We start from the raw sequence: 72,089 nt of genomic DNA, 5'->3' as shown, positions 1-72,089 counted from the left end.
ATGGGTATTCAATTGTTCCAGAAACATTTGTTGAAAAGACTATCCTTTCTCCATTGAATTGCCTACGCACTCTTGTTTAAAAATTCTATTGACCTCCAATGTGTGCTTTTATTTCTGGAGCCTGTTCCATTGATCTGTTTCTCTTTCTTGATGCCAATACTAGACTGCTTTGATTACAATAGCTTTATAATTAGGTAGACATTTAGAATTGCTATATCCTCTCAATAAATTGATCATATTATGGAAGGACTTTATACCTGGTAATATTTCTTGCTCTGAAATCTGCTTTGATATTGATATTGCCAGTCCGGAATAATAAGCTGGGGGAGTTGTGGGGGTCACCTTGTTTATTTCCCATCTTAGAGGTCACAGTCTTGAATTTTAAGACACTTGATATCAAGCATACTTGTTTTATATAGTTTTAGTTGTTTCAGGTGGGAGGATAAATCTGATCTCTGTTACTCCATTTTGGCCAGAAGGAGAAGTCCAAACTTGTCTTTTATGTAGGATTATTGAAAAAGCCTTCATCGAGGTAGCCCTCAGTCATTGAGAATATTTCTAATTTGTTAACTATAGTTACTATGCTGTACATTAGATCTCCAGAATATATTCGTCTTGTATAACTGAAACTTTGTATTCTTTGACCAACTTCTTGCCAATGTTAATGCTTTCTACTACCACTTTGTGTCACATAATTGCTTAGATAAATATGGAGTGGTGAGATGAGGATTCTGGTGTGGACTTGTCACGTAACTCTTAGACTCCCAGATTGTCAAAGATAAAATTAAGAACTCCTTCTTGGAGTTCTTCAGGTCTTGGAGACATTTCAGGTCTCCAAGGTGGGCTCATAGACACAGTCTTTGGATTAATGTGGTCTTTGGTGCTTTTAGTCCGAACAGCAAACTGTCAGACAACACTAGGTCCCACAGATCCAAGACCTGTGGCACCAGAAAGGCTCCTGTTACCAGTGTCCCGGAATCCAGTGTCCGTGTAGCTGTTCCCCAGGTTCTCGGAGAAAGAAACCAGACCTCAAAAAAGGCCCTGTTGATACCTAGCTCAAAACCTCAGACCCCCGAATCCCTTGGCCTGGAAACTCCTACTGCCTGAACAAGCCCTATCGGCTGTGGCTCAGAACTATCAAAAAGGGGAAAAAATGATTTAAGCAGAGTGGTGAGTAAAAAGGCTGTCATTTTACTTTCTCTTATAAAATTGGGTACTAGATGTTTTACTTTTTCCTTCTTTTAGACTTTAAGTCTGAAATAGGTCAGTGGCATAGGACACTCAGTCAACAAATAGAGTTGCTGTAATGTTACCTTAGATCCTAACACTGGTCGGAAGTCCTGGTGGCTTTGCCTCAAGAGGTCATTCTAGTCTTTTCAGATGTTTCATGTGTTGAAATGGCTTCTTTAGGCTTCTATAAAGATCTTCACTGGCAGATCATGAGTTCTGATAAGAGCAAGACGTTTTCCTCAAGGGAAACAGCTGTATGGAAACAGTATCATGCAAGAGACTTATAAGAAATGGAGTCTCTCACCAGCAATGTCAGCTACAAGTTTCTACTGCTTTCAGGTTTCTTTAAACTAATTTAGAACTTCAGTAAAGTTGACAAAAAAGTCCATGAAATTAAGAAGTGGAGCAAAAGCTAATGGCAAACTAGAGTCTATGGACGTAGCAACCAGGCTCAGAGCTCTGAGGCAATTTGGGGGAAGACTTTAGATCCATCTGAGTAAACAGATCTGAATCTAAGATAGGAGTTCTTCTGGCTCACCTACAGGTAATAGAGAGATCTGCCTTTGAATCTGTGAGCTTGTCACTAACACAGCTGTCATTTCTGTTCATTCTTAACTATTTTTTGAGTGAGTTCTTAACAGTGCCCTCAAATGGTGACAACCTGAATTTCTAGCAGAGAGTGGAGATGACACTCTACTAGATACAGGCAGTATTAGAGAGATCTACCCCTCAACAGGGCTCACTGAGACCTTGGGCTGAGGGATCTACAACTACATATGGGCACTAGGAAGTGACAACGCCATATTTCACATGGTCCTATTGAGAGTGAAATATTTTTCATTCAAAGAATGATGTCATTCTGTGCCAGAGAATAAAGCCGGAGTTCCATAAAGAGTCTTACCACCCGCATCCTGGCCATATTCACACAAATGCCCAATCTCAGAATCCCAGACATTTACTCCTGGAGAGGCAAAGACCTCTTCAGTTCCAGACTTGGATACAGAGACTAACCATAAGATTTTCCTATCTCCGTAAACTCTCACTCCCTCAGAGTCCATATCACGAATTACAAACTTACAAGATCTCTTTAGGTTAGGCTATAGATCAAGCCAATCATTTTAGCCAGCACCGAACCTCAGGCTGAAAACAATGGCTATATGGCTGATGCAACCTCGAGAAATCCCCAGGCTGGTCATGAAAGCCATTGTATTGGACCACATTGCATTCAGTTAGTTCAGAAGGAGCCTGAGTCATCCACAAAAGACAGCAGTGTTAAGAAGTCATTCAAGGAGATGGAAGAGGGAGAAGCTACATAACTAGCAAGACTCATTTTGGTAAGGTTGCTACAAAAAATTGTAATAAGTTCAGTTCCTGGCCAGAAGGAAGCATCAAGACTGCAGAGACATGATTACAATACAAGTCAACATCCTTCCCTAAATGCTCAGATGATACCCATACTTCCCACTTTTTTCAGACTGGTTTCTGCTCCTTGGTGTGCCTGTTCTGCCCACCTCTACTCTGCTCCTCTGCCTGAGCAGGAAAGGCTGATAGCAAGCCACGATTTACACGGAATTGAGGATTAAAGGTCATGTAGTAATTTGGAGATGAGTCTCAGAACCATGTGTACTGGGGAATGGGAAGCCCAGTGGCCAGAAAGAACATCCATGGTGAGCCTACACAACTCTTTAGGAAGCAGACACTGACTCTGGGATTAAAGATGACTTCACAGAGCGATTCAGCGGAAGATTTTCTAGCCCTGAGATAAAAAAAACCACATTTGGCTGAGTGAATACATGAGAGTTGAGACTGAGTGTGTGTCCAAAAAAGATAGAGCCTGAACAAGTCAAGGGAACTGCATTTGAGAGCTAACATGTGAACTGTTGGTCTCAAACCATGAGGCAAGTCAAACCATTTTTCAGGGGAGTTGGATCCACAGAGCTACCATGGAGAAGTGAGTTTAGCATATTAAGGTTAGAACTTAGGTTTTTCAAGGTACACATCCTCAACCTCATGGAGCTATTAAAAGACTGTGATAACCAAGCCAGGCAAGATGCCCAACAGATCCTCCCCATAGTGCTGGAAACTGTAGGGCAGCGTCTGTGCTGAATAGGCACCATGTGTGAGTAGAGTAGGACCTTTGGAGTGCAGAATACTAGACGAGCATTTCAACAAACTCGTGGAGCTGCCGAGAGACCAGCAGTACATGCACAGCTTCATGAGTGTGCACCACCACAGCTGTGGTCCTGGGGCACGGAGGCAGCATCTCACTCAGCATAGTGGCCTCTCAGCCAACCTGGATGACCAGGCCACTGAGCACCATAGTGCTGGAGGCTGCAGGGCACCTGGGTGCCTCTTGGCCACTATGTCCACCATGCACAGTTAGCTGCAGACCCTCAGATGCACGTAGTTGCAAACTGATAGGGCTGTTTGGGATTCAGCAGGCCCCAAGGATGCAACACTTGTCCCTGACTCGGGGCTTAATTCTGGGAATACCACTGAAGCCAAGGCCATTCAGGGGATGACATAACCAAGAAGGAAAAGATCTGGTCTCTTCCTTCTCCTGGTGAAGGCCAGGCTCTGGCTTAAGCCCTGCCTCACTACCTGCTCTGGGCACAGGAATAAGTCCAGCTGGGCTATGATTTGTGATGAGCAGTCCCTTCAAGTACAGAGGCAAAGGCAAGAAAATAGAAGGATAATTCAAAAGAACAGTCTAAATCCAATGCTTTCCTCTAGACAGCTGATTCTTAAATGCATATTCGTATTTTGGCTTTTTAGAAAAATTGAGACTTCAAGCTCACAGCTTGTTTTCTGAACTCGCAGGGAGTTAATTATTCTTGCAGATGGTCATGTCTGCTTGTGTACCTGTGAATACGTGACAATCGTCTCGTGAACTTAAACAGATTTAAGTTTGGCAAAAACTTTCTAGGTGGGGTTTGATTCAATGGGTCACAGCTTGGCCTTCAGAGAAGTTGTCAGTATGTTGATGAACAAGGGACTTCTGAAAGGCTTGCAGCCCCCCTGGGAAAGACACCCTGCTCATGTGCTCTCTCCTTACATCCACTTACAACCGAGTTTCAGAAAATTCCATGAAGGCCACTGAATAAAGAAATGAAATAGACAATTGGGCAAACTAAAAGTCAGTACGACCAGATTGGGATAAAAATTCTGAGGCTCTAGACCCACTAAATAGCAGACTCACAGACCTGCATATTGAGGGGAACAGATACCCAAAGCCCTCAAAATAAAAGAAAGCAGTGAACCAACACGAATTCTGAGTAAATAGGAATTTAAGCCTAGATCCCTTGAACTTGTATTTAACACCTACCCCAGAAGAACTACAGAATAGTCATACAACATTACTTTTTTGGAAGATGCCACTTTGACCTAATTGGAAAGTAGGCGTCATTTCAAGGTGTTTTTACCCATGTCCAACCCTAGAATCACCCTGTACGCTGGTCTTTGTAGCCCAGGTTTCAGGGCAATTACAAACATATTGTAGGCAGAAAGCAGAACCACAAAGTGATCACCTCCTCCTGCCTACACCTCTCCATTTTACATTAATCACAATTCTTTGATTATTGTGACTGGTGAGGCAGCCAACAAGGCCACTTTAGGTACTTCTTGAGCTTGGAGTAGGACGACAAACAAGTGCTGATCCGAAGAGGTTGCCCCACAACATAAGGAAACCAGGCTGGGCATGTCATAGATTCTCATGCAGAATGTTTTAAGGGACTTGTAAAATCATAACTCTTGCAGGAAAAATATGACCTCTTCTTTGAGAAGTATGTTTTCTGTAACAGTACTACATTATGTTCTTCTCAATACAACTCACTAATATAAGCTACCTATGCTATTGGATTAAATCTCCAGCTATCAACAACTAGAGTCTACAGCTGTATTCCTGTGCACTATGGGTACCTAAACATTACCTAGGGACCTAGGAATCAAGGGGTGTGAGTTGAGGTGTCCCATCACATTCTCTGCCATCCCCATATGCTTAGGTTTTGCTAGCTTAGAGGTCTTGGTTCCAGGACAGGGATAAGGGATACTTCCACCATAACACATAGTAAGGTTATTTGACTTCAGGTTCATAGTGACCAGGTAGCAATGACTAGGCTCCTCCTGCAAGTAGACTAGAAGACAGAAACAGGAATTCTACCTGCAGGGGGGAACTGAAGCTAGTTATCATGAGCTATGAGAGTTATTGCTACATAATGAAGTCACGAAAGAGGAAGTCTGGAACTTGTAGAAGTCACTGGTTGTGGAAGTCAATTTCAGTGACTCAGTCTGACAAAGGCAAAACAATCAAAGGCTCAGATTCCTCAAAGATGAAGGTCTAGGTCACTCTACCATCGCAAGTACTGACAGAGGGCGAGTGAGATGAACATCAATCGTTGTCTTGGCTTCAGCAGTAGAGACAGTAGCTGATTGGTTTCACTAGCTTTCTGATTTACACCTTTCTCAGCGATTAAGCCCATTCTGTCACTGTCACTCAAAGTAGAAGCTGGTCACAGTGTGGAACATGAGAACATGAGCAGTCCAAGGGTGGACTGTAGCAGATTGTCACGGGGACCTGTGCCATATCCCCTTGGCTTGCCCTCTGTCAGTGGATATGGGAACTATCAAGTACAGCTGACCTGTTATCAATGTGTTAACTCAAGAACCTGCAGATTCTCTCTTCTTTCCCTCAAAGCTGTGAGAAGTCACTCAGTCAGTGCACAGGGCAGCCTAGAAACTCAGCGGAGTTAACATCCCTGGAAAACCCTCAGCTAATGTAAGCTGAAGAGTTATAGATGAATGCCCCAGCCTCCCGTCCTCAGAGGGTCCGTCTCGGGTGTATTCTACATTGTGGCACAGATCGTCCACTCAGGATGCACCCCCGTTGCCCACAATTGTAACCATCTCACTCTGGTATCTTTACTGGTTTTTCTCCTTCCCTGTCCCTCTCTTCACCCTTGCTCCTGGCTCCTTGGAATCAGATTACAAACAAACCTCCTGCCTCTTAAGTCCTTACTTTTGGAGGAATACAAATTAAGGCATGGAAGGAGGAGGAGGAAAGGTGGACAAGGACTTCCCAGACATTTCCCCACACTCTAGGTAATTTTTAAAAGTGTGGATATGGATATTACATTCCCAGTATATAAATGATTAGAAGAAACTACATCACTGGAGTTACCATAAGCCCACACAGGAAAACATTGGAGCTGATCATCACTAACCAAGTTCCCTTCAAGAAGAGATTCTAACCCCCAAGGCCAGCAAGAGACCCAAAGGTATGGAGATGACCAAGGTGGCGGTCCTCTCTGAAAGTAGAAACTGTCCCTCGGTCCCCCCCACTTCGAAATGGGCCTGAGAATTACCCATGAAGCTTTGTCTTTCTCAAGGGATTCCTTCAATTCCTTCCAAGTATAAGAAAGTTCGAGGTTGTCATGATATATTCATCCAAGTCTGAAGTCCAACGGCCTCATAAGATGGAGGGGGCTTGGGTTGCACATCTGCTAGGAAGCAAGGAAGGACTTGTGCTGAGCTGCAGAACGCATCCAATGGCTGAATGAGGTGGGAGTATAGCGCTGCGCCATCTTGGTCTGATGCAGGATACCCTGACAATTCTTGCTCCAGGTCTCCCTGCCAGCTTGGCCAAGGCTTCGTCAGGCCCGTATTGCAGTTTGACTTCTCCCTGAGCCCAATCCTGCTCCTCCTCCCTTTTCACAAGTGTTGATCTCTAATCATCACGTGATGGTACCACCTATCAGAAATTTTGGACTCTGCTTCATTACGAACTTGCCTTGAATGGCAGCAAGTAGCCCAAAGGCATGGAGAAGACTCAGGTGCAGAAGCCCCTCCCGAAAACAAGTGTTCTTAGACTCACCAGCTTCTTAGGTACCTGGAATTTGGCTTTGTTTTCCCCTCCAGTTCTTTCAGGTGCCTGCAAAGGCTGAGAACTGCTCCGTACGTGGAGACTCAACAGGGTGGGTTGGAAGACCCAATGGAGGCCCTGCTCTCCAACCGCCCCTCAGAAGACACAGCCAGGGAGGGAAAAACCTGGGCCTCTTCCTGCCAGTTGGGGAAGCCGGGGCATTGCCGCAAGTCCTGCTTACTTGCCTACTATGGACACTGGCATAGGCCTAGCTGAGCCTTGGGTTTTGAGGAGAGGGGCACCCTTCTGATGTAAAACCAACAGGGTCACTAACCGTGGACAGGTTTCAGCAGAGCTTCCAGACTAAGACAGACTAGAAAGGAGGACCTGGCCACCCACTTCCAAAAAAATGGCCATGAAAACCCTGTGACTAGCAGTGGAGCATTGTCTGATATAGTGCCAGGTGCTAAGAGGATGGCACAAAAAGACTGGGCAGGGTTCCGCTCTGCTGTCCACAGGGTTGCTAGGAGTTGGAATCAACTTGACAGCACTCACAAAAAGTATTTTTTGAGTAATTGCAGTTTCACAGTATGATTTTTAACCTCACATGAGGGAATTATTCTAGCACATGTTCATTTTCTCTGCCACAATTGTTTCATGATTACTTTAGTACTCCTGAAGGCATTAATCAGTATGAATTCAAAGCTATTCTAGGATACCCAAGAGACCAGAGCATATCATGCCATGTGGCTTCAGCACAGGCCCCAGAGACATTTTCCTTCCTGAATCTACTTCATAGAATAGCACAAGGAAACAAGAGTTTAGTGACAACGATTAAGACTTCCTGTTTATGGTTGAAAAGGTCACAGCGTCCACAGTTCTAAGTTCTTTTGTGAAAACTCATAGGATGACTGTCTTTGGTTTGCCTAAACTTCCCTAATAAAATTGCATGAGCGTGCACACATGCGCACACAATCACGTCACGTCCACATCCTTCACACAAATCACTCGGTAGAAAACAGGGGCCCCTATTCAGAAAGGGAGATGATCTCTTAAACCCAAGGGGATACTAGCCAAGATTCCCCTCAGGGGCCATGTGTTGACCCTGATTCTTCATGTTCTGGATAAATTGGAAAGAGTTGATACAAACAAGAATTCACCAATGAAGACTGATGCCCTTGAATGTCAAGCCACACCTCTTTGCACAGTTCTACTTCTGTCTGGTTTTGAACTTCTGGTAATGGAAACATCATTTAAATGGAAGATTAAAAGATAAGGGGTGGTAGCAAGCTTTGAAGGAGACTCAGTGTTCTCTGGACTCAGCTACCACTCCTGCTCTACAGTGGTCCCCCCTTATCCATGGGGAATACGTTCCAAGACCCCCAGCAGATGCCTGAAACCAGACAGTAACGAACTCTATATATACTGTTTTTTCCTATACATACATACGATAGTTTAATTTATAAATTAGTAAGAGATTAATGACTGAAATAGAGCAATTATAACAATATACTATAATAAAACTTACTGTAGATCTTAGCATCCTCAGCATACAATATTTCTTTCCTTATTAAGTCAAGAACTTTCACCTTTTCACTTAAAGGAAGCACTTTTTGGCTTCTCTTTGGCATATCCAAATTGCCAGCCTCACTACTCTTGTGCTTGCAGGCCATTATGAAGTAAAATAAGGGTTACTTGAACACAAGCACTGCGATACCGTGCCAGTCAATCTGATAACCAAGAAGGCTACTAAGTGACTAATGGGCGGGGAGCATATACCACGTGGGTACGCTGGACAAAGGGATGATTCAGTCCCAGGTGGGCCGGAGGGAGACGGCGTGAGATTTCATCATGCTACTCAGAATGGTACATCATTTAAGACTTATGGATTATTTCTGGAGTTTTCCATATATTTTTTGGACCATGATTGGCCGTGGGTAGCTGAAACCGTGGATAGCAGGGGACAACTGTATTCCCTTCCAACACAAGGACTCAGTCTAGCTGAGTTACTAAGGTTCTCATCTATTTAGTCTTGCCTCGATTGTCTATCAAGTTGGGGTGCCAATAGTGCCATGAAAAGTTTTCACCAATAACTTGAGCTCGTGGGGTCGTGTCTACCATTGCTCAGGTGTGACCATGAAGGTATTCACACCTAGACTGCTGAGAAGTTATTGGAAAAGTCTTCAAGCCTCATTAGTTTCAATGTTTTGGCTATATTATATCAAAACCCCCAGAATCACAATAAAAAAAGTTTCCATTCTACTTTGGTCTCTGAGGCTGACATGAATAGAACAGACTTACAGCCACTAGACACAGAATTCAAGACAAAGTCTTCCCTTGCTATCTTAAAGATTTCCATTAACTAGAGGAATCATCCCAGTAGGTAAAAGGAACTAGCCTTGGAGGCTGCCAAACTCAGGTGCAAATTCTGTTTTCTCCACATGTATCAGGTGATTTATGTACAGGTTCTAAGCCCTAACCTCAATTCCTGATATGGAAAATGGAATTTTTCCATGTCAGCCATCTTACAGCTTGAGAAAAAGCATAAGAAGTATTTAAAACAAACCTATAGGAAATGGCTAATACAGCTATAGATTGAATGGAAGAATTATCTTTTCCTAGGATTTTACTGGATTATTTGAAGTGAGAACATAACTGGATTTTGGATTTTAGTCTAGGTCTGGTGACATCATGAACAGGATATGTCTAGTCTTTCAAAACAGCTTTAATACTGCGAAGACCAGATAACTCAATCCCCATTGCCGTTACCTACCAAAAGACTTTTTTCCTTGGGAAGAAGCAGTGCCAGCCTGGAACCCAGATTAATTTGGGCCAATTCTGAGGTATGTGGCCTTGTCAAATTCCTGCCTCAATGGGGAACTGCATGTAGGGTCAGATTGGCTCTGCCTGTTAACACCCCACCGTGAATTTCCTGGCCTCAAATGCCAGCAAGTCATCCAGAGGAAAGAAGAGGTTTCCCTGAAAGCAGAATTGACCTGCTACCTCAAGAAAATCTGTATATTTTGGAGCCCAGCTATTTGACAAACCCTCGTCTGAAACCAGCCTGAGGGCCCAACTGCTTGTCAAGTCTCATCTACAAGAGACTGTTAAGGGCAGAAGTCTCTAGGGTATGGTCTTTGGATAAACACACATGTTCTCATCTGGAGAGCTGAGCTATTAGATAACATTGATTCCCACAAGTCTGCGACTTCCAATACCAGACAAGTCCCTGGTCCCCACTAGCTTCCCAAGGAACCTCAGGCAACATCCTGATGAGGACTGATTCAAGGCCCCCATGACCAAGACACTTCCTGTCTACTTGGCCAGAAACTTCCTTCCTTACAAGTACTGTCTTCCATGATTCAGGAATAGTTTCAAGAACTATTATAATTTTGAGTGGTTGGTGGCTATATAATTTTGTTATCCTTTGCTTTATTAAGTATAATATAAAATATTTAGACAGGAAAGCCTAAAAGGCAAAAGTCTAGAGACAATGGCACAGAACAAGTTGAGTTGCTCCAGAATGGATCTTACATTCCAACTTTGGCCAGAAGTTAGTGGTTACTTTGCCTCCAAAGGTCACACTGTAGATCCGTGAGAAGTTTCTAGTATTGGTAGAAACAATAATTGGATAGAAACATCGAGTGGAGACTACACAAACACTCATATCTCCCCCACCCCAAGTGATTCCCCCATATCAATAGAGATGGACAAGAAAGAGTCACATTCAGAGAGAGCCTTAATGGTAAGCGATGCAGCCACACCTCTGGAAAGGCTTGGAACAGCAAAGGCTTTCATCATAGCCATCCCTCCTTTAGGTTTCTGGAGTTGAAGTGAACCCTTCAGTCCAAAGGCCTTGAAGACAGGGCCTCCAAGAAAAGGAGAAAAATAAAAAATTACATTACCTCTTCTGAGTTTAACTCAAACATTTGGATCAAGATGGAATGCATTACATGATAGAGGCTTCCCTGGAGACAGATGGTTGAGTTCACCTAAAACTCGATTATCAGGCAACTAGACCAATCCAGCATCAAGAGGGATAGACTGCTCTAGAAGAAGTTAACCACATGTGATCCCCCGTTCTCAGACTAAGAGGATAGTGTATTGTGCTCTTTGTGTTCAGAAACCAGATTTAATAATAAGATAATGTCAAGGGGAGACGGAAGAAGGAACCAGGTACAAACAGCAAGAAGAAGACTCAGGTGAGGCTATGACAAGATTCATAGTTGCCACTGTAGAGTCAAATCCCTGCCTGTTCAGAGCTGCTCCCAAAGATCGACAGGCCCTTATCCCATCCCCAGTCCTTGGCACTACAGACATGGAAATATCACCAACCTTGCATTCTCTGGGTTCTGCTTTGAGATGCCCCCCAGCCCCCAACCATAGCAACTCTTGCTCCATGAATGGGGATAAAAAGTGTCAGATTAATAAACAGAAACCACATTAAATTTGAGTTGGGGGGCCAAAAGGGGGAAGTCTCATCCCCAACATAGAGTCCAACAGGAAGACGACTTCTTCTTCTTGAAGAACTCAGCCAACGAAAAGCCACTACACGTGGAACTTTGTTTATAATAGCCCTTCCAACTTCCTCTTCCCACCAGAAAAGAGTTTCTCCTCCCTTACTGCTGTGGGACTTGCATGTGGCTCACCATGGTTGCAGACCCCAAATTGCGATTCTTTGCTGATCCTGAATAAACTCATTTTTGCTGGAGAAACAACTGGCTGTCTAGTTGTTTAAGGCCAACAAGAGGCACTCAGAAGGAGAAATGAAAATACCCACTTCTTCTGAAAGTACAGATCACAGAGCATGTTAGACAGAGGAACATGTTAAAAGACCATATGAGCATGCAATCAAAAATACAGAATGTGGGACAATCTGCAGGATAGTCAACCATCTTTTTTGAAAGTATGTGGCAATTATTCAGTGCTAAAAGGAAAGGGACTATCAAGCCATGAAAAGACATGGAGGCAACTTAGTAATATGCATTTAGTGAAAGAAGCCAGTCTGAAAAGGCTACATACTATATTATCCCCACTATATGACATTCTGGAAAAGGCAAAACTATGGAGACAGTAAAAATATCAGTGGTTGCCACGAGTTGAGGGAGAAGGGGTGAGCAGGCAGAGCACAGAGGATTTTATGGGCAGTAAAAATATTCTGTATGCTACCATAATGGATACATGTCATCCATTTGTCTAAACCCACAAAATGTACAACTTCAAGAGTGAACTCTAATGGAAGCTATGGACTTCGGGTAATAAAGTGTCAGTGTACTTTCTTTTTAATTTTGCTATGAACCTAAAACTGCTCTAAAAAAATAAAGTCTTTATGAAAAGGAGAATATGGTGGAGAGAAAAGGAGCCTACAGCTTTTAAAAGACACTTAAAACTTAGCAATCAGACACAGTATGTTGACCTTTTTTGGATTCTGATTAAAATAATCTGTTAAAACATGTATGACACTTAGAATTTGAAGTTTGAAATTGACGGGTTACTTAATATAAAGAAATTGTGGTTAGGTTTTGTGGTGTGATAAAGGTATTGTGATGATGGTTTCAAAGACCCTCATCTTTTCAGAGATCCATATACACACTGCAGTATTATGGATTAAGTCAATTGAGGACTGATGTTTACATCGAAATGACTCAGATGGGAGGTAGGTGGGGGTGTATATGAAATAAGATTCCCCATGAGTGATAACTGTTAGATATGGGCACGTAAGGGTTAGAGCTATCAGTCTGTCTAGTTTGGGGTATGTCTGAAGTTTTCTATAACAGAAGTTTAAAAACAGAATAACATTTCCAGGCCGCCCAAAAGGCCAGAGCATGTTGTATCCCACAAAATTTCAGGGACTTGAGGAAAGGTGAACGTATTTCTGGGGGCTGTTTTATTTCATTGCTTAGTTCAAGGAAAGAAGAATTTCTTGGGAGTCACGGAATTTGAAAGCTATTCTACCTGAAATTTCACCTTGGACAGACCTAAATGCATCTATTGTTTTTCCTTTTTGCTAGTAAATCTCTTGAACATGACAATGAGTCTGCACTTATATCAGGGAAGTTTAGGCAAACCAAGGACAGCCACTTGATGAGCCTTCACTCCATCAGGCCTATCTCTTGACACAAATGACTCAGTGACCATGACAAGGTGTCCCCTATCCCGCAGGAGAGGGAACCTGCAACTCAGGATGGAGCTGACACCAGCAAAGGCCTGTGCAACATGGCCAGGAGGCCCACACCAAGCCCACACACTCTAGGTAGATGCCAGAGTCAAGGTGAGGGAGGAAGAACTTGCCAAGAACAAGGGTGCCCATAGTAACGCCACAGGAAATGCAGGTTGAAGCTCTGCACTCCCTCCAGGACAGACTTCCATATTCATGTCCCAATTGCCTCACCCGAGAACCGGCTCAGGATTTCTCAAAGAGAAGGAAACGGGTGGGAACCCTGGCGGACTGGGCAGGTTAGCCCGCACCAGCTTTTCCTCCCTCTGGGCTGTGGGGTCTGACGATATGTTCCCCGTGTTCACTCCTCAGGAAGATGCCAGCTCTGTCCTTTCAAGGGATAAAAAGACTCGTTGTTATCAGATGCCAAGTACAGCTTCTGTTAGTCTCTGCATTCAAGGTATGACTTTCTTTCTCTAACAAGATGGTCAGGAGTTAAAAGCAAGGGAAAAGGGGATCAGGGGGATTAAAGTGGTAAAACCATGATATTTAGCCTTTTTTTCACATTTCAATTAGCTTCGGACTGAGTCTCCCAAATTGTGATTCCCACTAACATAAGGAAAGGTTTTATTTGGCCTGAAAAAGCTCATCCTTGGCTCTGCTCATGAAGTCTCTCCAGGCTTCTCCTTGGAGCCAGTTGAGCTGGAGAAAGAGGGAGACACCCATCAAGCATAAACTAGCAATGGCAAGAACAAGTAGCTCTTCCAAAACAAAGCCTGGAACGTAAAATAGAGCATTCTAGCCTTCGATATGCAAGTCTATATGTGGAGGGTTGTGGCTACGCCCTTTGTGCCCAGATACTGACCTCAAAGAATAGATAACCCACCTGTGCCCTCACCTCTAGTAGCTGCCACCTGGAGCTACAACTCCAAGCACAGAAAAAGCCACGAGTCTGCTTGTGCCCTTAGATCTGACTAGATTCAGAAGAGAAGAGGCAGTCCGAGTTCTGTTGAGTGAGTCAGGAAACAAATGGGGATTGTTGATGTACCTGGGCTTCACCCTCACCTAGCTGAACATTAACCTTCCGTATAAAGTTCTCAAAGGTTCCATGGACTTCCTATTCAACTCTGATGTTGGCAATGAGATTCTTTTGGTTATTTGGGACACTCCAAAACAGCTGACTTCTCCAAGGCTGAGCATAAAATACAATGAAGGAGGTAGCATGAGGCCCAGTGAGAACAGACCTGCACCAGCCTGCAAGGGTCAGAATTCTGGAGCTGTGTTAGCTCTCTCCCAAGTTCCCCCTGAAGAACAGGTTCCCTAGTTTTCAGGAAGAGATAGCTTAAGCACCAGAAAAAGCAGCAGACCCAGAGAGAACTATCAGATCTAATAAACAGACATTGTCTGTAATCTTTCCTTTAACACTAGTGACAAATTCAGAGAAAATGTCTGCTTTTAGCCCTGGCATTGATAGTTTACCCAGACCAATGTGGTTTTAAGACCAGAAAGTGGGTAATGGTGCAGGAATACGAATGGTTTAGTTACATCTCCAAGTACTTGAGCTTAAGCCAGTCAGAGGACACCAGCTTTATATTGGGTGGCTGAGAAGTGGGCAAGTCTCACCTCAGCAGTCTTCATCTCAGAGAATCACGTGCCCTAATGGGAAAATTCCATGGGCCTTACTGAGAAAAAGAGTTGATGTCCCTGTGAATTGTTTTTTGCCCATTCAAGTCTGGCTCGACTCGTACAAGTACCTGATCCCAACATAACATGGTGGCTACAGTTGGGAGAGAAGGCAATGACCTTGTCTGACCCGGATCTTGTAGCGAAGACAATGATCACCATATACTTTAGCAGGAACATAAGACTCAGTCCCTCAGCGTCCACACTCATTGCCATTCTCTGTGGCCACCAGCTTACCTAACCCTTTGGTCAACCTGTTGTCATTCTGGACACTTGTTGCCATTCTCTGTGGCCACCACTTCACCTAACTGTTTGGTCAACGTTTGAAGACTAAGCCCTAATGAGAACTGGCATAACTTTGGGAATCCAGGTTGGTCAAATCCACAGCTCATCCAATGGGGTGGCGAGGAGAATGACCAATTTACCAGATGCCTTCATCTTGGTATGATTGCCATGAACACATTTAATGGATGCTGTCTTTTGGCCAGGAACTGAACTTACCGTGGCCAAGACTGGATAAAATGATAGCCAGATTCCTCCTTATTGGCCAACACTATCTAAGCTTCCCTGGGAAGTGACAGAAACAGTCAAGAATGTAGGGAAATGGGAGAGAAACACATACTCATTAAGAGTGTTTATGATCTCACCAGACACGTGTTGCTATCACCACCAGTCCTGGATAATATGTGGCATATGAAAATGGGGCAGGTCCTGGAACAGCAAACTCATCCACTACCAATCTCTAATTCTAAAAATTCCCCACTAAACAGAATCAAAGTGCTTAAGGGGCCAGTTATGGATCTGTGGCAAAGAAAGCACAAAGTAAGCATGGATGATATCATTACATCAGAAAGCTAGTAGGTACACAAAGACGAGACCACTGGGTCATGTCAGAGACATGCAGTTAGCTTGAAATGGCTACCACTTGCCAAATACAAAAACTTGAACAGAAATAATGGAAAAAGTTTAACATTGATTAAGACAATTAGTTTAGAGATATTCAAAAAGGAGAGAGAAAACAGATTTGCTGTTCTGTTAGTACAGCCTGAAGGATGGAATTAGAAAGGAAATGTTACAATCCAATATAATTGATTCAAGGATGAATCAATGTTCAGTGAATCAGGTGAACTATTAGGTTAACTATTTGAGGGTCTCAAAGATACATCCTTCACTTTAGTCACAAAGGGAAGATGTTCCCTTACATGGATAAAAGTTTCTTTCAACTAAGATATCAACCCCTACCTCACCAATAGTGACCCCTCTGGGATATGCCTCTAGATATGATGCCATAAAATATATCCCCCATCTACATGAGGTCTTGCCAAGAAGGATTTAACTCGAACCTGATCAACAAGAACCAATGACTTTTGAAGACTCTAGATTAGTTGTCTTGCAGATTATTCCCCGTGATATTGTCATTTAAAATAAGATATATATTTGGCCTTGGTCCATGTCCTGGCATATAGCTCCTAGAACCCTTGTTATTTCCTATAAAGAGCCACAGGGGCATCTTTTGTTATAATATTTAGTTTTGTTCCCACGTCCCAAAATAGATCCAGAGGTATAAAGGTGAAACAGTGTGTTTCATTATTCATAACAAGCCCCTTTCAATCACACCTGAGTTTGTTAATGAAATGACTTTTGGAAACCCCTAAAATGGAGGTTGGTGGGCAGGAGAACCAAGCTTGTGATTAGAGGGTTGGAACTTTCAGCCCCACCCACCCCCTCTACCTCCAGGGAGGGGAGAAACACTGGAGATTGATTGTATCATTGGCTATTAGTGATCAAGTCAACCATGCCTAAGTAATGAAGCCTCCATGAAAACCCAAAAGGACAGGGTTCGTTCTTCCGTGTCGGTGCTGGGAGCACGGTGCTCCAGAGGAGGGTAAAGAAGCTCCATGTCCCTTCCCATGTACCTTGCCCTGTGAGTCTCTTCTATCTGGATCTTCCTGAGTTGTATCCTTTTATAATAAACTAGTCATCAAGCAAATAAAATGTTTTCCTGAGTTCTGTGAGCTGATCTAGCAAATTAATCAAACCCAAGGAGGGGGTCTTGGGAACCTCTGATTTATAGTCAGTTGATCAGAAGCACAGGTGACAAACTGGACTTGTGGCTGGTGTCTGAAGTGGGAAGGGGGCAGTCCTAATCCCACTGAGTCCTTAACCTGTGGGATCTGACACTTATCTCCAGGTAGATGGTGTCAGAATTGAGTTAAATTACAGAACACCTAGTTGGTATTGCAGAATTGCTTGAAGTGTGGAAAACCCACACATCTGGTGTCAGAAGTGAAGTAGTATGGGTAGAGTATATTGAGTAGAAGGGACAGTTTTTCTACTTTCTGGTTTAGCCTGTCATTAAAAACTTGACAAAAGCATGATGGGAGGGGCCGGTGTAGATCTTCTGAGGCCGTACCTTCCAGACAGGTGGTAGAAATGCTTGGAGGTGACCAAGGTGAAGATCCCACCTGAAAGAAAATGCTGTCCCCTGGCCACACCATCTCCATGTGGATCTGACACTGAGAAGGTCTGGAGAAAGACAAACCCACAGGTGGTCTCTAGTGATGAGGAGAGCTTGGATGCAGGAGCTCCACCAGGCAGCCAGAAGCAAAGCTCTGTCGTGCAGACTCTCAAAGTTGGTGACCATGAAGTGAAAAATCAGACCCTTCCAATTGCTGAAAACTTGGCACTGGCCACAAACGTCATCTGCCCGTCTCCTCTGGGTTCAGGAATATGTCCAGTAGACTGTTGGAGAAAGGCATCCTTTCAAGAAAAAAGCACTTTTGAGGTAGAATAAAGGTACATTAAGAAAGCTGCCTTTCTGCTATCACCACACTTTCCCTTCCAGGCTGCTCCTTTAATTACTTTTGGAGAAACAAGTGTTAAAGAAACCTATTGAGTGCTTTTAATTTCACTGCAAGATCTCCAACCTTCTATTAGGAAGTCAGTCCAGTTCATTCTCAGTAAGGCAGCTGTAATTTTCTCATTATGCTTTGGCCTATTACCCACAAAGGCATTAAATAACTGTATGATCACAAATTTTGCAAAGGACAGGATGGGAAGCAGTGGGGCTCATTGCAGGCTATTCTTTGGAATGTTCCTGCTCATCATCCTCAATCACCAGGAGAAGGGGGCATTCCAGAATTTGACTGCTTCCTTCTTCTATAGGGTTATCCCCTAATTCATCTCCAGAAATCCACAGTTGGTACATCAGGATAGTTAGGCTTGTAAGATATTCAAGCTAACAGGATAAGAAATCCTCAGTCTCCTTCCAAGTCACTTTAAGATGATCAGAAAGAAAAGCTGCACTTCTTTCATGTCAAGTTTCTCTAAACCCTAAATCTCCATGGCCAGCTAGTCTGCCTCCTCCCCCATGATGAGCCATCTAGAGGCATTTTAAGAGCTATACCATCTGTTATTTGAGAATCAATGGATAGAAATAGATTTAGTGGTGACAGTACTTATCCTTTGGTAATGTCCCCAAAGAATACCCTCATATCAACAGAGATATGCAAGAAACAGTCGCATTCAGAGAACCTTGGGAAAACTAAAAAGACAACTTGTTTAAAGTGGAGTTGGAGTTGTAAGAACAGAAGAGATCTCTCACGCACGAGCCACTCAAGCACAGTCAAGACTCCAACAGGAAGACACGTACCTTGCATCTCAGACAGGAAGAGATACTACTTACTACACTAGCGGAAGGAAGAAATTCCTCCTTGCCCAGCAACAGCCCAGCCAATGAAAAGCCACTCTACTTCGAACGCCCAGTCTCCTCCGAAGGACCCTTCATTTACAACAGCCCCTCCCAATTTCATAAAAGAACTTGTCTCCTTTCTTTTCTCTGGACTTGCGAGGGTTTTCCATAGACCTCAGGTCCCAAATTGCAATTTTTTGCTGTTCCTGAATTAACCCATTTGCTTGTAAAATAGGCTGTTTTAGGTCAACAGTCTTAATGGTGAGCAGTTCAGCAATGCCTCTGGAAAGGCTTAGAACAGCAACAGAAGTCCTTACTGTCTCCATTCTTGCCCAAACTCTTCCCTCCAAAGGCCTTGGAGACCTCGCCTTCAAGCAAGGGAGCAAGATCATACTCAGGAGTTGAGGATTTCTCATATTTGTAGTGAATAGTGGCCCCAAAAAGATAAGTCCAAGTCATAACCCCCAGAACATGCATAGGTGACCTGTACACCAGCCAGTGGCTGTGACGCCTACAGCTTCACACCCTGGTTTATCTAAAAGGTAGGCCGGTCACCGAGTGATCTCCAGACCACAGCGCAAAGTGACAAAAGTGTGTATGGTATGGTATACGCCCAAAGAAACAAAGGAGGGAAATAGTATCAATATCTGCGTGTGTATTTGCTTATATGAAAAAAAAAAATCTAGAAGTCTAAACCAAAAATTTAAGTGGGGGCTCCCTGCAGAAGGGAAGAGGATGAAGGGGAATATCTTGTTCATAGCTCTGACTTCAGAAATGTGCAAGTTTTTCTTTTCCAACATTTTCTTCATAAAAAGTTTCAAAAATACAAAATTTAAAGAATTTTACAGTGAACACTCATATGCTCACCACCTAGATTCAGCCATTAACATTCACTGTCATTCTGTCCATCCCTCTAGGCACCCCTCAATCCATACTATTTTTGTTGCATTTCACAGTAAACCACAGACATAAGTACACCTCCCTCTAACTACTTCAGCATGCATATCATTAACCAGAATGTTTAGTTTTCACTTTTGTACTGTTAAAAAATAACAGGCCCAACGTGGAGTCACTTGCCACCAGGACAGCAAATCAAGACTCAATCGCAGTTCCAGCTACTCCCTGGAAGCTGACCTTAAACCAATTGGTCTGGAAATTCCTGATCAACACTAGTGAGGTCGTCTGCCTGATCAGACCCCTGCTGCCCTTCCTCCAGAGGCAGCTGACCCTGCCTGAAACAATCCTTTCTCTTTAGTTAATAATTTTCTCATCCCACCCAGTGTCTGCCTATAAATACCTTCCATTTTATACCACTCCTGGGGCAACTTTCTGTTTACTAGATGGGATGCTGCCCAACTCATGAATCATTGAATAAAGCCAATTAGATCTTTAAATTGACTTGGTTGAATTTGTGTTAACAGTAAATTTGTATATAATGAAATGCACCACATATTTTAAATTAAAATATAACTAATCCCTATATATTGAAAGTAAAACAAATGAACATAGACATATAACCAGTTGGTGGCATAATCATACAGAGGGTACCTTCCAAGTGACTTTAAAACATAGAACCCAATTGTACGTCCCTAGTGGGATATACCTTGAGGGCCCTCCCCCTCCCACCACAAATCTTCAAGTGTTTTCAGTCCTATACTGGTGGTGATTTTGGTACTGTTATTCTTGGACAGGTATATGTGTATGTATGTGTATGTGTGTGTGTGTGTGTGTGTGTGTGTGTGGTATCAGGTAAAGAACATGAGTAACCTTGCAGGAAAAAAATAGCAGTGGCCTCATTTACTCTATCCCATTCTGAGTTCTTGACTTGAGAAATCTCTAAATCAAGGTATCTGTGTTATATGGTGAACATCTCCTTGGAGATGCAACTGGTTGGGCTTATCTGCAACTTGATTATCAGGTACCCAAACTTACCCAGCCTCAAGAGAGATGGAGCCCTCTCTTCTGATTACCCACATGCAGTAAGATTTGTCTTGCCCCCATAAGGGCCCCATCCAGAGAGGCCCTTTTTCCCATTTTCTGGAAAACTAGCCACCCTATAGTTGAGCCTGTATCTCCAGTGAAACTATCAGTCTCCCAGTTGCCCTTCACCATAACCTCTACCGTGTTTGAGAGTGCCCTTTGGCCTCAACTTTTCCATCCTCTGTTGCATAGGAAGTCAATTCCTTGGGGAGAAACAGTTTGGAGCTCTGTGTTCTATGGCTTTCTCTCCAAAGGGCAGAATCTGAGCCATGGTTCTGGTGCCAGGGGTGGGGACAATGGCGAGCTTGCCCCACTACCGGAGCTGAGCGCTTGGTGGATGGAGGGTAGCAACCCCCGGTCTCCTCGGCTTGTTTCTCTCAGCATGAAACCCAGTATTCTCAGTGGCACCAAGCCCAAGGTAGAGCCTCTACCCCACCAGTGGGGGCTGGGCAGAAGAACGGGGTCCCCACATCTCAGCCACACTCATACAGAACTTAGCCTCAGCAACAGGTCTCTGGAGCAGGATGAGAAACGCTGGCATCCTGTACCTCCCTGGAAGAAAGTGCTCCAACCAGGAGGTGAGGTGGAGCCCTGTGCTTCTTGGCTGTACCCTGGAGTGGAGCTTCCCTCCCACTGAGCTGGGAAGGGAAAGGGAGCATGCAGGTCTCAGTTCAAATACCACAAACTCTGCAGTCCTTACTAACTCTAATATCTTCTTGATTAAATGTATATTCATTTGCTATATGAGATTAGGGCCATTTCTGGAGACTTTAAATGGTTGTTAATGTTTTCACCAGTTTTGCTAGGAAAGGGGTCCACCCCGGAGCTCCTCATGCTGTTGTGCTGGAGTGGAACTCTGCAAGTCTCCCTCTTTTTTTTTTTTTTTTTTTAAGGATGCATACAAACTGATGTTTGCTTCACACTAATACAGTATGGGGAGTGGATGGATTATAGATGAGAAGACTTACCCTGAGACAGTTTTTGGATATGGATGTGAGGGTTAGAGCTACTGTTCTGTCTAGTTCTGCATATTTCTGAAATTTTCTATAATAGTTTTTAAAAAGCAAATACAAGGACCCTTTTCCTGGCCACTCAAAAGACCAGCACATGTTGTATCTCTCATAGCTTTGCATAAGCCCCTCCAAAATATTTTTATCTTTCTCCTAGTCCCTGAACCTGTCCTTTTCCTTGGTTAGTTCAAAGGAAGAATTAGTGGTGACCATAAGTTTTCTTTCTATATTAAAAGATTCTCTTGGACAGAACTGTGAATGCACGTTTGACATTGTTGTGTTTCACTCTTTGATGACAGGGAAGTTTCTATTCGGTCAATAAGTTCTTGTTTATCACAATGAGTCTGGGTTTACATCAGGAAAGTTGAGGCAGACCCAGGATAGTCACTTCATGAACCTTCCCCGTCAGGCCCATCTCTGACACAAATGACCCGGTGGCAATGACAAAGTGTCCCCATCCAACAGGAGAGGGAAGCTGAAACTCAGGATGCAGCTGACACCAGCAAGGGGCCTGCCTAACGTGGCCAGGAGGCCCACATCAAGTCCACACACTCAAGGTCGATTCTAGAGTCAAGGTGAGGAAGGAAGACTTCAAGGAACAATGATGCCCACAGTGATGCCAAAGGAAATGCTGATTGAAGCTCTGCACTCTCCTCCAAGACAGACTTCCATATTCATGCCCCTAGTTGCCCAAGTCATTCTCATCTGAGGACCAGTTCAGGATTCTTCAGAGAAGGAAATGGATGCGGACCCTGGGGGACTGGGGAGTCTAGCCCATCGGTTTTCTTCCCTCTGGGCTGTGGAGTCTGAGGGTCAATTTCCAATGTTGGTGTCTCAGGCAGATGCCAACTCTGCCCCTCTAGCCTCAGCCTCCTGTGCTCAGATGTCATGTGCAGTTTCTTGCCAGCCGCCACTTTCAAGACACAGCTTCATTTGCTCTAAGCAAGATGGTCAAGAGTTAACAAGCAGGGAGAACATGAATGAGGGGAGCTAAAGAGGCAAAAGCAAGAAATTTGATTTCTTATACTTCAAATAAACTAGACTGAGGATCACAAATCATGATTCCTGCTAAAATGGTGCAGCTTTGATCAACCAGAGAAAACTCATTGTTGGCCCCTCTTGTGAGGTCTCCCAGGCTTCTCCTCGGAGCATTTCTCATCCCAAAGAAGCCAGAAAAGCATACAATAGTAGCAGCATAAACAACTTTTCCGAGAGAAAACCCAGAACATAACAGATGCAGTTCCTTCCACCTGAAATGAACTCTTGTTCTCAATAAGAAGTCTCTCTTAAATATTGCGTCTTCTCGAGTCCCCTTCCCAGGGACCAAAAGAAAAAAAAAATGCCACCTGAATGGTCAAGAGTGGCAGCCAATCTTTTTCTGGCATAAAAGCAAAAACTTGTATTGCCACACTGTCAGTACCTGTACTTCAGGAGGTCCAACTCCAAAAGCAAAAGATGGCACAAAGCTGCTGGTGACCTTGGAGGATGGATCAGACTCAGAGGAAAGGGAGCCAGAGTTCTGTCCGTGGGGTCAGGAAGGTCCGCTTTTGTGGACTGGAGACGTTCCCAAGGCTTTCTGCCCTCCCAACATAGAGCTATCCTTCTACACAGAATTCCTAACGAGCCCATGGACCTCCTGTTTGATTGCTTTTCCGAGTTGACATTCTTTTGGGGGAGTGCACATGGGGCCTGAGCTCACAAGAAGCTGGGGTCTCCCAGGATGAGCATTAGAGACAGCGAGGGAGGGGACAGTTCCAGCCCTGGGAGAATGGAAGTACCAATCTCATAGAAGTAAAGCACTCGAGGTGTTCTCAGCTCTCTTCCAAGTCCCCCCAAGGAGCAGGTTCTCAGTCTTCAGGAAACAAGTCCATGGCCCAGGGAAACCAGCATACCCAGAGAGTCATCACACCTAAATGCCTAACAAACAAGTATTTGTCTATAACATTTCCCTGGAGGCAGAGAGGCAGATAAAATTTTGATTTCTGGCCCTGATGCTGATAAACCCCCTTTGATCTGGGTGAGCTTAAGACTAGGAAGTGGAGAACAATGATGGAAGTATAACTGACTTAGTTATGTCACCAGCTGGTTCTGAATCTAAGCTGGATGTCATGTGGCCTTGTACTCAAGGAGGACCACACACGTTTAGGGAGAAATTCCACGACATTACCGAGAAGTAGAGTCGGGGCGGCTGAGATGCGTTTTTACCAATTCAAAGCCAGGTCCTGCCTGAAAGAGTGCCAGATCATAGAACCACATCACAGGTCAGATTGGGGAAAGAAGGCAATGCCTCTTCCAGGTCTGGACCTACAGAGCCAGTAACCACCAAAGGGCTTAGCTGAGATTTGAAAGTCAGTCCCTCAGTGACCACCCTTTCAGGATGGACGCTCATTGTCACTCTCTGGTGCAGTCGACACCTTACCTGATCCTATAGGGCAGTGCTTGGGCTGGAACGAAAGACCAGGCAAAGCTGACAGAGCCTGACTAAGGCTGGCCCAAACCCCAGTCATCCAAGAAGGCAGCAGGGGAATAACTGACCATTTTACTAGATGCCCTCATCTTGGTATAATCCCCATGAACACATTAGTGTCTGACCAGGAACTGAGCCTACAGCAGGAAATCACGCAGAGCAATGGCATCTGGATTCCTCCTCACTGGCTGTCAGTACCCAAGCTTTCCCAGGAAGTGAGAGAAACTATTGATTCTGTAGAGACCTGGCAGAATTTGAGCTTTTACTGCTCATTAAGAATTTGTATTTCAGTAACTAGATAAAAATTCTATAGTTACTGAAATTCCACATAATTCTGTTTATTGAAAAGGTACACGGCCTGGAGCAGTGAACCCATCCAGCATCCATATGTTCATTTCCAAATATTCCTCCCTCAATGCAAACGGAAGCTTTTAGGTGAAAGGCTAGTTACAAATCTGTCCACAAGCCTTGCCTGACTGTCTGCTCTGGGCTCTGGAATAAGCCCAAGTGGACCTTGATCTTGAAGAGAAAGGCACATTCCTTTGAGGTGGAGCTGAAAAAGACAGCATTCCTTCTGCCACCACTGATGTACCTTTCAGGCTCCTCAGATTAATTTTAGAGGATAGACTTCTGTAGTATTTAGCCAAATGTGTTTTTTTTTTTTGTGAAGAAGATCAGCCCTGAGCTAACATCCATGCCAATCCTCCTCTTTTTTGCTGAGGAAGACTGGCCCTGGGCTAACATCTGTGCCCATCTTCCTCCACTTTATGTGGGACGCCGCCACAGCATGGCCTGACAAGCAGTGCATTGGTGCATGCCCAGGATCCAAACCCAGGCCGCCAGCAGCGGAGCGTGCACACTTAACCACTATGCCACGGGGCTGGCCTTCCTACCTAAATGTTTTTAATTTCACTGCAAGATTTCCAACCTCATCAGGAAGTCAGTTCATTCAGTTCATCAATATGTCAGCCACACATTTCTCACTATGCTTTGGCAGGATAACCACAAAGGCATTAAGCAGTGATTAAGATAACACTTTTACAAGAAACTAGGAGGGGAGTCATTGCATCTGATACAGTCTGGTCTTTGAGATGTTTGTCATCCTCCATCACTGGGAGGAGGGGACATTCCAGCATTTTTTTGCCTGTCTCTTCCATAGAGTCATCCCCTAATTGGTCTCTAGGAATTCACAGTTGGTACATTAGGGCAATTCGGCTTATAAGATATTCAAGCCAACAGGATAAGTCTTCAGTCTCCCTTCACCTCCTGAGAGGTTGTGAATGATGGGGCCATGGCAGACTGCAGAAATAAAGTAGCTCTACCTTGTACCCAGTATCTTAATCCCTGGAGATCCCTTACTAAGGAGTCCTGATGATGAGCCACACAGGGCTTTTTATGGAGATGATCCTGGGTCTGAAACTTGATCGCCCACAATGGAAAGATTTGGTAGTGACTGTGCAAACACTTACATCCTTCAAAAAGCAATATCCTATAGAGATAGTCAAGAAGCAGTCATTCAGGGAGAACCTTGATGGTGAGCAGTTCAGTAATGTCTCTGGAAAGGCTTAAGATAGCAATGAAGTCTCCGATGGTTGCTTCCTTATTCTGAGTTGATGGGGACCCTCACTCTAAAGGCCACCCAGGCATTGCCTTCAAGCAAAGGAGCAAGATCAGAAACCCTACAGGAGTGGCCTCAGAGGCTCTTACTCCTTCTGGGTTTTTGACTCAAGAAATCTCTGATCAACATGGTGTATGTTATATGGTAGATGTCCCTCCAGAGTCACAGCTGGAGGAGGAACTCACTTGAAACTTGATCATCAGAGACCCAGCTAGTTTATCAAGGGGGATTGATCCTTCTCTTCTGGTTTCCCTCATGCAGCCTCCTTACCCTAAAACTCAGAGGCCAGTATGTTGTGCTTCCAGTAATTGGAAATCAGATTAAGGAGAAGCCTCCTGTATTCAGGGAGGCACTAGGGAAGGGAAATGAGACAGATAGGCGAAATGGCACTCTGGTGACACTACAGCCAAGTTCACAGCCAGTGTTGAGGAGCTAAGTCAAAGCCTGTGTGTTCAAAGCTGGGGACTGATGCCTTCCTATCCTAGCCCCGGTCCTCAGCACCACACATGGACAGCAGGCCTCCTCTGGGTTCCAGACTTAGGATTCTCCCATAATCACTCCTGCTCCAAGATCCGTGTAGACAAGAGAATCTCAAATGGAAAAATCAAAGAAACAAAAAGGATACCTTTCTATTCTGGGAAATAGTGAAGACAGAACTTTAAGAGAGAAACATGTGAACAGAAGAACGTGAGGATGCTATAGGGATTGGGGATATCTGTAGGATATTGCCCATCCTTTAAAAAATACATAAATATAGCAAGGAGAAGAGATGAAAGAGGAACCCATACTTGTGATATGTTAACGCTTGTGATATATCAACCAACCACAATGTGTGGACAATATTTGGATCCCGATTTAAATTGAAGAAAATTAGACACGTATGAGAATTGAAGTTTGACCACTTACAGGTTTTTTGATATGAAAGAATTCAGGTTTTCTTGGTATGATAAAGATGTTGCGATCATGGTCTTCAAGTTTAAGGGATGTGCATATATACCACAACATTTGTGTATGAAGAAAAATTCAAGTCTGATGCTTCAAAATGATACAGGGATGGGAGTGAATGGAGGCATATATGAAACAAGACTTGCCATGAGTGACAATTGTTGACATGAGTGACCCAAAAGTGGGTCATGCTCACTTCAGGGAAAGAGCTGTTTCCTCTAGTTCTGTGTGTTTCTGAAGTTTTCTATAACAGTTTTTGAAAACCAAAACCAAAGACTTTTCCAGGCCACCCAGAAGACCAGCACATGTTGTCTCCCACAAAGTTTTGTGCAAGCCCCCAGAAATTTGACTTTCCTATGGTCCTGGACATATGGTATATCGCTTAGTTCAAGGAAAGGAGAATCTATTGGGTGTTGCAAAAGTTACACATTAACATTCCACGTGAAGATATTACCTTAGAACTCTGAATGCTTTCTGCTTTGTTCTTTTTGCTAACAGGGAATGTCCATAGAGTCGTTGGAGACTTACGCTCACAACAGCAAGTCATTTCACATCAAATTGTCCAAGACCAAGAGAGGACAACCACTTTATGAACATTCAGCATCAGGTCCATCTCTGGTGCAAAGGACACAATGGAAATGACAAGGTGTCCCCTATCCAATAGGAGAGGGAAGCTGAAACCCAGGATGGAGCTGACACCAGCAAGGGGCCTGCCCACCATGACCAGGAGGCCCACACCCACTCCACACACTTGACGTAAATTCTAGAGTCAAGGTGAGGAAAGAAGACTTCACCAAGGAACAATGATGCCCACAGTACGCCAAAGGAAATGTAGATTGAAGCCCTGTACTCTCTCCAAGACAGACTTCCATATTCATGTCCCAGTTGCCGAAGTCATTTTCATCTGAGGACCGGTTCAGGATTCTTCAAAGAGGGGGAAATGGGTCAGGATTCTGGGGGACTGGGCAGACTAGCCCAGCTTTTCCTCCTTCCGGGCTGTGGCATCCGAGGGTCAATTTCCAAAGTTGGTGTCTCAGGCAGATGCCAACTCTGTCCCTCCAACCTCAGCCTCCTGTGCTCAGATGTCATGTGCAATTTCTTGCCAACCTGTACATTCAAGACATGGCTTCATTTTCCTCTGACAAAATGGTCAGGAGTTAAATAGGAGGAAAAGGATTGAGGGGAGTTAAAGAGTTAAAATAGATATATCATCAGTTTTCACATTTTAGAGATTTGGACCAAGGCTCACAAATCATGATTCCTACAATCATGGTCTGGCTTTGAATCAGCCTTAAAAAGCTGATCATTTCCCTTTCCATGAGGTCCTCTCAGGTTTCTCCATGGAGCCAGAAGAGCTGGAGAAGCCAGAACAGCATAGAACAGTAGGAAAAAGATATTTCCAAGACAAAACCTAGAACACCTCCATCTATGAAATGCCAGGCTGTTCTTCTGGAAGAGCTGAAGGTAGTGGCTGAGACTTGAGTGACAAGAGCCTACCCTCACCATATCAAAAACTCATTGCCACAACTGTGCGTACCTGGCCTTCAGGGGCTCTAACTCCAAACACAGAAAAAGCCACAGGGTTGCTTGTGACTGTGGAGATCTGACCTACCAGATACAGAAGGAAGAAGGGAGCCCGAGTTCTCTGTTGAGTGGGGTTAGGAAACTTCATGCTTGGGAGCTTTGGGAGGCACCCTGGATTCCCCTTATCCCCAGTTTAAAGTTAACCTTAACCTTGTACATGAATTTTAATTGTCCCAGAGACCCCCCTATTCAATTGCTTGTCTGGAATCAGAATATTGGTTGTTTAGGTGCAGTGGGGCTTGAACTCACAAGAAGCTGACGTCTCCAAGGATGAGCACTGAGGAGAGTGAAAGAGGCGGCAGTTCAAGCCCAGTGAGAACAGATCTATACCAGCCACACAGGAACAAAGCCCCAGAGGTGTTCTCAGCTCAATCCCAAGTCCTCCTGAGGAGCAGGTTCTTCTAATGTCCAGGAGAAAAAGCACAATGGCCCAGGAAAACCAGCAGACCCAGAGAAAGTCATCGTACCTGCCTAATAAACAAGCTTTTGTCTAAAATCTTCTCTACAAACCTAGAGACAGATTCAAAAAGGGGTCTGTGTTCTAGCCCTGGCGTTGATATGAGCTCACACAACAAAATGAAGCTCTAAGATCAGAACATGCAGAACGATGAAGAAAATATGTCTGAAATAGTTACATTTCCACACAGACTTGAGCTTAAGCCAGTCAAAGGACATTCTGATTTACATTTGGTTCCTGCCCTATCTGGTCTTGTCACCAAGGACGGTCATAACACTTTTAGGGAGAATTTCTACACATCTTGCTGAGGAGATTTGATATCACTGTGAAATGTTCTCGCCCATTCGAAACTCGGTCCTACCCACACAAGGGCCTTATCTGAGAAGAAAACCAGGTTTTCAGATTGGGGAAAGACAACAACGACTCTTTCACATCCAGCCATGTCTGCAGAGTAGAAAGAAACACCAGACAGTTGAGCTGGAATCTGAGAATCAGTCCTTCAGTGTGCACACTTTCAAGATGGACACTCGTTGCAACACTTCAGCTTCATCATCAGCTTACCTAACACAGGTAGAAGCAGAGCTTGGAACTGCTGACCAAACAACGCCAAGAGACCTCAATTAGGAGTGGCTTGACTTTGGGAAATCCTGGTCAAATCCTTGGCTTATACAAAAATGTAGCAGGGAGAGTAATTGATCTCGTTACTAGATACCTTCCATCTTGGTCTCCATAAATCATTTAATGGGTGCTGTCTGGTGGCCAGGAACTGAACTTACTATGGCAAAGAACTGGAGTAAAATGATAGCTGGACTCCTCATCATTGACCAACAGCACTTACGCTTCCCCAGGAAACAGAAACAGTTGTTCATGAAGGGAAGTGGCAGAGAAAATTCTTCTGGGTTGAGTTACCACTCATTGTTAAGAATCTTTTTTTTAATTTAACCCGATAGGTGTTTCTATTGTCACCACAGTTCCACATACTTTGTGGTTCATTGAAAAAGAACAGATCCTGGGGTAACGAGCATACCCAGCACCCATATGATGATTTTCAAATATCATTCCCCACTAAAAGGGACCAAAACCACTTAGACAAAAGGCCAATTATGGGTCTGGAGCAGGGAAATTCCAAGATGAGCATGGAATATATTGTGTCCTAAAGCAAGGAAGTACACAAAGAATATTGAGTAATGGGGCTCCCACTGGAAAAGAGGATAATCTGTACAGAAATAGTAGAAATGGGTTACTAATCTGAGTCTACAGTGATGTTCAATAAGGAGGGAGGAAAACTCTTTACAGAGGATTGCTGGTTAATAAGTGCACACCGAATGGTACAATCAGGAGTGTTACCACTCAATGTAATTTATTCAGGGAAGAGTCACTTGATGTTAAAGAAGTTGGGTGAAATATTAGGTAAACTATATTTAAGCGTCTCAAAGATTCATCCCATGGATTAGTCACAAAAGGGAAGAAGTTCCCTTACAATGGACAGACGTTCATCTCAACCAAGCGATCAACCTCTGCCTCAAACTGACCCCTCCTGCCCCCAGCATTTACCTCTAGGTACAAGGCCATAAGAAATACCCACCATCTACATGGGATTCTCACCAAGATGTATTTGACCTGAAACCGATTAAGAGGAGCCAATGACTCTGATGAGTCCAGGTTAATTCTCTTCCAAATGATCGTACATTCTGGATTAGTCTCCATCACGAGAATTTGAAAAAAGTATGGTAGAAGGGGCTGGGGTGGGTCTTCTAAGGCCCTACCATCCAGAAGTGACAGAAATGCTTGGAGGTGACCAGAGTTATAGTCTTACTTGAAAGAAAATGCTGCCCCCTGTTAATACCACCTCCATGTGGATCTGACGCTTGGAGCATATGAAGAAGGGCAAACCCACAGCTGGTATAGTCCCTTTAGTGACTAGGAATTTAGGAAGGTTTTGGATATGGGGCCTCCACAGGGTAGATGGGGCACGACTTTGCTATCCAACTGGGTGTCTACCCAAGATAGTAACTTCTAAATAAATGGGTCCATGAGTCAGTAAAATCCTATGAAGGTCTGGCCAGTGCATAGGCCAGACAGCACTCCAAGGAGGAAAGAACAGCAACAACATGGAAGAGATCACAGGGCCCTCCATGGTCCCAGTCCCGGTTCTCTTTAAAGGGATCGGGAAGAGGCTTTGGGGCAGCAGACCACAGTCACTGGGGACACCAGGCCTCTGAAGAGACAATCCCTCCACTTTAAGGAGATGGCAGTGGCCATTAAGGAGGTTTCTCAGCCAGTCTGGGCACCATGAGTGAACAGCAGATGGCCTCTCCATGTGAGGAATGTGGATCCAAGCTCCATGAACACTGGGGCTGCTACAAAAGCAAAGCCACTCAGGCATGGCTACTGCAGCACAGTGACCACAGCCACTCACTCATGCACCTGTCGTGGCCCAGCCTTCTCCTGCATAAGGAGGCAGGGTAGATGCCCTTTGCAGACCACGTCCCCCATGCAGAAGTACCACAGCCAGGTGACTAGTATTACAAATGCAAACAAGATGATCCTCAGGTGCCCCATCCAGTGGCCCCACGCCTGGCCTTCTATTTTCCCCACGCTATTTCTGTTCTGCCCTACTCTCTGTCTCTACCCCTGCTGCAGCCAGTAGGGGTGCCAGGCAGACTACAAGGCTTTGCAGACCATACCTTCTCCCCTGCCTTAGCCTTAGTTTGGGGCAATGCCATTGAGAACAGCCTCTTCCTGGAGCCACGAGAGCCAGCCTAGAACTGGCTAACCACCCCCTGTCTGCAGCTCCTCCTTGGCCATGATCCCCCATCTCCCAAGTTCCAACCACAACCCATGGGGTGTTTAATCAAGTAACTTAAACCACTGGAAATGCCTTCTGACCATGCCAGAAAACAGTTGTGGTCACTACAAAGGCAGTTGGACATTCATAGCCTGGTTCAGCCAGCATAAGTGCCCCCACTCAGGGAAACCCCAGATGTTTAGAAACAGAGGGATATTTTGAGTTCCAGACCTGAGCTCGAAGACCCTAACTGTTAGTGGAGCTGGGAATGGATAGTCAGTGTGCATACTTTTACAATTTATACCCACGATTTTATTTGGCTTGGTCCACTTCTCACCCAGTTTTTGGCAAACAGAACCAAACAAAGCTTATGCAGAGCCTGGATGAGGCTAGGGCACTTCTCAAATCCAGCCTGGTCAAAGCGCTAGGTCATATGGAACTCCCAGGCTGGATCGTACTTCTTCATTTTGACCACCTCACTTGCTAGCACACAGCCCTCAGCAGTCAGCTCCCTGGGGAGATTGTTTTAGCTGAAGAGCTACCTTCTCCCAAATTATGCCCATTTTCCGACATCGTCCCAGCCAGTGACTAATCGACACAGGACAGAGAGGTCCAGTGCTCTCGCCCCTACTCGGCTCAGCTTTGAAGAGCCTTCCCTCTTTAGAACTCTGCTCCTTTGGCCAAGGCTTCCTTCAAGAGGGCTTCACAGTTCAAATCTTCTGCCTGTCCACTCCTGCTTCCTTTTCTTCGCTTCCACAGGTATCCACCCCAAGAACACTCTGGACAGCAAGACAGCAGGTCAGAGGGAAGAAAGCATTGAGGCCTCCATTTGAGAAGGCCTCTTCAAGATAAAGCAGTGGCTAAGCACGAGTCAGGATCCCAGGATCCCGAGCACCAGGGCCAACTGTCTCGGTGCCTCTGCTGTGAGAGGCTTCTCTCAGGAAGTACCAGGCAGCAGCCTCAAAACACCTTGGAAACCAGAACTGCGATGTGTCCAGGAGGTGTGTATTTCCGTTTGTTCAAAGCAGATCAGATCTACACACAGCTGTAGCAGGGAGGCAAACTGGAAAGCCTCATAATGCAATACAGCCCCCATGGATTTGCTTGCTGAACTGCTTTCCTACTTCAGCAAGCAGGATTGCTTCCAGAAGCTTGTGTCCTGTTATCTCAAAGACAGCTACCTAGGCCGGCAGCAACCTGCTGAGATATTAGTGATACCAACCTTCCACAGGTGTGCTAACTTATTGACATGGCTGTCACTCACTTGCACCAGAGAATTTGAGCCCCTGCCCCTCCAAAGGAATTGGAAAGAAATGGCCAACAACCTTGCTAAGTGGCTCCTGGGGCCTTAAGTTCTCCTTGATGAGGTGCTGGGCACCATGAGGCATCTAGACCTGCAAGTCCACAGGCTGAAGAGTGCCCACCTCACTGTCCTCCTGCCCGCCCTCTGCTGCTGCCCCCACCTCGTGCCCCTTGTCTTCTGAGGTCATCCCTACATTGGACAAACATGCAGGAGCACCTTAATTTGGGGATCGGGGGTGGGACTACAGAGGTCACCTGAATTCTGAATGTTTATCCCTTGGGAGTTACACTGATCAAGTATCAGGGCACCACTATTTCAGTTCCTCCTGTGCTCCCAGCTTTAATATTTGATCGTCCAAGTGTTTCCCCACAGACTCCTGGACTACGTGAAGCGCCCTATTCCTGCTGAATGCATTGAACATGTGGATGGATGCAGATAGGTCAATGTCAAAGTGGAATGTGTCCACAGGCATGCCAAGGCGCCAGAGGCATTACAGGCAAGTGTGCGGTTGAGCACATCTGCCTGCCCTACCTTACAAATTCGGTAGAATAGGCTCAGCGGAGAAAGGGAAGTCAGTTAGGAACCACGGTGGGTAGAGCTTTAAGCATCAGCCAGTTAGGAATCTGACACCAAAGAGAACTGTTGAGATTAAGGCAGTACATGAAGAACCTGTGGAGTCCTACTGTGCAGTAGCCTGCTTTCTTTCCCAACTCAAGTCTCAAGGTGCTGGGACTCAGTTCAACAGGCATTAGTGGAATGTTGACACAGTGTTATGTGCCATGGTGTCCTAAGGTGCCAGGAATCACAAGACCGAGTCTCAGTACAGTCATCCTTCTGGGCTTCTGTTTACGCAATTTCCTTTGCTTCAGTGTTTTACTCCTTTTCTGGGCAATGTGAATTGGGTGAGTATCTCCCTCATTTATGACTATGTAGTGAAATGAACTACAGGCTTTGGCATCACCACATCTGGATGGAAATCCAGAGTCTATTAAAATTATTTTGAAGAGAAAGGCATTTTGCTCCATTTTTTATATGGAGAAAACATCTTCAAGGTCACCAGTATTAACTACATCACTGACTGAGTCAAGATGGAACAAAGTCCAGGCTACCAAATCGAGGGACTGGCCAGCTAGCAGAAAGAAGCTAATGTTTACTGCGTATACAGGGATTTGTAGCATATTCTAGGTTATAAGAAGAGGAGCTTGTTTTTCCGCATTGTCTATTGGGAGTTTTAGAAATTAAGAGATTACTGTAGCAGATTTGGATTTTTAGTGCCCTTTTTGGGGGGGGAGGGGAGCGTAGATCACCTGAATTCTGAAGGTTTGTCCCTTGGGAGTTACACTGATCAAATATCAAGGCACCACTATTTCAGTCCTTCCTGTGGTCCCAGCTTTAATGTTTGATGGTCTAGGAGTTTCCCCCAAGGAACCAGGCTGGATCTGGATCTAGTGAGTCTTAGATACCCATCACTGCCTTATTTAATCTCTTCCTTTTCAGCTGCCTCATTCCAGCTCTAACCCTGTTTTACCCAGAAGTCTAAGCAGCTGATTTCTCATGGTTCTCCAGATCTCAGCTCAAGTTACTACTAGGAGTCATGGAGACCAGAAGCCGAGGCTGGATGCAGACCGTGGACAAGGAGGCACCCCTGCTTTTTCCTAAGCAGCATCAGATGCTGAGGGAGTGAGCAGACCTCATGTTCCAGTGCTGGAACTCAAGGCTGCAGGGGCCATTCCCAGTGGAACTCAGATCTCAGGGTCTCACTCAGCCAACAGTGATTTTATCCTGGGAGCTGAAGTAGAACAAAAACTGGAGAAGAAGCATCTTTAATTAGTCATCTTCTAGGCATATCTCCAGATGAGCATGCAAATCAAGAGGGACCTAAAACGGCTATGTTTTAGAAGGTGAACAAAGATGCTACAACATAGCCTTGCCAGGAGCACAAGGAGTCCTCTAAGGCATTCTTCTCGAGATGGCTTCATCCCATTTTGCAGATCAAGCTTGGCGTCACTGAAGGATTTCGCCTATTCCCCAGGAAGGCTTACCTAACACACGCCATAGCGAACAGTCTCATCCATGCTCTTAAGCAGATGTTACTCAATCCCTCCTAAACCATAGTGGGAGGGAAGTTTCAACTTCATATCAAAGCTCTGGATCTGAGAATAACCACATCCTCCGGTTGTATATCCACAACTTTTGTTTTTAATTAGCCACAGTCTTCTTCAGCATAGTCTATATTCTTACTCAAATTAGTCAATTCAGAAGGCCTACTTCCCTATAAGTTTCATTGCAAACAGAGACCCCAGGTGATATGAGCCCAACTTTGGGCAACTTAGACCAGCTAAGTCAATAGCGTCCACCAACATAATACTCGATGAAATTGGCGTGGCTCAGGAGGTGCTGGAAGATTTAAAGTCACATCAATCCTCTCAACGTGGGTTATCAAACTCTTTACTGGGAAATCACCATAGTTACGGAAACAGTCATCTCCCTGCTACCATATTATAGCAAAGGGATCAGTTGTAAGATTCTAAACACCACCTGATCAACATCTTGACCTGAACCAAAGCAATGTTGGACATACCATCCGTTCCTGACCAGTGGGCACAAGCTGCCACGCCTAACTGACACTCTGGAATAGAAAAATCCTGTTTTATGAATGATTGTTGGGGTGGGCGGGGAACAGAGGTAGACCTTAAAGCCATTATGAAAAGTGTTTATAGTTCTAGCTGAAGAAAGTCTTAGCTATATAGATGATATTTTTCTAAACGTGTGAATGGACAGATCCTAGCACCTAAGATAATCACCTGTCCTGATGGGTGGTTGACTATAAGTTGCAATTCTTCAGGTCCTCATGAGTTATTTCATCCAGAAAGGGATCTTTGATTAATGCAATTAGGAACCCCCTCTTGTGAGAGGATTACCTCCCCCCAAAATAAGTTAAGCTCAGCCACCTAGAGGCCACATGGGGGAAAGTCAAGTGGTCTAGATCCGAGTCCTGTGTGTTCGGGCATTCATGACACAAATTTCTGAGCCCCTCTGGAAAGGGAATTCTCCTCCCATGAATTTCCCTAGCACTAAAAAAGACCCATTCCAGAGAAAAATCTTCAACTTGGACCAGGTATAGTTTAGCTACAAGGAGAGCTCCAGAGGACTTGGTAAGGTAAATGTGTTGCTAGCCTTCATGTTCTTGGTTTTCCCTGAAAGAGTGAAATGCAGAAAAGCAAGGAGGCCCCCCCAGTCCAGAGGCCCTTTTCTCAACTCTTGTCATGGTGCAGATTCCCTATTCATCACATGCTATCTGCCCAGTGTACCCTGGCTTAGAGCCACTGTGGGAGTATAGCCCCTGAGGACCCCGTATGCATACAACCTGCTCCTTCCTCCTGGCCTCAGCGACAGTGAGGTCCTCATTCAATTTTCATTTCCCTGTCGGCACCAGGCTTGGTCAAGGACTCGCCATTGATACTGCACCCTCCACTGGTGGCAGCTTAGCAGGAGATTCTCTAGAGAAGGGAGTAGGTTCTACCACTAACAGCAGGTAAAATCCAGCTTATTTTGGAGACTTTCCACCCCAAAGGGAGCCATACGCCCCCAAATTACCCCTTTCAACAATCAAACCTCCCGGAACCAGAAATAGTTTTATATATTTCTCTTCCTAGTGCTATGTAATTGCTCTGCAGAATACACAGCAATGAAGAGAATCCTTAGAGAAACTTCTGTCACCAACCTGTCCCCAAACCCAGGGGCTATTCCACCAACGCTTTATGTAGTCTGCAACCACGGACACCAGTCAAAACATAAAAACCTTCAAGTCTCTAGCATACAGAACTGACTCCATATTTGTTTGTGGCATAGATTTTTTGGAGAAAATAGGATTCAGGGAAGAAAAAGTCCCTGCTGGCTTCAGCCAAGATCAGAATAAGTTGTGTGTGCAAAGTTATGAAAAGCCTTTTTTTTTTTTTTTTTTTTTTTTTTTTTTTAGGGGAAATTTGTCAGCTTGAGATGGACGCCTTTTAATCTACTTGGGTCCTCAAACTGGGAAGGCCCAGTGCATTTGAACTTCAGAGTGACTCTAGGACTGTACTTACTTTTTGGGGTGACTTGGAGAGAGGCCCTGGCTACCAGCACCTCACTAGCACCCTGGCTGTAGGAGAAGATCATCTGACAGGGACAGTAGGCCTCCATATGAGGAAGTATTTCCCCCATTCCTCACCTACTGGATTGCAGGTGGTGGTCGCCACACACCTCAATGTAACCCAAGCAGCCTAAAATTTGCTGAGCAAGGAAGCAGGAAGTCACTCTCTTGGTGACTTGGAAAAGAACAGGGGAGAATGAATGGAGAATTAATCAAGGCAGGGGTCATACAAATGGAGACTCTGCAGCACATTCCCAACCTTTGGATTCTTTTACTCTGCGGTGGACAAAGGAATCTCTTTGGTCTCAAAGACTTGGTCCTAGAGTGAGGTGAGGTGGGGGAACATGAACACTGTTCATGGGGGTCTGCTTTACCCCTGGGCACATTTTTCTTAAATTTCATCCTCTAAATAGGAGGTGGGCTCTGCCTCCAAGTCAAGAACTCCCCAAATAGTAAGAAGTTTCAGCTGCTAATTGGCTTTTCTAGGTAATGATGGAAAAGCAGCAGAACACTCATCCCACCCTCTTGCCCCTCCAGCAGAGGAAAGAGCAGAGGACCCTCCAGCAGAGGAAAGAGCAGAGGCCCCTCCAGCAGAGGAAAGAGCAGAGGACCCCAAGGTTCTAAGAAACGAGAGCCACAAAAAGGACCAAGTGGGTCCTTGAATGAAGAGGTCTACTCATGCCTCTCGCTGACCAGGAGAGGACACTTGGAACTGTAGGGGAACAAGAAACAAATTACTGTGTTAAGATACAGAAGAGCTTGTGATTTATATATGTCAGAGAAAAGTCCACAGATGGATCTGGAGATCAAGCTTCAAAAAGAGAAATAGAAATCTAGAGGTCAATACCAATGCAACACCAATAAACTGGTTTTTCAAGAGCAGAAGTTTCCACAGAGGAGATTCCCAGATGACCAAATGCACCAGCCCCACCAGCTAGGCAGCCATAGTCCAGACAAAACAAGATCATTATAAACCTTAATTTTTGCATTATCTAAGAAGAAAGCATCAGAAAACAAGGAGAGAATTCGCTTGGGCTCCCTATACCCGAAACACGTGGGTTGTGAGAACGAAGAGTAAGAAGTGACTAGAAGGCCAGATGCTGCTCATTCGGGGACACCCAATGTTTCAATAGCCCTGGATACCCAAGGTGGGGAAGGATGTTAGAGATGAAAGGGCAGAGTGAGGCTCCAGGCAAGGATTCTCTGACTCCCATCAGCATCTGCTCCTCAGGTATCCAGTCCCCTGAGAGCAGGTTTGAAATCTTTAAGAGACAACCTGTCCTTTCAGATCAACCTCAGAGAGAATGCTCCCCTGATCTCTGTACCTCCTCTGGGTCTGATTGCTTTGGCATGAGTTTAATCCCTCCTTTCTGAGCTGACACAAAACCAAAACCACGCTCCCTTTCTTTAGAGATAGAGATCCCATCCATGCCCCCCTAGCAGCAGGGGAACAGACTTTTGCTCCCCTGGGTCAGGAAGGAGACACTCAAGAGATGGCCTACTCCGGAGCCCCTGCCCTCCCCCTCATTCCTCAAGCCAGAGGCTGGAGCCACTGTCAGCTCTCATTAGAGGAGCTCAGTGTCCTTGCTTCCATTCTTAAGGCGGCAGAGATGGGGTAATCAACCCCACAGGGAGTTGGGGTGGGCCCTCTGGACTGAGTATTCAGGCTCATTAAGGCCAGGTCCGGGAGATGCAACTTGTCCCCCTGTACTGAGCAATTATGACTAGCTTTGTTCAGGTCGTTCATCATGGCCCAGAAACTAATTGATCCTGAGCCTGGAGGCTCCATCTTGATGAATGCAGAGGCACCCCAGGAATAAAAAAAGATAAGTAGTGTAGGAAACAAAACTAAGTCTGAGTTTTCCCAAAGTGGTTTCTCCTAAAATACATCATTTTGGGCATTGCTCCGTTCAAGGGGTAGACCTGGTTGACTCAATTGCAACAGGCTTGCAAAAGTTTGAGCATCTAGTTAGTTTGCTCATTTAGGTTAAGACATTCATTCAAGACCATAGATGTTAAATTAGAAAGTAAGGTTAGCTGAGAGGAAGCTGGAGTTTAAAGGGCATGGTCCCAGTAGCACGGTGGCCCGGAATGGGGCTCAGAGAAGGCAAAGAGACTAATAAATTCATTTTCCAAGAGCAGAAGATTCCAGAGAGGAGATTCCCAATAAACTAAATGCACTAGCCCTACCCGCTGGGCAACTATAATCAAGTCAAAACAAGTTCATGACAAACCTTAGTTTTTCTAATATGTAGGAAGAAAGTACCAGAGCCTCTTATCTCCCAATTCTATCTTCAGGTCATACTAGGCATTGACATTTCTGGGGATGGGGGAATGAGGTACAAGTTCCATAAAACATTCCAATGGGATTACATGCAGCCCCCAAATGAAGTCTGCAGGACTCTGTACAAATGATTATTTCCCACTCAAGTCAATTCAGCCACAGGAGAATCCAAATAAGTGAGGTTCAGAGAAAAGCAAGATGCTAGATGAGAAAACAGAGTTAATTCCAGAAACCAAAAGGAGGCAAGCCGAAGGCGTTAGTGTCCTCCAAGAGGCTGGTTTAGTTGACATGATTATTCTAGCCCCGGGGCCAAGTCACAAGAGGAGCAGTCTACAGCAGCAGGGAGGTTTCTGTTCCTGCCCCCACCTGGTTCTTGACCCAAAGAGCCTGTGGCTTCACAAGGTGTGAGGTACACAAGAGCCACCTCCCCGCAGACAGATGGCTGTGTGCACTGAAGATGCACTTTGGACAAGCTTGAATAACCAAATACAGTGGGAGGACAATTGTTCTCAACTGTAGTCAATCTTCTACCACCATCCCCTCCCCCACACACCAGGCTGTACTCTGGATGAATTCAGAGGGAAAGACCAGACTAACAGAGTGGCCAGAGGAAGGACTTAAGGGCCAAAGGCACCCCTAGGTTCAACCGAGTCTTAACCTGAAAGTAATGGCATTGAGCTTTGCCTGGCTTGCCGTTGGGTGGCATGCACTCCTCCCCTGGTCTAGAGATGGGTCCCAATTGCCTTAGACTGGTCAGGAGTCATATCCTCTTAGCCACAGGGCTGGTTCATGTAATCCAGGCTTCAAGTCATCAGCAATCAGCACTTGGCATTCCCCAACCAGGGTGAAGTTCAGAACTGTTGCTGGGGATTCTGTCTGTTCTGTTGCCTTCTGAACGGTATGGTGTGGGTAAAAGCTTGGGGAGGGATGGGGGAGAGCAAAGAGGTCTGACGAAGCCATCCCTGAAGACGCCGTCCACGTGCATGTGCGCGCGCACACACTGCACAGGGATCAGAGGGAGATTTCTTCCTCTGGATTCTTAACTCCAGATTTTTCCGGAAAACCTACAGATGTTTCCCAACTTCCCCTCTCCCACCGTTTGTCAACCTGTAGCTGATTTCTCTGCTGTTCTAAGTGAATTCTACATTTTACATGGAAGCTTCCGGAACTGATGGTTCAAGAAGTCTGCAGTGAGGTGGAGGAATAACCCCTCCTGAAGTGAATGTGGCAGGTTCTGATCTCTAATTTGCAAGACAGAGGGAGGGTAACTACAGACAAACCAGATACTTACATACTTACTTCACTTCAGCTGCACAGGTAGGTTTCAAACTCCTCCTCATGGCAATGCTTTATGGGGCCAGGCAGGGCACCTCACCCTGCAGATCACCCCACGTCTTATAAACAGAAATTTAATACTGATTTTACTACATGCCGGCATGCTTCTAAGCCCTTTCTCTTTTACTTCAAAGTGTTTTGAGGATTAAATGAATTATGCTATTTTTATCTTATTTACCCCTGAGAAACTGGACAAGTTATACTTAACACATCTGTGCCTCAAAATCACAGCAAATCAGTGGTGAGGCAGGATTGTCACTCAGGCTGTCAGGTTCCAGCCTACAATTGCAACTCTAAATGATACTAACTCTATCATTGACGTTAATCAAAGTAATTTATAAATACTGGTGTATACAAAATACGAGTGTTCATATGCAAAGGGAAATATTTATTGCTGAACAGTTAAAACGATTTTTACATCATCTGCTTATTTTATATTAAGGCATGTTTAAACATTTCTTAAAAAGATTCCAATTTACCTATTTGAGGACAATTATTCAGGTTCTTGATAAACAAGGATGCCTCCTCATTTGTGGTGTTCGAGGGAAGGGAATAGTTTCTATGCAGCCTCTTTCAGAGAGAAATAGAGCTAATGCTCTATGCACAGATCACTGTGGTGGGCAGGGCTGCCCATTGTGGGGGTGGGGGGATACTGTGAAAGCAGCTCCTAGAAACCCTCAATTCAACCTTGAGGCAACCCAGTTTCTCTCTCCAGTCACCTGAGACCTTAGAGTCAGAGACTTAAGAAGCACTTTCCATTATTGGGGTAATAAATAGGACAAGAACAGATATCTAAATAAAATGAGATCTTCTACAAAACAGATGGATATTTGTCAAACTTCTAAAGTACATCTTCCCGCCCAGACAGGGAAAGGGATCAGGTAGTTTTATAGATTTTTTCCCCGCTCTAGCATTTCATGATGCTGATCTTTGTTGCATCAAAATTCTTTGGGGTGAGTGAGGGGGTTGCTTTCAAACTCATTGGGCAGCTATAATGCAGTTCCATCTTGTTTTATAGACCAAGAAAATTCTAGAGAAAGCAGCCCAGGCCTCACTTTACTCAGCTGAGAAACCGATCTGAAGGCAGAACGGCCTCCCAGGGCTTCCTCACTATCTGGAATCATTGTTTGCACCTTGCAACCCAAGCAGTGTCCTTCAGTCTGTACACCGAATGAGCTGATCCTTGCTGGACCCAAGTTCATTATCAGCGGTATCTACTGTATACAGTGTTGAAAATGGATCCTGCAGATGTGGCACAGCTGTTTGTACTTAGCAGTTAAGTGTCCCTGTGATGCCGGCAGCCTCTGACAAAGGCATTGTTCTTTGCAAGGCATCTATATCTCAAAGACTTCCTAAATCAGGTCCAGATGTCAACATCCAACTCGCATTTCTCCATGAAGACTCTTCCTCTTGGAGAAGTTAGGTTTTTCACTAAGGTATATGTAATAGAATGTGCAAGCCAGCACGCACAACTCTGAAAGAATCCAGATAGCAGCTGGGTGCTGGGAACTAGAGAAACACTCCCATCATCAAGTCAATCCTCACAAGTCTCTGAAGTTGATAGCAAGCCCATCTTACAGATAGGAAAGTAGCCGAGATAAATTTGTTCAGGGACACAGCAGACAGCAGTACTGGTGTTAGAACTCCAAAGCCATTGACTAACGACTTGTAGTTAACCCTAAATATCAGTTTTTGCCTTTTCCCAGTAACAGAACTTCTCGTTTTTCATTGGATAGAGCTGATTGCCCAGAATAGGACCAGTTTTTCTTGCAGCTAAATCCGGCCATGTCACTCAAGTTCAAGCAAATAGGATATAAATGGAATAGGGGAGTTCAAGTTCCAGGCCGTGTTCAAGTAAGGAGGCACCTCCTTACTCATCCCTTTTACCCTCCTACTGGCTGGAGTCCAGACAATGACTGGGCTCCAACAGCCACCTTGAAACATGAGGTGGCTTGGGGAATGTATGCCTTGCACAACAGAGTTGCAAGACCGAAGGACCCTGGGTCCCCGTGTCATGGAACATCATGCCAGTCCTAGATGGACTGACTCCAGATTTTAATAGGAGAAATACTCTGGTTAAGCCACTATTCTTTCAGGTTTAGAAATTATTAGTCAACAAACCTAATGCAAAGTAACATATATGCCACCTCACTCTCAAATGCACTGACAAAGACAAGAATACCTGGCCAGTAGAGGTCCTCTGTGCCTCCTGCCAACACCTCCTCATGATGCTGGGTGGAGGTGTCAAACAGGAGATTAAGGATGGGATGTCAGCTACAGTTCTGGGTACATAGGATTTGGAAGGAGACAAGAGTTTAGCTATCAATTTTTCAGATTTTAGTATGGCTTGACCTTTCTCTCAAGTAAGAAGAGCAGACTTGAACTCCTGAGTTTCTATATATTTTAGAAGCTGGATGGGATCTTGGCAGTGCTCAAAAACTATAGCTATTGTGTCAAGCACCTACACATATGATCTTACCTACTGACAAAAGCCCTGTGAGGTAGGTGTTGTGTGGTCAGATGAACCTGAGTCTGAGAGCTGTCACCTTGCCTAAGGGCACCCAGCTCACAGGGAAGCAGTGCTTTCTAATCCACGCTTTTAGCCATGCCTCCTGTACCTGGCTCAACCCCAGGCTTACCCACCCAGTTACCCATGAAGTCCTTACCTCCAGTGGGTAAGTTCTATTTCTTTTGTGTGTCCTCATCTTACGTGGAGACAACAGTCTGGGGTGTACTGTCTCTGAAGCCATTTTGTCAAGGAGGCAAGGTTCTGGGAAAGAGGGTGTTGAACTGAGCCTCAGAAGGTTTCTTGGCTGTAGGATCTCAGAGGAACAAGGGAGAGCAGAGAGCTGCTTTACAAGGAACAAGGCCAAGTCGGGTGTCAAGGTCCTAGAGTTGTAGGTTCCCTGAGTCTTGATGGTCTGAATCCCTGTGGACAAACTAGAAGGGGAACATAGCTCAGAAGGTCAAGGGTGTACCTCAAATGTGTTGTCATCAAGTCAGCCTTTATCCAGAGTCATTGTTGGACCATTGTTCCTCCATCAGAACTTAGACCAACTTATAGCTAACTCCTTAGTTGCTAACACTCAACCCCTCTCCTCCGAAATACATGCACAACCTCCTGTTGTGTCAGGCATTTGAGCAACCAGCTCTGATGGATCCTACTTCTCCCTCCATCTCTAGTGCTTCCCAGGAGGAGGAAGGGGCATCATGAACCCCAAATGACAAAGACAGAAGCAGCTACACGAGCTTTTAGGCGATATATGCCAAGCCTGGTTCATGTCCTGCACATGCATCCTCTTCTTGTCTTTGCAACAGTTTTCTAGGAGACTGAAGTTTAAAGCAGTTAAGACCTTGTCCAAGGTCACACAGCAAGAGTCAAACCCAGATTTAGGTTTTTTGACTTAAGAAAAAAAATAAGAACTTCATGGAAGGACTCAAGTCTAAGAGGGGATTAGCAAGACTTTAGAATCCTCAGAAATGGGGCTATGGAAGTATTGTTGTTGGTGACAAGAGAGTCCCAGCTTCGAGTGTTCTGCCCTTCAGCCCAAATGCCTACTTAGATTAGTCCCCGACAGACCTTGGGGGGAAATTACAAGTAAGTGTTCAATTTCTCCTTCCGCAGCAGCCTGGGGCTGGGAAATTGTTTCTCCCCTGCAGCCTTTCCACACTCACAGCTGTGGCTCCTCTCACTGTCAGTGTGTTGCCAACAGGTTGGAAATGAATGCATTTCCTGTGGATGGCTGTCAAGGAGGACACACGTGCGCTCTCCTCCCTGCACTCAGGCGCTTCTTTCACTGGGCTTCGGCGAACCTGGGAGAATGTGGTTGCAGGGCTGATCCACTAGGCATCATCTGCCATCTGCCTGTCTAGGGTTTCTGATGATGATGAAAGGGGAAATAAGGGGGATGGAAAATGGAGGGGAAGTCTGGTTGACCTTTCCTGAGCCCCTCTGCTTCATAAGCCATGGCAGGAAGTGCTGAGACCCTGGATGTGGGCAGGGGAAGGGAGGATAGGACCATCTGATTTGTAGCTATCCCTCTGCCCTCAGGGTGTGAAGAGAGCTGGGATAATGGCACACCTCTTGGCTGTGACTTCCAGCCTGTCCACGCTTGCGTCTCCTTGACTGCTCCTTCCACTCCTGGACGGGTTGGGTGTTGCAAGTTGTAGGGGGAGGAGGGAAGACAGTTCATCCCAAAGTTTACTCTTTTGTCCAATGATGCTTCCAAAGGCTTAAGCCATTTGAAGTGACCCAGCCAACTTCCATTAGGCTCAGACAGACAGTAAGTCTCGCCTCGCAAACACAATGTTCCAGGTCCAAATCCTATGTCGTGCAAGTCTTGCTTAGACATTACTTGTTCCAGGAAACTTGTGCTGACATCCTGCTATCGAGTTTGGGACCAGGAAGCTCTTCTCAGAGCTCCCACAGCATTCTGCTCTTGACTCTCAGTGCATTTGTCAGACTACAATACATTGATCCATCTCCCCAGTGGATTGAACTTTGTGGTGGCAAGAACATAGTGGCTGGTTAATTAACCACTTGAGTTCTGGTGTTTCTAGGAACTGTGCAAAGGCCCTAATTTCATCCTGGCAATCTTGAGATGTAGGTTATTATTTCCATTTACAGATGAAACAGGCCCAGAAGTTAATACTTCACCCAAAGTATACACATACAAAAAGGCAGAATGGGACTGGATGTGGTCCTGATGCTGGGTACCTGAGGGTTACTGTAAATAGTCAATAAGAACATAACCCTTCAACCTTGTTCCCAACACAGACAGATGAAAAGTAGTTACTTTTAATTTGCTGTTTTCTTGTTTAACCATGAGGGGTGACTCAAGAGTCACAAGGATGAGCCAGTTTTGAAGAAAAAGAATGCCTTTAAGGAAGTTATGACCATCAGATAACCAGCCCCCAGCTGCTGTTGATGCCCAGAAGTCTGGTTGCCCAAGAGCTTATCTGGAGTGAAAGAAACAGATTTCCCTTTTCTCCAAAACTCCTCCCAAGCCCCTTAGCTCTATAAAAAAAACAAAAAAACAAAAAAACAAAACCCTGCTTTCTTCTTTCATTAAGGCAGATTTGAGAGAACTACCCTCCAGCCTTCTTGTTTTGGCCAATTTGAATAAAACTTTCTTCATCTCCAAGCACTGATGTCTCAGTGATTGGATTACTGTGTATTGGGCACACAAACTTGAGATTAAGAGATTCATATCAGCCCTAGATCATAAGATCCATACATTAACAGTGTTTGTTTATGGGGAACTTAGCACCATAAAGTCATGCAAATGTGAAGAACCCAACAGCTAGAAGACCGTCCCATGAAAAATTTCTTTTAATGTTAGGAATGCAATAATTTTTTCAACAAGAGCATTAACTCCACCACTTACTTCCATCTATAATAGTAATCTTTTTATAGTGAAAGGTACCATCCCTAAAATCCTAAAGCAATCTGAGGACAGAGGTTCCATGAGAGCATGGACAAGGCAACTTACAAAAATACTGACTATATTCATATTCAGAATATATTTAGGGTTGAATCAAAGTGCACTCATGTATCTGTTTCCATAAAATTACCTACTCCCCACCCCTACTTGTTTATCCAGCAGAGAGTTGTATTGTGTGCTAAAGCATGAGGCTTAGAGAAAACTACTCTGGAAAATTCAGTCATATAAATAGATTTAAGACAGCTTCAATTTTTTAGCTAGCAAACAATATTTTTAGCTAGTAAACAAGAGTTTTCTTCTGCCTCAAGAAAGTAAATATGAATCCTCAGGGCTCTGCTGATATTGCTCATGGGAACTATAGATTTATCATCCTACTTAGGCATGATTTAGTTTAGGGTCAGACTGCTGGACACTAAATCTTGGATTTCTTTAAATAAGTGACCAATAAGCAAACAAGAGAAGCTGTCATGTTGACCTGTCTGGTTTTCCTCCATTTTGCCTCCCTAAATACAATCTCCACCCTTCCGAGTCCTACATCAGGGCCCAGGATGATGACCCTTGTGGACTGCCTCCTTTGGGCCCCTGGGCCTCAGGTTTTTTTTTTTTTTTTTTTTTTTTTTTTAGCAGCCAATAAAAAGCATTAGAAGGAGATAGGCAGAAGAAAGGGGAACCAAGTCTGGAACTTCTCCTAATTCGTTTCTCTAGGCCTCAGTTTAGGAGTAGCCAATTTTCTCTAAGTTCCCAACTCCTGTTGGGCAGCAATTCTCCTGTAGTCACAGCTGTCACTGGAGTCCACACTCAGGGGTGGTAGCAGCTCCTGCTGTTAGTCTATGAGGTCTTTGTCATCCCTTGTTCTCTTAACTCTGCTCATGCCTCTACACAATTAAACCCTGTAGTCTGTTGTCTTCAATTAAATCCTTTGGATATACCAGCTGCTTCTTGCCAGGATCCGGAATGGTACACCCCTTCAACACCAGCTACGCCATTTGCCGGACCTGGGGTAAAAGGAAGATGTGGAACAAAAGATCCTGATTAGCCAAAGGAATCCTGAGGAAAAAAAACAAAGCTGGAGACATCACAACCCCTGACTTCAAAATATACTACAAAGCTATAGTAATAAAAACAGCATAGTACTGACACAAACAGACACACAGATCAATGGAACAGAATGGAAAGCCCAGAAATAAAACCACACGTCTATGGACAGCTAATCTTTGATAAAGGAGCCAAGAACATACAATGGAGAAAGGAAAGTATTTTCAATAAATGGTTTTGGGAAAACTGGACAGCCACATGCAAAAGAATGAAAGTAAATCTTACACCATATACAAAAATTAACTCAAAATGGATTCAAGACTTGAAGATAAGACCTGAAACCATAAAACTCGGAAGAAAATATAGACAGTACACTCTTTGACAATGGTCTTAGCAGTATCTTTTTGACTACCACGTCTCCTCAGGCAAGGGAAACAAAAAATAAATGGGACTACATCAGACTAAAAAGCTTCTGCAAGGCAAAGGAAACCATCAACAAAACGAAAAGACAACCCACCAACTTGGAGAAAATATTTGCAAATCATATCTGACAGGGGTTAATTTCCAAAAACATATCAAGAACTCATACAACAACAAAATAACCCGATCAAAAAACGAGGGCAGAGGATATGAACAGACATTTTTCCAAAGAAGATATACAGATGGCCAACAGGCACATGAAAAGATGTTCAACATCACTAGTTACTAGGGAAATGCAAATCAAAACTACAGTGAGATATCACTTTACTCCTGTCAGAATGGCTATAATTAACAAGACAAAAAAAATCACAAGTGTGGGAGAGGATGTGGAGAAAAGGGAACCCTCATACACTGCAGGGGGGAATGCAAACTGGTGCAGCCACTATGGAAAACAGAGATTTCTCAAAAAATTAAAAATAGAAATACCATACGATCTAGCTATCCTACTACTGGGTATTTATCCAAAGAACTTGAAATCAACAATTCAAAAAGATTTATGCACTCCTATGTTCATTGCAGCATTAGTCACAATAGTCAAGATGTGGCAGTAACCCAAGTGCCCTACGGATGAATGGATCAAGAAGATGTGGTATATATACACAATGGAATACTACTCAGCCATAAAGAGACAAAATTGTCCCATTTGCAACGATATGGATGGACCTTGAGGGTATTATGTTAAGCGACATAAGCCAGGCAGAGAAAGACAAACACCAAGTGATTTCACTCATATGTGGAAGATAAACACACAGATAAAGAGAACATATTAGTGGTTACTAGAGGGGAAGGGAGTTGGGGGGTGGACATAAGGAGTAAACGGGCACATGTAGAGTGATGGACAAAATTTAGACTATTGGTGGTGAGCACAATGCAGTCTATACAGAAACTAATAATGTACACCTGAAGTTACAATGTTATAAACCACTATGACCTCAATAAAGTAATCGAAAAAAGCTAAAAAAAAAAAAGAAGGTCAAGCCTGCCAACATTAAAGCATTAAAACAAGCAGAGAGCTCTAAGCATTTGGCCCTTTGGGATTCCACATGTTGCACACTCATGAAGCTAGTCCTGCATCTGCTTAAATGTGAGGGTTTTTCCTTACCAGGCCAAGACTATGCAGGGCTGTATAAGAGGGACCATTAAGGGCTCCACTGTGTTTTTTTGGCAACACCATCCATTGGATGTGCAGTTGTGACTCCTTGCCTAAGAAAGGAGACAACCAGAGGCTGCTATTTGCCCAGGTACAACAGCGAATACATAGAAGACCAGTAGTTGGCCCCCTTCACTTAAGAAAGGTTGGAAATGCAGATCCTGCTGTGTGCTTCTGCCACAAAATGAAGATTTCTGAGATCCACTGGAGATGAAGACTTTGGTAGTAATAGCCGACGATAATCCAGGATATGAGCTCTGGCTCTGTATTTGCACTATACTACGCTGATCATTTTACACGCAGTCCAAGTTTATCATAATTTAAAAGGAAGCACCGGTTTACAGATGGGAAAATTGGGGCATAGAGAAGGGAAGTGATGTGCTTGTGTTAAATGAAGCATGACCTTTGAGCAGCTCCCCCAAATAAGAGTGTGTATTGCACAGCAACTACATACCCGTTTCTGAGCTAAGCATTTCATACACTAATTTTCACATCTCAGATGATAGTATTGTGGCAGCTTTGAAACCACAACTCTCAAGTCTACATCCACTGGAAACTTACTTGACCAGTGGCCCCAGCTGCTGAGGTCAGAAAGCCACCACTGCATTTGCACCAAGGCCATACTCTCCATGGGCTGCTCCCAGCCACTGACTGGGTGATGCAAGGATTCTTAGGTAAGCCCTTTCTGGAGAGTCATAGGATACCTCTGACAGGTGACTATGGCTCAAGGACTCCCCCATGGCCTTGCTGAACTTTCTTAGGCTGCCTAGCAGTTTAGTCAACTTCTGCTTCCTTCTCTTCATTCAGGGGTCTTCAGCATGCAAGATGTTGACTTGCATCGACATCTGAGGCTCCTCTAGCTGCCTCCACATTTCCCTCATAGGCGTCTCCCTTAACAAGTCTCTTGCAAGTCTAATCCTGCCCTAGCATCTACTTCTCAGAAGATCCAGATTAGCACAAGAATCCATGTCCATTTTAGGAGGTAGAGAAAGGCTCAGAGAGGTTAGATATCTGCCCAAGGTCATACAGCAGTAGTTGAATCTAGAGTTTCAGACCCTAGAGGCTATGGTTTTAATTGCTCTAGTCGAAGCAATTCTGATTTGGCCCCTAACCATGACGTACAGGCAAAGTTCCTTGCTATAATTGACAAGATTGCCCAATCTTCTGGGCATTGGGAAGCTAGTGAGTCAACTTCTAGAACTTAGGGCTTTCTCATTCTTTGTTTACCAAGAGTGATAACACAAAAGGATCTCCTACAAATGTCACCCTTCTCCACTTCTGGGTTCTCAGGTACATTTTGACAAACTGGCCTGCCCAACGAGGCATATGCTTCTTTATTTTTAAGAATCTGTTGGTGGTCTTCACTAGCATACATTTATTCTCATTCTATTATGAAACTATGAAGTTAGTGCATGAATAAAATAATGCATAGTTCAGCCTTCTGCCTCCATAGATTTTTCATGGCCATAGATGCAACTGTAGATGTTGTAAAGCCATTTTGTGAGTCTGAAATTTGGACTCACCCTACTAAGTCTTTCTAGTTCAAACTTCTTAAGTCTAGAGATTTTTCCCCTCTTGTGTTCAGGAGTAAGTTGGCCAAGAGAAAGCATTGCATCTTTTGTTGCATATCAAGAAGTCATAGACTGGATGACCCTCATTTCACCAATCCTCTATGGAGGGAGAGTCCAAACAAGATTCCACTTAGAAGAAAGCAAGGTACATCTACGCCTACTATGCAGAATAATGGCCAAATATAAAGTGAATAAACTAAAGTGCAGCTGGAATTTGTAGCTTGCTTCTATTTATATAGGAAGGGATCTTTCTGTACATGGAGGATTTCAGGATATTTCTATCTCAGCAGTCTAGGCTGAGAGGGCAGATTTGTTGTGTAACAATGCTTTTGGAATTTTGTCATGCATGTATATCAATTATGACAGTTTAAGGAATTATACTTAATCCTTTACTAATAAATACTAGGAGGTATTAGGGCAGTTCAGCCTCCGAGTATTTCCTAGTACGTAATTGCTGAGTGTCTAATACCAGCCAGTCTACCAGAAACCATCACCTGTCTGACCCTGAAAGCACCTTTCATTCTCATGCTCTTGGACGCACGTGTTTACCTGGGCCTGATGGGGGGTTTCCGACTGGCTATTGGCTCTGCTCTGGGTCTCAGCATTCTGGGTTCATTTGCCATCTCACAACTTCAGGCATTTCCAAGGGATTAGGACCCTCACCTTTGGACCTTCTCACACCCTGCTAGATGTGTTCTGATCACCACGGCAGGCCCCAGCTGTCATGCCTCATTACTTAAATATATTATCATGGCCTGGCCTCAGCCAGAATGGTGGGATTAAAGCAATAAAACGATATGGACAAGTGGCCAGCGTTAGCACTGTGTTTACCCAGAACTGCTGTGGGTAATGGCACACAGCTGCAGCACCAGGCACTCGGCCTCCCACCCCCACTTCCTCTCTGCACAGCCCCTGCCCTGGTCAGCTGCTTCTGCCCTCCATCAGCATGGCCTTGGATTGGTCCAGCTCAGAGCCCTTAGCTACCAAGCCCATCAACATGGAGGCCTGTTGCCTAGCAACACAAGCTTGTGCTCCTCAAACTCCCAGAGGTCCTAGGGAGGGCTCATCTACTTTTATGACAAAAGCTACCACTTCCACAGGCTGCATGCTATAGCTTCTTTGCACTCATACGGGGTAGATCAGCCTTACTTGTTAAAGAGGGGTGAGAGGGAAGTGTGGCATGGCTCAAAGGTCATGACCATCACTCCACATCATATAGCTAGTAAAGGCCCAACTAAGACTTAAACACCTGTTCAACTAAAGCCCATGCTCTTAGCAATGACCCTAGCCACTCCCTGCTCTTAACTGGCCTCTCAATAATGCACTGATGTGACATTTTCACACATTCTTGCAGCAGGTGACTTCTTGAGCTCTTGGCATCTGCAGATCTGTCATGCCATTTTAGGCGTGAATGTTGTAGAAAAAGGTCTCAATTTTACTTTTAATATACACTTAGTTGCTGTGCTAGTAAAAGCAATACTGGCTCTTTTTAATTTTGTGGGATGTTGGTACTCTGGAGAATCATTTAGGAAAAGCACAGTGGCTTTTTTTGGCTAAAGCTGCCACCCATTATAGCCGATGATGAGCAACGGTGTGATTAGGATGGTTGGTCACCCTGTATGTGATTTGAGAGAAGGGAAAAAGGAGTCAAGATAAAGATGGGGGAAAGAGCATTTCCAGGGCAGGCATTTTCTGATAGCCTGGTCCATACTGGACATATACTTCATAGGTCAGAAGATGGGTAACCTATAAGGGAAAACTAGAGTTTACAGAATCAATAGCACAACTATATACCTCCTAGGCCCTTCACACCACTCAAGTCAGTCTCATTTATTCACCATCAAAAGCCCAGGACCTTGGATGAATACACGGGTATGAATGAGCCCAGGAGGGGGCGCTGCTTAGTGAATGAAGTATATTTGGTACTTGGATAAGAAGTCAGAACCTTCCTAAACATCCTTCAACTATGGTACATCCATGGCTATAACATTTAAGAACAGATTAGGCCTATGACATAAGATAGTTAACTTGATTCATAATATAGAATTTATGAAGTTTACTATGTATTGTAGATTTCCTGATTTTGATCATTGTATTGTGGCATAAGAGATTGTACATATCCTTAGGAAATGCATACTAGAGCCTTTAGAGTAAGTGGGCACAAGTGTTCCAATTTAATGGCTCAGAAAGAGACAACTTTATAGAGAATATAAACCAAATGAGACAGAATGTAAGTTTGTGAATCAGGGTAAAGGGAACATGAGAATTCTTATGTTCTCGCCGCTTTTCTGTAGATTGACAGGTATCAAAAAATTGCAAAACTTAAGCTGTGAGTTGTTATGCAGTAGAATCCCATTTAGTGCTTTACGCTAATAGGAACACTAACTAGAAAACCATTATGCATCTTCAGATGTTAGTAGTGGTTGTCTCAAGAATGAGGATTCCTCAGACCAACTTCCCATGTTGTGAATTGCTGAACTGTCTGGAATTTGAGTTGTATTAAACAGGAAGAGGGTTTTTGTTTTGTTTTAAAAGGAAGCATATGCCTAACTCTACCCTATAAGATTCCGGCCATGAACTCAGAGCTCAGGTCTGGGACCACCACCTTAAATTCTGCCTTGTGATCAAAGGCTTGTTCTAGAGAAACTCAAGGATTGCCTGGAGGATGAGGTTTCATCCATTTTCCTAAATTTTGGACTTGGCCACTTGCTCACTCTAGACCAGCAGGATACATATCTGGACTATTATTTCAGTTCCCACGAGGACGTTCTTTCCAGAAGTTCTTGGTCTTGACTTGTATTAAAACCAGTTACTATCAACTTACAGGAACCCAACTCATAGCACACACAAGGGAGGCAGCATTGAATAAGAGCGCGGGCTTGAAATCGGGCAGACCTGGAATTGAGTTAATTCTGCCATTTCCTCACTGACAGCTCTCAGGAACCCTTAAGCTTGAGCTGGCTTCCTCCACTGTAAAATGGAAATATTAAAACCTACCTCATGTCTTGTGGATTAAATAAAGTGACGTGGAGACACTGGCTCAACGACTACCATATAGCAATGGTGGTCATTACCAATATTGGTATATTTTATGGGTCTCAGTTCTTGGCATCAGGACAATCTTGTCCCTTCTGACCAGGTTTGAGTTTAAATTATAGATATCATTAGTCTCCATAGACTATACATCGCTTTTGGCCAATAGGAAGCTTGGAACCAAGTTTGTAGCTCTTGTCGAGGATGTCTATGGGACCATTTGTGTGTGTTCAACTTACCCTGGCTTAGGTTTCTACTGTTTTACATTTACACCACACACTCTTATCTTGAATGTTTTTCAACAAGAGCAAGAGTAGCAAGCACTTCCAATGCATCAATACAAAGCATGAAGAAACAGTTGACCATCTCCCACTCTTTGCCATTCCCAAACTCCTGCTGGTTTGGTCAATGGTGTCATCCTGGCGTGCATCTTCCATTGCTTTCTCTAAGTCATAAAAATGTGTGAGTTTGGCTTCGTAAGAAGGGAAACATACTGAATGTTTGGAAACCCAATGCTCAGCAGACGGAGGGTTTGATAGGACAGTTAATTACTAGAAAAGTAAATCCAGCCCATACAGAGTTGATACTATCAAACTGGCTAAGTGAGTGGATGGAGAATCCAACCAGAAGCCCACAGATACGAGATGCAAACCTGTCATGCGTGACTCGGGATGAGTGACTTAGCTTCTGAGCATGTTTCTCGGCCATAAAAACATTGCTAATACCCCCCACCCCAGCCTAAGGTTCTCATGAGTCTCAAAGGAGATAAAAGAACATTTTAAGAGCTAGGACAAGTCCTGTCTGTACCAAGAACTATACCAGCAGACCCTTGGGTATGTGTCTCAGCAAGTTCCCAGTGGAGGACACAAATGGAAAAAGGTTGGGAAACACTGGTCTACCCAACTACACACAAGTTTAACATAAGAAAACTGAAGCTGGAAAAACATCTGACACTGATGTGAGACTGCAGAAAATAGTCCATTATGAGAGAAATAGAAACCACACTGTTGGAATTGTTTTAAAACAAGCAACCTAGGGAACATTGTGGAGGCTTACACTGGACCCCGGGGGACAGGGCTCAAGTAACCTGATCAGTTTCTCCCAACTTATTTTCTGCTTTAAACTCACAGTGGAGCTTAGGTTTAAGCAGGGTTGTGTGTTCAAACCATTGGCCTTATTGACAAGAAGGTGAGGTCACATTAACTAAGACTCCCCTACTTGTCACTGGGACTCATAGCCAACCACCAGGGGAATGTATTAAGATTAGTTCAAAGTGCGGATCAAACTATTGAGCCAAATTGAGTTGGAGTGGGGGGTGGAGGAGGTCAATGCTTCAATCCTCAGCCTAAAATCTGGATCCTTGAGAAGTTTCCCCATTGGCGAGACCTTCCTACTTGGGGAGCTATCAACTTCAGAGAAGTTCATTGACCCCGAGTCAGTTCTAATGATTCACCCCCAGCTGTTGTCTGCTGTCTACACTCCACTGCTGCCACCACCACCATCATCTATTTTTCCAGCCTCCTCATACGGGCTCTCCCACCCACTTTCTCCACTTCAGCCACACGAGCCTCCTTCCAGTTCTGCTTAGTCTGTCTAACACACTCTCTTCCCCATCATTTGCTGGTTAAGCTCTGCCCATCCTTCCATTTTCAGCTTAAGTGTACTTCCCCATAGTTCTGTGAGTTCTCACATAGGTCAGATCTCCTGTTCTTAACCCCTTAGTACAACATGCCCGTCCTTCATACAATTGTCAGTTATAGCTTGGGATTTGTCTGATGGCTATTTCCCACTAGTATGTATGTGCCGAGAAGGCAAATATCTGTGACCCATTGAGCCTGGCACATAGTGATGCTCAAATTAAATAAGTGATTGTCATGGAAAAGTCAGAAGACAAGTTCTAGTTTCAACTATGTCACTAACTTGTTTTTTTAACCAGGAAAATCCCTGCAGGGTGGTTGAGTTGAATGTCTATATATACACAATTGTGTGGTTCCCGGTAGGTTTCTGATGTCTAGGCTTTGATTTCCTAACTATAGAGTCTGATGAGAAGTCAGTATGCAATTTTATGGTATTAGACCAGAGACTTACGAATAACCAGATATTGACATCTGCCCTACCCATTCTTCCCACAAACGCCCAAAGGAAGTTAGCTGCCCCAGACAGGTGATAAGGCAAAGCAAGACAAGACAGGCCATTTAGTCAAAAGCTTTAGTACACAAGTTCAACACTGAGTTGGAGCACTGAAGGGCATTTTCTTTAAACTAGTTTCAGACCGTAGCAGCTGCTGATCTTATTCAGAGTCTGCGATCTTGTCCCTATTTTGAGAGTGAAGGATGAGCTAATGTAAACTGCTCATGCTGGGAAAGATGGAACCTAAGATCCTCTTTCCAGGGAGGTTTAATATCCAAAAAGCTTTGCCCACCAGGGAGGGAGGCCTGGGATCCTGGAACTGGACTGACCGGGAGGAATGAGATGAACGTTTGTGAGGGAGGCTGTGCGAGTTCAGTAAAGGAGAACCGAGAGCAAGCCGGCCCTTAGGAAGACTAACATTTTGAAACAAGGTAAGGCTTCAGAGAGTGGAATGATTATGGGGACCAAGGGGTAACAATCGACAGAGGAAGTAAAGGAGTCGTGCCAGCGGAAGACGACCTCAGGAGGTGGTCCATCTCACCCTGAGCTGGCCCCTGGGACATGGTTTTTCCTGTTGTAGGACTCAGTGTTCAACAAGAAGGTTGCTTGGGGCCATCCTAGCTTGGACTCTATACATTGTTTACTGCCCTAGTTAAAAACATTCTCACATGCTTTGCCTTTCAAAAGAAAGCTCTTCATGTTCCAGCACAAGCACATGTTGTTTCTCGTCCTCAGAGCTAACCAGCTGGCTCATGATTCATGATCATGATGCTTCACTGAAGTTTTTTATGGTTCCAGGATCCAATCCAGGATACCATGTTGCATTTAATTGTCATGTCTCCATCTCCTCCAATCTGATCCTTTCTCACTCTTTCCTTGTCTTGTGACTTTTTTTTTTTTTTGATAGTTCTGGTCAGTTGTTTTATAGAATGTCCCTCAATATAGGCTTATCTGATGGTCATGATTAAAGTTATGCATTTTTGGGAAAGACTACTGAATTTATTATATTCTCTCAGTGCATCATATCAGGAGGCACATGACATCAATAGATATTGCTGGTGATGTTAACCGTGAGTCCTTGGTTAAAGTGGTATCTTCCTGGATTCTCTCATTCCCCCTTTGTAATTAGTGTTTGGAGGGAGATACTTTGATACTATGCAAATGTTGTTTTTTCTCATTTATTATCCTTGCTTCAGAGGAGACACCAGGCCAACTTTCTGGGACAGGCAGTGTTCAAGAACACAGAGGCCCAAGTTAGGGAAATTTTGAGTCCTTAACATCCACCTTTAGTGTTAAATTATCTCACAAGAAAAAGCTAAGTGAAGAGTCAAAAGAATGGTACAGGGTTCCTGTAGACCCTTGATCCCGTTTCCCCTCAACATCTAACATAACTTAGAACTATCAAAACTAAGAAGTTAACCTCTGTATAATATTAAGCTGCAAGATTTATTATGCTCTTTCGGTTTGGTTATCAAACACTGGTTAACTACCAAACTGGATGAAAATTATGCTGAAAGAAATTTGCTTTAGTGGTGATTTAAGCCTCCAGGTATTAACTGCTAACACAACCTTGCAGTGTCATCTTTAGGCACCTTATGATTCCTTCAAGGCTAGAAATGGAAACACACTTTTTAAGACAAGTTATCAATAAACTTCATGTCCTAGTTAAGATTCTGGAATGAGTGCTGATGCAGAGAACTTTAAACTACCAGATTAGCTCCTGGAAACACATCAGCTGAAAAGGAAGAGAATATCTTTGCAGATGAAGGAAGCGGTTAGAGTGTAGTTGGATGAGGTGGGTACCAGAGCATGGTTAATGGATTCACATCCACTGGGAGAGGATTTTAGTGGAGCCCATGAGGACTGATAGACCCTGTTCAATGTTTTATCAGTGACTTAAAGGCATAGGTCTAATTAATAACGGTATAAAGCTAAGAATATTTACAATTGTAGTCTCCTAGTCTATCGATTTTCTAGTTTCAACAAGATTAACTTAAGGATAGATCAAAACTTAAAACAAAAAAACCCTTTCCTAATCTTTAAGTGGAAGAGATTTAAAACCTTTAACTTCAACTGAAGTCAACCACATTGCCAGCAAAGTTAGTTCCAACTTCTCTTAATATAACTTCTAGAACATTAGTGTTTACTTTCTCTAAGGTTGTCAGATAAATAGTGTCCCATGCAATATTTGGGACATATTTATACCGGAAGACATTTGTTTATCTGATGCTTAATCTTCACTGGGTATTCTGAACTTTTGCAAAATCTAGCAACCCTAGTATCAGAGACCACATCTAGAGAGTGAGTGTTCTGTTGTGGGTGTTTTCAGACAGATTTTGAAGAAGGCAAGACTGAAACATGGTAGCTCTTCTCCAGACTACAGGGGAAGTATAGCCGATATGGATATATCTATACGTCTCCATATAGACATGGAGACCCATGGAAGTGGTACAAGAACCAACTTAATGTAAGGCTCCTCTAGTGGGCAGTCTTGGCTTCAGAGCCCCCCATTGGGCTGCCAAAGAGTTTGCCAGGTAGGCGTCGTGGTCCAGTGGTTCCTCCTGTCCTATCCTGCTTCCCCCCTTTTCCTTTCATAGGTGTGACTCCCCAATAAACCTTTTGCACTAACTCCATCTCAGCCTCTGTTTCCTGGAAAACACACCAGCACTGGAAGTAAACCATGGTTTTAGAGGTCAAAACTAGGACCAGCCAACAGAAGTCACAGGCAGATTTCCTGATGGGGACTGCTGCCTTGGGAGACACTAATACCTCAGAAGAAGTGAACAGAGGCAGGTCAGCCATTGGAACTTCCAGGTAAACATGGCAGACTGACCACACATTTACCTTTTCCTTTCCCAAATCACATTCAAAATAGTTGAAAGGTATTATTCCATAAGGACTAACAAGTCAGTGGAGAATTAAAAATTCCTGTAAGAAAAGGAGATGGAGGAGTTGCATACCTGCCTTCAAGGAGCAGAGAATGCCAAAACTAAGGTCTGCAAAGAGACATACAAAACAGACTGGTCCACCCAATAGGGCCTGCAGCCCCAGCTCCTGGGAAGGTGGGTGTCAGGTGAGGCAGAATGGCTGAGTCTATGATTAGAGCAGTAATATACTCAGTCCCTGCAGCCTCCCACTCCCAACACAGACCCATACCCATTGAAGATTCTGTTTTCTAGGTGGAGTTTTGACCAGATTCTAGAACTCAAGACACAGTGAAGAGCTGGATGCAGAAGCAAGAAGCTAAACTTTAAACTTAGGGACCCTCATCCCTCTCCCTGCTACCAAAACTTGCATCCAGGTCATGCTCCAGTCTCCACTGTCTAGTCTGCTTCCTTGATCTAACCGTCAACCCTTCACTCTGACTGCATAGACACTGCCTATGGGAGTTGGAGGTAGGTTGTACATAGGAGCAGAAGAACAGCCTTTAAACCTGAGTTTGAATCTCACTTTCATCCCCTTACTCACTGGTTGACCTTGCAAATTTCATTTGTAAGTGTGGATTCCACATCCTCTTCATGGGCTTGAGGCAGATTAGCTGATAGTATAAGCACCTGGAGATCCAGTCACAGAAGTTCAGTGAACCACCATCATTTCAGAAAAGTACTTAGATGCGTAAGGTGAAGTTTGTCAACTTGAGCGACTAAGATGCTTTTTATTTCACCCTTATGTGTCTGTCTTATAGCCAGTGTCAGATCTAGAGTCATTGATGATCCAACCCACAAGACTTCAGAACACTCACTGAATTTCAATGCATAATGCATTGAAAGAGCCAAAGGCAATAATACTCGGTTTGCTTAACGTACCATGGCTACCTTTGTCACTGGGGTGCCCACCACTGCTGCATTGAGGGGAAGTTGATGTGAAGTCAGGAAATCTGCCTGGATTAAAATTGGGGCTAATCCATGGTCAGATAATTGCATGTTGCCTATTTTAGCACAAAATTCCTCTAATACTGAATAGCCATAATAGGTTAGTAGGTGAATAAGAGTGTTACTCTTTTTAAGGTAAGTGACACTAATGGTATATTTTCCAGCAGAAGCAAAGGCAGCAAGTTTGGACTTCCAAAGAGAGCCCCTCTTGGTATCTTTCACAAGCCCCTCAAGGTATCTTTGCCTTCAGGTATCTTGCCTTAACGCCTTTATCCTGTTCTTTCCAAAGGTGTCTGGTAAAGCTCAGATATATTCTAAGTATGGGTCAACAATTACTTCTTTGTGATGGTGGTGTCAAAGCTGATCTTCAGCCCTTCGTATCTCATTAGATCCTAAATACACACATGACATTTGGAAAATACCTCTTCTCTAAAATGGGGTCATGAATGGCCAAGAAAGTTGTTCAAAGCCATATAGAAGCAGGAATAGTGCTCAGGCTTAAATCATCTCAGCCTAACACATTGTGAACAGGTAGAGAAAGAACGGCATCTTATCACCATAGAAACAGCCTGGTACGTGGTTGGTGCTCTAGCATTGAATGGACCAATAGTGTTAGATGCCATGCATCTGTCTAGTACTCGAGATTGGTCTGGAAATTCTTTCCTGGGGATGACATAACCACCACCCCATGGCAGGGACCCTATGGGAGGTCTTTCAGATTAGATTGACATCTTGTTTTCTGGTCTTCAACAGCTGTCCCAAAGCTGTCCATCCCCTGCCCGCCTCCTGTTCTGTTATCAGCCTTGGGTTGGGGGCTGATATTAAAAGGGCTCTGATAAAGCTCCCTAAGTGGCAGCAAGCTGTAAACATTCCCACTGATGCCATTTGATTAACCCGCTGAGAAAATGCAAGAAGGAGGTCCTGGCTTGTCACCGAGAGACAGGCAAGGGTGCCACACAGAGCTGTTGAAAAGCAAGTTGGTTGGGGCCACCATCGTGGAGTTATATAAAGCACTTGGCTCCAAGAGAGAGGCCTCTGCAGCATCGCATGTGCAATCTGCCAGGGTGGCTGTGGGTTTATAGTTTGATGGACATATGCAATGGGGATGCATTCATAGCCCAGATAAGTTAATGACCTATTAGTGGCAAGCATGGAGAGAGATAAAGCCCTTGTGCAAAATCCTGCCCTGCATTCCAAAGCCACAAACAATTTGGTTTAACACCCTGGTTATATTCCATCCAAATAGCTTGGCTATTAGTAGGTTGCAGTTTCTAAATGCCCATCTATTACAAGGGGGGATAGGATGGGCTGGAGACAGAACAGGATTAACTATTCGTTGAACTCTTACAGTTCAGGTGATGGTTAAAGATTTGAACTTATTCAGGGGAACAAGAAATAACCTATTAAACCAAATTCAGGTCTTTCTCCCAACACAAAATAATGTTCATCCAAACATATCTTGCAAGGAATGCTGTTTGGAAATGAACTTGGCATATTTGCATATATATGATTTAGGAGGTATTTAGTAACTGGCTCAGGATGCAGCAATAGGCAGGGCAGAAGGAACTGTGTTGGGACAATTAACTGAAATTTAAAGAGCTTGCCAAGAAGATGACAGGATTGGGGTTTGAATGTTCCCGATACCTTATCAGGGATTCCAACTCCCTGGACCATTGCCTAGTTACATTCTGCCTTTGGCTCCAACGAAAAGGGTACTATTGCAGTGGGGTATATATTGTCCTTTTTAGAAGGCAATTTGGCAACAGCTAGCAAGACTTAATTACATATTCTTCATTCTTCAAACTAGGATTCTATCTCATAGTAATACAAGCACCGGTTCACAAAACATTCCTGCAGCAATATTTATTCAGCATCTTTTAGGGGCCAAAAAGGAAAAGCAGAAGGAACTCCTCCTAGTTTGGGGATGGGTGAAGTAGTTATGGACTATTATGCTCTGTTGAAGAGACTGAGCCAGAGTCCGTTGACGTAGGTTTTTCACAATCACCTATTGAATTAGAAAAGCCACCCAACTATGTATTGTCTAAGAAACCCACTTTAAGACAAGTAGATTAACAGTAATGGGATAGAGAAAGATATACCATGGTGACACTGATTAGAAGAAAGCCGGAGTAGCTATATTTTAAGCAGAGAAATTCAGAGCAAGTTATTAGTGATAAGAGCATTTCATAATGATGGGGTCAACTCGCCAAGACGACGACCCTCAATGTGTATGCATATGTCACCACATCAAGATGTGAAGCAACAGAGTGATTTCTCTGTTCCTCCTTGTAGTTTTATTATAGTTGAAGACTTCAACACCCCTCTATTGGTGATCAGAGCCAGCAGGCAGGAGTCAGTGAAGATGGTTGAACTCAACAGCATTAATCAACTGGTTCTAATGAACATTTATAGAATACTTCAACAGAATACACTTTCCTCCAAGCTCACATGGAACATTCCCCTAGGAAGATCATGTTCTAGACCATGGAAAAGCCAAATCCAGAGAAGGTGACAGAGCCCCTGTCGATGACTGTGCATGTGTGTATTTGGTTGTGTATATCGTGAACAGGGAAAAAAGTCTGTGCCTACCTTTCTCCAGCATATACCCTCAGAAGAGGCTGACCTAAGATTGTACGCCCACGGAAAGCATCCGTTAGACACTCCATTTCAGGCTAACCGTATGTAAAGACCTAAGTTAGGGGTCTTAGAGATGAGAATAAGGCCGAGCCATTGTCTCCTGAGTTTGAGGAACGGCGGCAGGCAGATCTTCCCCGTTAGACTGGAGTCTTGCTCCCGAGTCATTCACACACTCTTTAGTCAGATACTAGAAAGACAAAGTAGCCTTAAGTAGCTTTTTCCAGACCACACACACTGCCCTTTTACCAGATACAAGATACTTCACAGATTAGTCACCCTGCCTACCCACAGCCCCTGGGAACTGAAGCTACCCAGACCCCAGCCCCTGCCGACAAGGAGGCCATGTTTTTAAGCCATGGGACTGCTCTCCATGGCCAAGCTGATTGGATGGAGGCAACCACCTGACCCTGGAGCAGCTTGCCTATTGGCTGGCTGCTGACTCCAGAGAACCTGGGATAAAGGAGGGGCCAGGCCAAGGTGGAGGCCTACTTGAAATTAAGATGAAACAAGCCCATCAGCAAAAAGGACAGAAGCTAAAATGTTTTTATACAGAATTAAGGTCAGAAGAGAGTTAAATAAAGCCTGGAAGGCTCCAAGAAGCCAGGCCATACTACTTCATTTTGTAGTTCAATCCCTACCTGTACTTTTTTGACACATGATCCCTTCTACCTGGAATTCCTGGAGGGAGGCTCAGCCACAGGAAGGGCACATTTCTGTGCTCATACACCCAGTGTTGACAGCTGGACTCAGTCCTCCCCTAACCCTCTTGAAGTCAGGCATTTATTTCTCTTAGCAGCTACACACAAGCTACCAAGGGCTGGGGTCTGGCAGCTCCTAAAGAGCCACCAGGGTGGGGGCACAGCAGAATACATAGCTGCCTTCTACCCTGTTGACCAGGACATAGTAAAACATGATGCATATTGCAAGGAGAAAGAATCGGGACAGAAGATGAAGCTCACATGTAATTGATGGGCAGACAAGTTGGATTTCTGCAGTGATTTCGAAGTCCACACTGGGAAGAAATTTAAGCATCTCCCAAGACTGTCTCCCTCATCCTGATGCTGCTCTTTACTGGTTTCATAATGAGCATGGGGTAACTTATAACTCAGAAGTTATGTAACTTCCAAGCCTTAGTTCTTCATCTTTAAAATGGGCGGGTAGCAAAGGCTCTAGAGTTGAGATGCAGAGAATTCATATGAAGTACTTAACAGTGCTCAAGACATTTGAGTGCTTAGGGTATGCACTTCCATAGAGCCTCGGGCCATTTATAAACTAATACATTGTCTTATTCAGTGCCCTTTCAGGCTATAGCCCCCTATGCATAAGAAGCATCCTATCTGTGTTAGCGTGGCCCAGCAATAACCCCTATAGTGCCCTGCATGTGATGGCTCAAGTATACTAGCCAAGTATCTGCCTCTGTAGAGCACAGAGGTGTCCTCAACTCGCTTAAGTCTAGAGATGACCAATTGAAGGACGTCAGCAGGAAGTCAAGGTACAAATACAGTCAGAAAGTAAGTAAATGGGGCACACACGAGTTAAGACTCCAAGACCCTTGAGATTCTCTCTCAAAGCCTGGGCCCAAAGGAAGTACCAAACACTTCACTCATGGCCTTCTGAGTCCATCCTATGGGCCAGACATGTTCAGGTACATAATTACATTTAAATTGTACAACTCTTCCCATTCCCCAGGTGGGGAAATAAAGCCTGCTACTCTGGCCAGTGCTAGGAGCCAAGAAATGTCAAAAGGTTGCCCACTCGTGGCACACATCCATCCTGCAGAAGAGGTATCTGTAAGGTTTTTCAGAGACCTGAGTTAAATTGCCAACACTTAGAACTGGAGTGCACAAAAATCCAGATTTCTGGTTCCTCTTGGAAAAAAGTGGGATGGGCTGGCCACATGGGGATCTGCATTCCTACATGGCCTCAGGAGAGACGAGAGCCAGGCTCTCTCAATGAGACAGCTTTACTCCTGGCCAAGCCCCACCTTGCATTTTGTTTCACTTACCTGCCTGGTCCCTATGAGTGCTCTTGGGTTTGAAATCCCCGAAACAAAGTTGTGTGTATAGCATGCTTTAGGTCCCGAGAAGTTGTATGGTATCTAAGAACTGACTTGAAAAGCAATGCAGCTTTTAAAGTGAGACGTTGATAGGCAAAAAGCAAGAAGGATGACCTTTCCTTTTATGGGCAGCAGGATCTTCTGCTGAGTCAGTACGTCATTTGAGATTTGAAACTTCAAACACAACCAGATGGCTGAATCCTTTTTTGCCCTGATGAGATGGAGTCTTCAAGACTTGCAGGTATGCAGACATTCAATATTTACTTATAATATTAGGCCATATTTGAAGTCTTAATATATTTAGAAAGTCTTTCATACACTGCGAGTTACTCAACTTTTATACACAACCTACCTCTAAAGAGGTATGTAACTAGAGTCTCTCACTTGGTTTTCCAGGGTACATCTTGACTTCCGTCTAAATAGCTACGTGTATTTTTTGGTGCGTTTATGATGCTGTAGTTAGAAGTTATATCCCAAGCCACAAAGACACTTTTGGACAATGAGCTCCAACACTCGCAAATGTGAGGCCACACCCCAGGAAGAGTTATGAGGTCTGAGTTAGGTTTGCTTCCTTTGTGAGCAACAATGGAGGTTATTTCAGGTGACGGTTCCCCAAAATAGCAAAATTGAGAGAAGACCTTGCATGACTTTAAGGCTCAAGATTTCCCCCTTGGAGGGAGAACTGGGGAGCAATACACTTCGTGTTTACTTCAGTGTCTAACACCTGCTCTGTGCCAGGCACCAGTCCACGTGCGATTTGGTGAACAGCCGAAACCCCTATTCCTGCAGAAGTCAGTCTAGTTAGAGGTAGTCATGTATACAAATAAGATTGTTAAGTCACTGGGATACACGAGACACTTTCCTATCCTGAGTTTTCAGATAAGTGAGGTGGCGTATTTAGATAACCAACTACTGTCACCCAAATAGTGTGGACTTAACATGAGCTCCGTCTTCACCTCTGGCTACAATCGACTAGAGTTTGTTTCATGAAGTTCAGGGAGAGGCAAGTTTTAGCAGTGCATAATGTCTGTTAGTAACTTTGCACTGGAAGGGTAAGTTTCAAATGGTGTGCAGAGGATCAAAGATGGACCTTAACTACTCCCAGTGAACACCCCTCTCCAGTCTCCTCTGTTTCAGCAAGTGGCAGCATTCACTTAAGCTCCACACTTCATTCTCATGAAGTAAGCATTCCTGTCTTTTAGGGAAAAAAAGAAGAGAAAGGATGCTATTGAAGCACAAGTACACTCCAGGTCCAAGTCCCCATACTACTGAACCGGAAGTCAGCCTTATCCAACCTGAAAGTGAGTGTTCTACACAAGGCCTTCAGCCATGTGTGGAGGACACTCCACCCAAGTCCAGTCCAGGAGCCCTTTGGATCCCATCTCAAAGGGCGATTGAGCCTCAGGATCACCAGTTAAAGGGCACGGTGGGCTTATTTGCTGGCCTCTGTTTCCCTACATGAAGGGAGGAGAGGTTGAGAACAATTCCATTCCGATCATGGAGGCCCTGCCTGGAAGAAAGAGATGATCCTTGCTCCAGGCATGCAGAGAGGACTCGCAAAGAAACGCCTGCTTCACAATGCCACATTTGACGAGGACCAGAGGTAAGGAGTGATACAATCTCCCAGGTGTGAGAACCACATTACACTTGCTGGTCCTTATTCAGGTTAAGAATCTATACATATGCATCACCAGGTGCCCCGGGGAAGTGCACACTGAGGCTGAAGTGTGGCAGTTCCCCTCTCTTCCTGCTTCTCCAAAAGCAAGCAACTGTTGACAATGACAGTGAACTCCAGGGCCTCCACCTAAAGCTAACCCAAGTCACAAAGGAAGGTGAGCTTTCAGGAGCCATCTGCTTTGACTTGAGCAGTATGTTTGGGTTTTGTGAGCGAAATAAAAAAATCACCTTGCTTTGAGGTTATTTGCTAAATCTTTTTATCCAAGTTGCCCCTGTGCCATCTTTTCCCTCCATCCTGGGGCTGGGACTCTGAGGTGAACTTCCTTTTCAGTTTGAGAACTGTCCCATTTCTGCTTCAGCTGGTATCAGAGGTGGGGGCGAGACAGGGAGGGGTGGAGAGAGCCGCCAGAGACTCAGGTTAGTCTGGAGTCCAAGATGGGGCTGACAGGTCAGGGAAGGCCCTGATTTATTCTCCTATCCATCGTGCCGACCATCTGTCCTCATTAACTTGCATGGGTTTATGGTTTTTTAATCTTTTCCACATACACGCACTATATGAACATTCCACCTTGTTTTATAGTCCGTGTCCTTTCATGTTGCCCCTGAGTTATGACCCAGGACACACGCTGTAGTACTTGCTCTAGGACTTCCACTAAAGAGCAAATGTGAGTTATTTCCCCCAAACACCAAGTAGCGGCAGGACCTAGAACATCCCATTTACCCAACAAGCATGGCTGGGGCCATATGGAAGCTTTAGCCCCTAAATCTGAGAGCCTGCATCTAGAAACAGCTCAGAAAACCCAAAGCCAACCATGCTTCTTTCAGACTAGAAACCCAGTGGGATAGCCTCCTTCAACCCAAGCTAAAAAAACCTTCTAAACTATCAGTTAAACTCCACTTTTTCTCCTCTCACTGTGATTGCCAGGTCCCCAGCACTGAGACCCCACTTTTCCCAAATCCAATTGTTCACCACCCTAAGTTTGCTATTTCTCCATCCTTGTAGTGGGAATTTCTAACAAACCTGCTTAACTGAAAATTTGGACATTTTGCCCAGGATCTGAGGACAAGTTTCTAGTTCAGTCATAAGAACTTGAGCTCTTTACACTAAGTTGGCCTTTAGATACCATGCTTCTCCCATGCAGAATAAGCTATCCAGTTTTACCATCAAGCTTCTCTTAAGAGGAATGGTGCTTTCTCGTTCTTAAGTGGTCAGCTTTAAGTTTAGGAAGATACTGAAATGAATCACTTGAACACAGTGTGGCCCTTCATCTTAAAAAATGGTCCACAGTCAGCCACATCTTTAAAGGTCATTTATTGGGTAAAGGCTGTTGGCAAAGGACCCCGATGGGACATGAGTTAGCTTTACATTCCTACTGCATTCCAGAGGCTTAACCTTTTTGTTTCATAGGTTAGGTGAGCACTTCAAGTTAGTCCACAGGACCTTGGTCCCACCATTAGCCCATAAGTTGGTGGTTACCAAGTCTGAGAGATGCTGGTTTACACAGCACTCGACATTCTTTTGCAGGACTTATCGGAGCTTTTGTTATGCTAACACGGATGTGAACCTCCAAGACTACAACGTGCAGCATTCCCTCAAACTCATTTAGCATCGGAAAATTTCATGCTGCAGAGCAACTCATGGTGCTAGGACTCCATGTACTCCTCGGCAAGACGGATTGTTTTGTAGAGCAAGAAGTCGAGGATGAGCAAGGTTAAGTAGTTTACCCAAGATCATGGTGGCTTCAGACCCAGGTCAGACACCAAGCACAAGATTCCCCTATGTTCTCTATCCTTTTTCCTGCTTCATTTTTCCTTCATAGACTGTATCACTACTTGCTTTACTCTGCCTGCGTGGAAGGTTCTAGATGGACACGCCAAGACTTTCTCCTCCACTGAATCTTCAGCACCTACAATAGTCTCCGGAGTATAGCAGGCATTCAGTCGAATCGATTACTCCACTGTTAACACGTCTAGGCTTCAATTCAAGGGGATTTGGGACCTTTTTGTATTCTGCTCTATAACCATGTTTTATCAAAAATAGTATTTCACATCTCAAAGGCTTAGAGAAAAAAAAGTCAGGCTTCAGTAAATTTGATGTTGATTTAATGCCAACCCTGATTTGGTAATTTTCCCCTTAGAGACTTGGCAATCCCAGATTGGGATGCGAACTTGGATCTAAGAACAGTGTCCAGAGTATCTTGAACAGATCCTTTGGAAGCAAAGATCCGAGCAGGCAGTGCTCAAAGGACCAGGCTTAGTTATCCCCCTTAGTGACAGCTTTCATGATCTCCAGATCACTGGAGGCCTGTAAAGAATGTGGGATGTGCCTTGAGGCTCTCATCTCATGGCGTCTATGTGGTCATCCATGGTCACCACCACCCAATGGGACATGGTGGCCTTCAGTGTCAGAGGAGAACAATGTCTTCTAAGGGCTGAAGGTTCACCCATCCATGCAGACAACGTGACAGAGAAGACTGAGGCTCCATAGAAGAAACTGAGCCTTAATTATTCAGCCTTAAGGGGCAAAAGATCAGCTCTTCTTGGAAGACTGTCTACCTAGCAGCTAACCATTGCCACCTACAATGCATAATCTCCAAAGTCATGAAGGTAGACGTTCCCTTTATTGGAAAGCAAGTCCCAGGAAGTTAAGTGACTCAGGTTAAGACACAGCTGTTGGCGAAATCCAGCCTGGAACTCGTGTCTGAGGGTCAGGCCAGGTCTTCCAGAAGTACAATTGCTCTGAAGGACTAGGAAGACCTTGGCCACACGTCAGCAAGTGCACAGTTTAGACTTTCCCAGAACTTTGATCCATGAACTTGAGACAACCTTGCCTCTGTCTTAAGCTTTCTACTCTCCAGCCTCTTATCCACGTTGAACTTGGGTAAGAACAGGAACTTACACTGCCTGGCCCCCTTTTACTCCCACCAGAGATTTTCAGAGGGAGACTGAACATGAAGCTCCCAGACTGGCCCAACAGACCTACTATGTCAGTGAATGCCACCCCGGTAGAGAATTGAGGACCGAGACTTATGAGCCTTACTCTTGCCTTCTTGGGGAATGCCAAATACTAACCTGCAATTCTGCTTGTAGCGGCAGGACTACAATGGGACATGGACTACCTGGACTACTGTGTCAAAAAGGATTCTGCATCCATGCAGAAGCTCACTGTAGACCAAGTACTGTGATGCATTAGCACAGGTGCAGGGAGGAATAGGGCAGGTTTGCTATGTGCACACAGCAGTTTCTTGCTCCATCTTACAGGGGAAAAACAGGGTTCAGGACTGAAGTTAGGGTTGATTTCCCTGCCTTTGACATAGTGCCCCAGCTTTCAAGCTAATCCCTCAAGAACATAAAGGGGAAAAGGAGTGGGGCAGCACCTAGTAGCAAGTTTTTTTTTTTTTTTAAAGGGGAGCAACAACCTAGGAGTGACTCCTTCTGATGAAGATGTAAGGAAGTCAGGTCTTGGCTCTCCTGACACTTCTCTATTCCAGTGAACACAAGGCCAGCACAAGAACTACTCCCTCTGACCCAAAGGGGGCAGCACTCACCCAACATAGGATTGTCAGAGTACTAACGCCATTTCAAAAGGAAAACCCTTGGCTCATTCCTTCATAAGCAGCGTTTAAGTCGAATTATTCTCATGCCCACACTCTGCAAGTAGGTGGATGTCAGAAAGAGGTTGGGTCCATTATTGCCCATAGTTTAAGTCGTGGATGATATTGGCAGTGATAGCAATGCCAGTTTAAGTGGGACTTTTACAAATGCTTTGGACATCATATGGAATTGGAAGGAGGATGCAGTTTAAGTCAAGTCTCAAGGAAACCTTCGTGGTAAGTTACTTTCCTGTCTTGGCTTGAAGGCTGCTTCTAGAGAAAGACACGATTAATCCCATTAATCCCATAGAACGTTCTTATTTCCCAGATGTTCGAGACAAGTCCCAGAATCTCCAACATCTCCTATGCTCTAGTCTGTCATAGGTGCTGAGTACAATGAGAGATACGATTCCTGTCTTCAAGCGAGTCAGTCTAGCAAAGGATCATAAGCCACAGGCATGGTAGGCAGCCCCCTAAGATGGCCCCCAATATTTCCCCCATATGCACATGCCCCTTGGGTGTGGGTGGAACACATGCTATGAGATCACTCCTGGGATTGTTACGTTATGTGGCAAGAGGGAGATTATCCTGGGTGGGCCTCACTTCACCTGAGCCCTTTAGATTTGGGTCTAGCAGTCAGAAGTCAGAAACCCAAAGCACAAGAAACCTTCACAACACTCTGCTGCCAGCTTGAAGATGGGGGTAGCCATGTGACAAGGGATGTAGGAGGCCTCTGGGAGCTGAGTGGCCCCCAGCTGACAGCTAGCAAGGAAGAGACCTCAGCCTTACACTGCAAGGAACTGACTTAGACCAACAAGAATGACCTTGGAAGCTGATTTGCCCTTGTTTCCACATGAGAACACAGACCCAGTGGACATCTTGACTTCAGCCTTGGGATATCTGAGCCGAGAACCTAGCCATACTGTGCCTGGTGAGTACCTGCAGAACTGGGAGCTACTAAACTTATTTTAAGCTGCCAGGTTTGTGTTAGGCAGCAACAGAACAAGAGTACAGGCTACATGCGTAGCCACAATTGTAATAAGGGCTGTGAAACACAGATACACTAGCATTACAGGAGAACCCCACTGTGGCTGCGGGGGACTTGGGGCATCCCCTTTCAAGTAATACCCTCAGGATGACACACACAACTCAGCCTCCACTATTCTCTACTGTAGATAGTCAAGCCACCAGAGGCTCCAAATAATGGTTAATGAGGCTCAGTAGGCCAGGGATGGAGTTGGGTCAATTCATTCAGCTGAGGTTAGAAGTGATCAGAGCATACATTTAGAGGGCCTTGGTTAACCAACATCCAACCAGCATATCCATTTCTGTTATCCATCTAAACTGAAACCTGAGTCACTTGTAGTGGGCTTCTTGGGAGAGACATTGATAGTTGACATCTTTCTAGTCTGAGCCGTACTCACCCCACTGATGCCAGTTCCTCCCGTTAAACACAAATCTGAGCCTCTCGGTCTATCTTTAAAACTGGTCCCCTGAGAAGGGACTGACTGTCTCATAGGATAACCTGGAAAAAGAACCTAGTATTCGAGGGTCTACATTTGAGAAGCTACTATAGGTCAGGAGCTTTAAGCTAGTTCGCTTTTAGGAAAGGGTATGCTCTTTCTGAAGATGGGGAAAGATATTCAGAGGAAGGAGTTTGTCTGATATGTTAAGCTTAACCTTACATCTCACCCATGCTGTCCCTTGGAAGGAAGATCCTCCTGTGAGGGTAGGGCAAGACAAGTAGACCTCGCAAGCCCAACATTGGGCAAAAAATACCTTTGGGAAGAGACCAACCAACACCATTGGCATGGAAGAAGTGTTCAGCAAGCCAAGGCCTCCTGATCTGGATCTTCTAGGGCTATCTTGAGCCTAAAACTAAGACCAGCTGAGCCTGCTAAAGATGATTTGTCTAATGCAAAAGTTTGACAAACTAATACAGCAGATGCACATGACCTTAAGAGTTCACGGTAACCAAGAGTGTTCCTTCCATTCCGCAGGGAAGCTGACGCATGCTCTTGCCTCACCTGGAGACTCGGCTATTTCAGTTTCTCTCCCCTCCGTTCTAGGAACACTCCAGGAGTTTAGGCTTGACCTCCTTGCTTCCATCCATGTGTCCCTGGTCTGTGCTAAACGCTGGGAAGAATAAACTGAAGGGGCCACCCTTTGGTGTTCAGTCCACTTGGAAAGACAAAACCACAACACATGATCTGCCTCAAAGACTATTCCAAGGTGATTCAGGAAGGGGAGCTGTCCTCATCCCACATAGGATACAGTGTCCTGAACAGTTTTACAAGACCCTTTGCCATCCAACCCCTGCTCTCCTCTACAGCTCACACCACCTGCTGTTCCTCGCATCAGGCTCTGCTCCATCTGGCCCTGAGGTTGGTGCACAGGCACTTCTTAGGCTTCCAAATTCATTTGGCTTCCTGGGACTTGTGAGCAAGTGTAATACGAGATCCCATAGACCGACTACCTAGGAAGGTCTCCCCAACGAGGCGATCCATTGTTGCCTGAAAGGTAGCAGTCTGTTTAGCCCTCTAACTACCCCCTACCCCAGTTAGATCAGGCTGAACTCTTTCCCAGCAACTATCATATGGCTTGCGCTCAAGAAGCTCTGAGAGGATATGCAAGTAAGTGCTGCTTTCCAGACATCTACAGTGAGATGCTCAAGCAAGACTCAGATCAAGGGCCAGAAGTTGAGGCTCAAAGAAAGTCGGATTAGACTTCACGGGTCCTGCAGGAGCCCAGGTGCACATGCTTTTGTCTGTCTACTAGAGAATCATTTCAATTTCTAGACCACACTTCATATTGTACTGACAGCTGCCCCATCCTCCCCCTGGTTCTCAATCAATGCCATGCCAGGACTCCGCATCGGGGAATGCATTAT

This window comes from Ceratotherium simum, chromosome 35 (genome assembly GCF_057802395.1).
Source record: "Ceratotherium simum simum isolate JZ-2026a chromosome 35, ASM5780239v1, whole genome shotgun sequence".
NCBI lineage: Eukaryota > Metazoa > Chordata > Mammalia > Perissodactyla > Rhinocerotidae > Ceratotherium > Ceratotherium simum.
The sequence above is the reverse complement of the archived record's forward strand: the minus strand, read 5'-3'. Positions refer to the sequence as shown.